This window comes from Dunckerocampus dactyliophorus, chromosome 5, assembly GCF_027744805.1.
Source record: "Dunckerocampus dactyliophorus isolate RoL2022-P2 chromosome 5, RoL_Ddac_1.1, whole genome shotgun sequence".
NCBI lineage: Eukaryota > Metazoa > Chordata > Actinopteri > Syngnathiformes > Syngnathidae > Dunckerocampus > Dunckerocampus dactyliophorus.
The window spans coordinates 29,184,545-29,256,633 of record NC_072823.1 but is presented as its reverse complement, the minus strand read 5'-3'; the positions used below and the strand labels follow the sequence as shown (position 1 = coordinate 29,256,633).

At 41.8% G+C, this 72,089-nt stretch overlaps 3 protein-coding genes across 6 annotated transcripts; 2 read left to right on the top strand and 1 right to left on the bottom strand.

Moving 5' to 3' along the window:
* The first annotated feature begins 16,994 nt into the window (after window positions 1–16,994).
* On the top strand, window positions 16,995–23,147 carry LOC129181436 (complement C1q tumor necrosis factor-related protein 4-like). 2 transcript variants are annotated; one of them, XM_054776643.1, is made up of 9 exons: window positions 16,995–17,433; window positions 19,115–19,155; window positions 19,519–19,717; window positions 19,794–19,932; window positions 20,023–20,307; window positions 20,382–20,492; window positions 20,569–20,892; window positions 20,964–21,074; window positions 21,162–23,147. In XM_054776643.1, the coding sequence occupies exons 3-9, from the start codon at window positions 19,544–19,546 to the stop codon at window positions 21,449–21,451; spliced, it is 1,434 nt and encodes a 477-aa protein (XP_054632618.1). In that variant the 5' UTR covers window positions 16,995–17,433; window positions 19,115–19,155; window positions 19,519–19,543; the 3' UTR covers window positions 21,452–23,147. The 2 variants fall into 2 exon arrangements, with proteins under 2 accessions (XP_054632618.1, XP_054632617.1); XM_054776642.1 differs by having other exon boundaries at window positions 19,511–19,717.
* Window positions 23,148–28,723: 5,576 nt separating this feature from the next.
* On the top strand, window positions 28,724–44,552 carry irak4 (interleukin-1 receptor-associated kinase 4). 3 transcript variants are annotated; one of them, XM_054776234.1, is made up of 12 exons: window positions 28,724–28,990; window positions 30,810–30,955; window positions 31,180–31,353; window positions 34,618–34,778; window positions 34,849–34,913; window positions 34,997–35,111; window positions 35,191–35,300; window positions 37,194–37,380; window positions 38,466–38,528; window positions 38,597–38,761; window positions 38,899–39,006; window positions 39,090–44,552. In XM_054776234.1, the coding sequence occupies exons 1-11, from the start codon at window positions 28,827–28,829 to the stop codon at window positions 38,959–38,961; spliced, it is 1,413 nt and encodes a 470-aa protein (XP_054632209.1). In that variant the 5' UTR covers window positions 28,724–28,826; the 3' UTR covers window positions 38,962–39,006; window positions 39,090–44,552. The 3 variants fall into 3 exon arrangements, with proteins under 3 accessions (XP_054632209.1, XP_054632210.1, XP_054632208.1); XM_054776235.1 differs by having other exon boundaries at window positions 28,724–28,969; window positions 38,899–44,552; XM_054776233.1 differs by having other exon boundaries at window positions 38,899–44,552.
* LOC129181270 (twinfilin-1-like) lies at window positions 42,188–61,793 on the bottom strand. Its single transcript, XM_054776237.1, has 9 exons — window positions 61,658–61,793; window positions 56,857–56,937; window positions 56,606–56,784; window positions 54,069–54,164; window positions 53,885–53,989; window positions 45,517–45,642; window positions 45,124–45,274; window positions 44,933–45,054; window positions 42,188–43,198 (listed from the first exon to the last, which is right to left on the bottom strand). The coding sequence occupies exons 1-9, from the start codon at window positions 61,680–61,682 to the stop codon at window positions 43,031–43,033; spliced, it is 1,053 nt and encodes a 350-aa protein (XP_054632212.1). The 5' UTR covers window positions 61,683–61,793; the 3' UTR covers window positions 42,188–43,030.
* Window positions 61,794–72,089: the final 10,296 nt, after the last annotated feature.

Sequence of the window (72,089 nt, the reverse complement as noted above, 5' to 3'; positions counted from 1 at the left end):
ATGTACGGACATAGCAGACACCTGTGAGTCTTCTTCTTCAGGCCAAACAACAATTTAAGCCCATTTTTAGGAACAGTAATTCATAATTGTGAAAAATATTGAGCCAGCTGCATACAGTGCTTTGTGAAAAAGAGTTTAACCACCGTACACTAAAACTAAAATAAGGTAAAACGCCTCACATGTAATGGAAAAGGAAAAGAAAGTTGATTGCAGAGCGGTGATGTCACACAGTGCCATTTTATGTCAATGAAGCTTTGTGGTGTTTCGGTGATTGTATTACTCATATTGTACTGGGAAGTCAGACACTTTCCAAAGTCCTGGTTCTATGGTTATCATCACACTTTGACTTGTTGCCTCCATTGGTAGCCTTCATAAAAAACACCAAAAACACAAACAAATGCACAATGCCGCTTCGAAAACTGGGGTGTACAAAAATCAAGGCGACATTTTAGGGACAATTTTTGATGAAAAATGATTCATACAAAAAACATTGTGTATGAAACTTGAGGAAAAATTTTAGGGACAATTTTAGATGAAAGCGGAATCATCTGACAACCGGTGTGTACAAAAACGGATAAATATTTGAGAGAAAATGATACTAAAAAACAAATCATATAAAAAATGAAGCAAAATTGTCGGGAACATTTTTGACAAAAACCGAATCATCCAAAAACTGCGGTGTACAAAAACTGAGAAAATATTTTAGGGACATTTTTTTGAACAAAAACAAAGGCAACATTTTAGGGAGAATTTTTGACAAAAAACTGAATCATATGAAAACTGGGGCAAAATTTAAGGGGACATTTTTGCCAAAAACACAAAAACTGTGTTGTACAAAAACCCAAGCTTTAGTGAAAATTTTTGATGAAAACTGACACAAACTGGGACAAGAAAGTAGTGGAAAAAAAACGGAAAGCCAAAGAAACGAACAATGTTTTTTTGCATCATGCGCTAAGAGGACGAGGACAAGTAGCAATGATTTGGAGTATGAGTGTATGAGAAAGTGGAAAGGAAACCGTAGCTCTCCTTGACCACCTGGTCATTTATCAGCACGACCAGAGCCAATGTTGTAATAGTGGTAGAAGCAAACTGCTGAGTCAGCATTAACAGCGCTGATGAGGTGATTGTAAACCAAAGTACAACAAATGTAACACGCATGACTTTCACACCAACCATCAGAGTGGTGCAAGCGACATTTTAATGCCCCCCCAGGGCTGGTGTTTGCGTCTTTGAATCATAAAGTTTGTATTCAGGTAGTAAAGTCATGAGTTTAGTGAGGCAATTTGCGACCAAAAGCGTCTTTAAAGCCTTTTGAGTTGCCATTGGAGCTTTCAGCCACGCCTTACCCTTCTTTTAATTACCTCCAAACACTCAACCCCCCCTCCTGCTTCCTCCAACAAGGTTACGGTGAGGACAGAAGAATGCACGGAGTCAAAGAGACACCCTAAACGCTGTTTGCCCGGAGAACAGCCGGCAAACTGAAAGCTAATCAAGAAAAGCAAGAAACCCCCACAAAGTTCAACAAAGCATCTCAGCGCTGCCAAACACACAAAGATTACACTTTGTGCGTGTGCGCGTGTGTGTGTGTGTATGGGGGGAGCATCACATTTAGAGGTAATCCACTTAATGGAGAGTGGTTGTAGTCTTGTACAAAAGAGTTCTGTGTGCCATAAATCGCATTAAAAAGACATTGTGGGATTATCTTATGACATTTCTCCACAAACAGTTCTATAAATACACTCAAGGACACTTCATTAGGGAAGGAATCACCTTGTAAATAAATACTTTCACATATTATAGCTAAAGGCCACGCTCATTTATCATCAAGTGAACATATACTGTATTATGTATTATTATTTTATTATTCTCAACTGAACTTGGGCTGCACGGTGGCCCAGTGGTTAGCATGTTGGCCGCACAGTCAGGAGATCAGAACCTGCGTTCGAGACTCCGTTGGGCCTCTCTGCGTGGAGTTTGCATGTTCTCCCCGTGCGTGTGTGGGTTTTCTGCGGGTATTCCGGTTTCCTCCCACATTCCAAAAACATGCATGTTAGGTTAATTGGAGACTCTAAATTGTCCATAGGTATGAATGTGAGTGGGAATGCTTGTTTGTCTATATGTGCCCTGTCCTGTGCCCAGTCCAGGGTGTACCCCGCCTCTCACCCAAAGTCAGCTGGCTCCAGCATACCCCCACCACCATAACGAGGATAAGCGGCATCGAAAACGGATGGATGGATGAATTTAACTTTTTTGTTTATCCATCCATCCTCTTCTGCTTACACGGGTCTGAGTGTCTCATGAGGGAAGCCCAGACTTCCCAGCCTTGGACAACATACAGTATGCAAAAGTTTGGGCACCCCTGACAATTTCCATCATTTTCACTGACAAATCACTGGGTGTTAGTAGAATGAATGTACCTTTTAATTTTAATATATCAAATAACTGACGGACAGAGCAATATTTCAGGAGTGGAATGAGGTTTATTGGATCAACAGAACATGTGCGCTATGCATCACCACAGCAATTTATTGGCTTGTCCAAATGTTCTTTTGCATACCTCAGGCGACCCTGTTTGTGTTGATGTTGTAGTTCTTTGGAAGTGGTCTGTGGGTTGTTTGACAGTTCTCACCATGTGTCGCCTTTGCCTTTCTGAAATGTTTCCTGGCCTACTACTTCTGGCTTTAACAATAACTTTGTTTGCGGTCTCCAATTTCCTCATGATGTTCCCCACTGTAGAAACTAATAGCTAAAATCTCTGAGATGTCTTTTTGTAGCCTTTGCATAAACCTTGATGTAGAACCATCTTATTTCAGGTCATTTGACAGCTGTTCTGAGTTGCTCGTCTTCACAGGAGATTCAAAGAGATTTGCAACTGGCCATCTTAAATACCTTTGATTAGATGATTGGCTGCATCGATCTATGAAATTCAAGACTTAAAGAGCTCACAAAACCCGTTTTGTGTTCCAGTGAGCCAGTGTGAGGTAGAGGTATCCAAATCAACAAAATAACAGGGGTGCCCACATTTCTGCACCCTTCTAATTTTGTTTTGATGCATATTGACAATCCAACAAACCTCATTTCTCTTCAGAAATACTTCTGTATGTTATGTTTTATATCAAAATGAAATAACAGATCCACATATTCATTGATTTATGAATAAAAATGTTGGGAATCGTCAGGGGTGCCCAACGGTGATTTTTTAAAAATGTGTTGTTTACGTTCTGTCGTATTGTCCCTTGACAAGATGTACTGGAATGAAAATGTGTTGTCTGCCATGAAAGGCAAGGGGAAGGAGGATGCTTGCAAATCACGTTAAGTGTTTTGACGTGCAGGTTTAAGTCATCATTGGATTTAGATAAGCGGGGAATTCCATCCGATTCCATTCTGGCAACAGTCCTGTCGTATATCACCTGGAGGCTGGAGCGCTCAGATTATATCACAGGCGCCATCACACGTGGAGCAATGGAAAGATGCGTGTTGGTGCAGCCGTGCAGCCTCCCTGCAGGGGCGCCATTGGAGCTCCTTTGCAGCATCTGTGCTCCTAAGAAGCAGTGCTTCAGCTGTAACAGATCGTTTGTACTTTGAATGGAATGAATTTGCCGGGTGCGTGGTCCACAAAGCCAAATAACTGCTGGGGCCTCTGAATTTGCACTGGGTCAAAAAGCGACTGTAGCTGACGTAATTTTTATATCTGTGGTTGGCATCTAGCAGCTTTATTTACTTCTGTATGCGCTTTCAAGTGTTCATCAGCCCTATTAATGCTGACTCAGCAGGTTGCTCCTTACCACCATTACAACATTGGTAGTATACCTGTTTCCAAATGACCATGTGGTCAAAGAGAGCTATGTTTTCCTTTCCACTTTCTCATGCACTCCATATCATTATTTAATATTATTTAATAGTCGTTATGTATAACAACTTTTCACATTTAGCAAATGACAGTCTCTCTTCGATTTATGGAAGCACACTTAACAACCCTCTTGGTAATATTAAAAATGCTTCACTTATTTTTACTCTTGGCAGATGTAAAAATGTTATTATGCAACTACGAGTATATTTAATTACATTTGACTCGAACTATTTACAGTGGTGTGAAAAAGTGTTTGCCCCCTTCCTGATTTCTTATTTTTTTGCATGTTTGTGACACTTAAATGTTTCAGATCATCAAACAAATTTAAATATTAGTCAATGACAACACAACTGAACACAAAATGCACTTTTTAAATGAAACCTTTTATTATTAACGGAGAAAAAATGTCCAAACCTACGTGGCCCTGTGTGGAAAACTGATTGCCCCCCGCGTTAAAACATAAATTAACTGAGATTAATTGGTTATTAAAAAGGTTATAAAGACATTTCTAAAGCTTTAGGACTCCAGCCAACCACAGCGAAAGCAATTATCCACAAATGGCAAAAACATGGAACAGTGGTGAATCTTCCCAGGAGTGGCCGGCCAACCAAAATGACCCCAAGAGCGCAGTGACGACTCATCCAAGAGGTCACAAAAGACCCCAACCTGAATTTTTTGGAAGGTGTGTGTCCCATTACATCTGGCGTAAAAGTAACGCCGCATTTCAGAAAAAGAAGATCATAACAACAGTAAAATATGGTGGTGGTAGTGTGATGGTCTGGTGCCGTTTTGCTACTTCAGGACCTGAAAGACTTGATAAATGGAAAGCTGTGATAAATGGAAAAATCAGTTCTGCTTTCTACAAAGAAACCCTGAAGGAGAATGTCCGGCCATCTGTTGGTGATCTCAAGCTGAAACCAACTTGGGTTCTGCAGCAGGACAATGATCCAAAACACACCAGCAAGTCCACCTCTGGATGAAAGAAAAATTAAATGAAGACTTTGGAGTGGCCTAGTCAAAGTCCTGACCTGAATCCTATTGAGATGCTGTGGTATGACCTTAAAAAGGCGCTTCATGCTGGAAAAGCCTCCAATGTGGCTGAATGACAACAATTCTGCAAAGATGAGTGGGCCAAAATTCCTCCACAGCGTGTAAGAGACTCATTGCAAGTTATCACAAACGCTTGATTGCAGTTGTTGTTGCTAAGGGTGGCCAACCACTTATTAGGTTTAGGGGGAAATCACTTTTCCACACAGGACCATGTAGCTTTGGATTTTTTTTTCTCCCTTAATAATAAAAAGTTTCATTTAAAAAGTGCATTTTGTGTTTGGTTGTGTTGTCATTGACTAATATTTAAATTAGTTCAATGATCTGAAACATTTAAGTGTGACAAACAGAAATCAGGAAGGGGAAACACCTTTTTCACACCACTGTACATGATTTCCCATGAACTGCTTTAAAATTTGAACTAAAGGGAGGCTGACCCGGTCCGAAAATAGATTTTTTTTTGTAGGTGTATTTTCATTCCCTTTTAAACTCTAGACCGGGGGGGGTCCAAACCGTTTCCAGTGAGGGCCACTTAGTGAAAAATGAAAAGATACAACTTAGCAACTTTTGTAAAGCTATGCTAAGTCAGGGGTGGCCATTACGTCGATCACGAGCTACCGGTAGATCACCAAGGTAGTTTGGGTCGATCGCGTAAACGTCACTTTGTAGTTGTCATATGACATCAGTCAGCTGACATTAAGCTCCCCTCCTGATTCGCGCTTGCTCCCCCGCAGCGTTTCAAGCTACACGAAGATGCAACTTTCATCTTTATTATTGTGATGATGGATGAACTAACTCTGCGGTCAGATGTCTATATCTATATCTATGTCTATATCTATATCTATATCTATATCTATATCTATATCTATATCTATATCTATAACAAAAGTTATCTGTTCACTTGTAGCGGCTAGCTACGTAGAAAAAATGTGTATTGTTTGCTGGCTTTGCTTGGCGTCATGAACTCTACTACAGAAATCAGTGTTTTCTACACGTTGGCTTCTTAAACTATTATTTCACGATGAAATGCAAAATGTGCCCATTGGTGAAACCTTTTCAATATGTTGCCTTGACTTGGGCTGCATTGTCTTTTGCATCATCATTTTAAATTCTTGTATATGGCTAATGTTTGCTAGCAAATGCTAACTGGACGTAATACATGAAGTGTGTGCCCTAATGAACGTTACATAGCTAATGTGACTGACTTATCACCAGTACTATTTAACTATTTAGGAGTTATGTGTATTATCTTTATTTCCATATTGAGGTGAATTATGATAGCAACTACTTTGATGACCTGTAAACTTAGAAAATGTGAATGTGAAATACTAATCATTCATATTTACAATAGAATTTCATAGTTTCCTGGTTACATTTTGTATATGTTATATGTTTTATAGAAAGAGGTAGATCATTTGGACTTGTACTTGCATGCTGACAAAGTGCGTGTACTCCTGATGTACATGTATAACCTACATAAATACATACTCATATTTTATTAAAATAAATATAGTAAATGTATATACATTCTATATTTATAGTAGTAGGTAGATCTTTGGGACTTGGTCATTTTAAAAGTAGCTCACAGGCTAAATAAGTGTGAGCACCCCTGTGCTAAGTAGTAGGATTCCAAAACCAATCATACAACCGATACCGATCACATGGATGAACTATAAATTTTTCAATTTATGATGAGTATTATTGGCCAAGGGTGCCATATAAGGGGAAAGGTTGGGACAATTCCAAGGTCCCCTGACTGCCATGGGGCCCAAAAAATAGGTAATTCATTTTTTTTTCCCCATGGGGCCCAGAATTCCTGGTGCACCCCTACTATTGGCTATATGACATGAAAAAAGGAAGCAAAAATCACCTTCATTTATTTACAGTATCTCTTGTGAAACTAACAGAGGTGCCTTCTTTAAGGAGACTTTTGGGTGGGAGAGTACATTGGTGGAGTTCGAGCAGGACTTCCACGTAGCACATAGGTGGGCTCCAGGTGAGAGAGCAGTCGGCGAACCCGGTGGCTTCCACCGCTGAGAAAGGCTGCTCGTCTAGTCAGTTATTTTTCGGGTTATTTGCGTTATACTTCTGACTGCCACGCTCATACAGGCGAGTGTCCAGTGTTGGCTGCGTTACCTGCCGTGTGACCGATGCTCCACCGTGAGCCTCACCATACTCCGTCAAGTATGTTCTTCAAATGCTGTGTAAAATTAAAGCTTTTTAATGTGCTACCCCCGCAAGACATGTTTTATGCCATGTTTTTCATGTTGTATCACTCTCACAAATGGCACGCAAGTTGCACAGGGCAGAAATGTTTGTTTTGGTTTTGGCACGCCTGAGCAGTGTGAAGGAAAGTGGGCGTGGGACGCAGCTCCAAGACGTTAGAGCAAGACACTACACTGCACACGGGCATGGCGATAGGCTGCATGCTGCAATAGTACTAGCCAGAGGTGATGCCTGTCGTGCTTTTCCACGGAAATTGGCCGATATCGATTAGTGGCCGATCGATCGTAGCATCCTTGCTAAGACGTACATATTTCAAGAAAAAACTGCATGTCAGATTTGTCATATAAGTGGAAATGCCTATTTTTAGTATCAACATGCCCCCCCCCCCCCCCCCCCCCCCTCCCCCCGGCCAAAAAAAAATTGTCCAAATACTTCAACTTTTCGTTTTAAATAATCTTTGTGAATTTTCTTCTCGTAATATTTTGACTTTATTCCCATAATATTATAACTTTTCCCCTGACCTATTTTTAGTTTATGTTCTTTTGTTTGTCTCTCATATTACGACTTCAAAAAGGAAAGTCTTTCTTCTTTGATATTTCAACTGTTTTACTAAAATGACATGACTTTTGGTCATAATGTTACAAGTTTATTCTCGTAAAATTGTGAATTGACTGTGAAAATAAAAATGTTACAAGAACTTGATTCTTGTCCAATTATAGTTGGTTTTTTTCATGCTCCTACTATTTCAACGTTCTTCAAGTAAATTTTATTCTCATAATTATAACTTTATTCTCATTATATTTTGACTTTATTTATTTATTTCTCGTAAAAGAACTTTTTTCCGGAGCCTAATTTTCCAAAAATGACAACTTTGTTGTTTTGTTTGCTTTTCATAAATACAACTTTTTAAAATTAAAATTTCTTTAATATTTCAACTTTATGCTACTAAAATGGCATTATTTGACTCACAATATTATGATGTTATTCTCATAAAAAATTATGACTTTTTCTCATGAGATTTTTCTCTTTAACATTTTCACTTTACTCTTGTAAAATTACTGCTGATTTCTCCATTTTTTATGTTTTACTTTTATGAAATTAAAGTTAAATTATTAGGATGTGCCACAAGGGCCAATAAATAAACAGCCAGGGGCTGCACATGGCCCCTGGTCTGCACTTTGGACACCCTTGCTGTAGCCGCATACTGACACTGGATAGTAAAATAATACGAGTGAACACGCAAAATATGCTGCCCTCTGCATACAAATACCACAGAAAGTTGCAATCAAGCAACGTTGCATTTAGTGACAATCATAACAGAATCTGCCATCTAAGCCAATAAATAGCAGAAACAGCTTGTTTTTTTCTTTTTTTTAAGTAGTTCTGTTCTTTTATGTGCATGGAAGCACATCTTCCTGACCTTTGACCAGGTACTACCCCTGTAAGAAGGCCTTGACCATAATGACACCCTTAAAGACTCAACTAAAATCACAGCTGGACTACCATCACGTGTTATTGCTCCCATCCTCCACGCACACAAACACGCACAAGCTGTTTCCTTCCATCACACTTAAAATATATGAGCCATAAAAGCCTGTCGAGTATCTCTCTCTCCGTCACTTAACTCTGGCATCTGTCCGAAACGCCCCAATTTGTCAACTTCAGCCCCCCCAAGGACCTGTGCGGTGGTTGTATGTTTACGGAGAAGGAGGGTTTAGCTTTGCAACCAGAGAGAGCATTCTCCAGGATTAGTTTTGGACATCCATCACTTTTCCCAAGCTGGAGTCCATGCAAGGCTCCGGTATCCTGCCTGAGATCCACACGCTGATAACATGCACTCCTACCTTTCCCCTCTTCCTTATTTGGCTTGAGCTCGGATTCCGAATGGTGATTATACAGGCATACCACTGGATGGTGACGTTTTTTCTATATTTTCAGGATGTAATTTATCGTTGGAATAAAGCTCTAATAATCCAGTAACAATGAGAGTAATACTATTGCTTCCACATGACTGGCATAACGTTGCATGAAAAGCATGGAGCTCACATTTGATGGCCCAAGCGTCGCGCAATAAAATCTGGTCTAAAATTACATTCCCGAAATGGGCCCTGCCACCAGTTTCACAGGTCATCACAAAATCTGGTGGCAACATCAATCATGAAAGGACACACAAAATAGTCTCAAGAACCCATGTTGGAAAACAAACGGGAAGTCGGACATTTTGGGCAAAAACCAGGGACCGTACTTAGACAAACTCGTCCTAGGGTTTGTTTTTATTCATGAAATGAATTGCTTTGTCATATAAAAACAAAAAAAGCCAAGAGTTGGGCACAGGAAATGATCTCTGAAAAGGCCAGTACCCAAACTCAAGCACCCATCATTTTATGGCTAATATATACTTATTTCACAACCAATTTACAGATTTCACTGCCTTTTTTAATTAGTTAATGACATGTCTAATTATTGAATGGTATTTGTATTTATTGATTTTAGTATTATTTCAGGCACTTGCACTTGTTTAATCAGGGCTCCGGACTGCAACGAAGTGGTCGCACTTTGCGACTAAAAAATGAGACATGGCGAGTCAACTTGGCGAGTCGTGCGTGTGCGACCAGATAAAAGTACAGTCGTTGGCAAGTGAGGCACTTTGTCCCTTGTTACTGTAAGAATGATGGAACATGTGGAGTCAATTGACGACAGCTTGTGACAGTCTACGCCTATCCACACCAGCGTGTACGATCGCTCATACTTTTCTTCCATCTTTGATTGCACACTTCTCTCTCGCTCTCTGTTTCTGCTCCACGGACTCCAAATGTGACTCTTTTACTTCTAACTACTGTGACATTTTGTCTTTAAAACATATGATGCCCAACGGAGATTCCAACCCAGATCTTCCCGATCCAACATGCTAACCACTATATTAACCACAATGTTGCTATTTTAGTCTTGATTCACGCGCTTAAAGGGCCCCCGACAGGATTCATCAACTTTGCTGAAATGTGTCACATATTGTTTGTAATTATGTTCTACATTGTTCCATTCTTGAGAGCGAACGATCAATTCGCAAAAATGACACGGCGCCACCAATGACAAACTAGCTCTCCGTTACAGTCCGCTTGCATTGGGACCAAGTGGCGCAGTAGTCCCGGGCTGGAGCAGTAGCGTGCAGCGTGATAGCGGCCATTTTAGATGATCGTTCAAGGCACACAGAACACTGCGTTCTAAGGCTATATAAACTTTGGCTATATATTCCACCTTTCCAGCAGTAGAACATAGGTAAGTTTCAGGAAAATATCAGTTGCCGACTAGAAAAGGTGTGTGCACGCGTGTGCATGTGTTAAAAAAGCCCCACAATACGTTTTTTTTCCTCCTTGTGGTACCCAACGTAACAGCTGCTTGTATGCAAGGGCTTCCTCTTCCTGTTCTCAGCCCTTTTATCAAATGCACTTCTGCCACCTAGTGGCCGTTTTGGTGGCATTAAAATTCCTCTCAAGTCCAATCCATTTGTGAGGAGTCGCATCAGCACTCGTATAAGATGTCTAAATGCCTTGTTGGGATCAGGCGTTCGGGTTTATAAGCACGTGTAACTACGTTTTTGGTGTTGAATGAGTTAAGTACATTTTTTTGGAAATCCTGTACACAAAAAGAAATGGTGGTACCTTGGTGGAGGTAATAAAGAGCAGGATTTGGTATTGTGGAGTGGACAATCCTGCATAAAACAGGCACTTCATCATAAAACTAGTATGAAGCACGAGTGTATTTCAACGATTTTGCAGCTCTTTCTTGTGTGTCCTAATGATAATCTCTGACGTTTCCACGTCTCCAGAACCAGTCTGGACTTGCTCGTCCCGCATCCTCAGCCTCATCCGCCGCGTTTGATCTACTCTGCAATTACAGCGTGTAGCAATCAGCTCCCCGTCCCGAAGACCGTGATAGAAGTTGAAAGTGTGCACACTCATTGTTGACACACACAAACACTGCTCGCTATGTCCAGCAGCATCTTTTTTAATCAAAGATGCACTTTTTTTTTCCATGTGCAGAACTCCATCGATGTTTTCACCCAATTCATTACATATTCATTACATTTATTTAATTTTTTTGTATTACTTAATAACATTGAATTATTTAATGGCATTTTTTATTTTTTTATTTATTACTTGAAGATTTGTTATTTATTTCATTGATTTTTCTCTACTATTTGATGGCTTTTAAAAAATGGATTTCATAGATTGTTTTGTATTTGGCTTTTTTAAAATTTATTTTAATCATGTTTTGTATTATTTAGTGGCATTTTTTGAATTCATTTCTTTATTTTATTGATTTATTGGCATTATTTAATGGCTTTTTTGTTGATTTAATAGATTTTTTGGTATTAATAAACAGCATTTTTAATCTATTCAATTCTTTTTTTGTATTATTTAATGCCATTTTTTATTTATTTGAGAAATTGTTCTGGTTTTATTTAATGGCATTTTTAAATGTATTTAATAGATTTTTAAATAATATTTAACGATGTTTTAAATGTATTTTATACATTTTTAAATATTATTTAACAATGTTTTAAATGGATTTAATTAGTTTATTGTATTATTGAATAACATTTTATGTATATAATTAATTTATTGTATTATTTAATCCATCCATCCATTTTCTATATCGCTTCTCATTAGGGTGGCGGGGGTATGCTGGAGCCTATCCCAGCTGACTTCGGGCGACAGGCGAGGTACACCCTGGACTGGTCTGTATTATTTAATGACATTTTTAAAATGTATTTAATAGATTTTTTTAAAAAGCCATTAAATAATACTAAAACAACTCACTTAATTCATATTTTACATTATCTAATAGCATTTCTATTTATCTACTAGATTTGTTGAATTACATAATGTTTTTTATGCCATTGTTTATTTATTTAATATATATTGTGTATTATTTAATGGTATTTTTATTTTTAAAATGTATTATTTAATGTATTTTAATTTATGTAAAAGATTCTTTGTATTATATAATTGGATTTTGTTTATTTCATAGACTTTTGGTATTATTTAATGGCATTTTAATTATTTTTTTTTATTAGGTATATAATGCCATTTTTATTTACTTTGTAGATTTTGGGGTATTTGTTTGCACAAATGCACAAGATGCATTTTTTTATGTGCAAATGTTTTCCGTCCCAAACTTGCTCACATTTGACACACACATGCTTGTCAGTCCTGAGTAGTGAAAAACAAATTTGGTGGCGATTCGGTGATGATTCAGTTCCAGCCGGGTTTTGTAAAATTGTATGAATAATTTCAAGTCAGTCCCACGTATGGGATTGAAAACAGCGCCACCGTGTGGTGTATTTGTCAGGAAAATAATAGCACAGGCAACACAGCACAAATGTTCCCAGCATAAAGGTCATGCCCAGCCGACATGTCTTGTCATGTCCCCCCCCAACCCCCCGCCCCATGAAAGAAGTCCTACTGTATACTTGTATAAGGTGAAGCATTGTTTTATAAACCACCTGCGTGGAATATACGTCTTCCTTTCAAGTGCCTGCGAAGCTCACTGCCAGCCCTCCAATCCGCCGCCGGGGTGTTTATCCAACAAAAGGACTCGGAAGGTATTTCCAACATGATTACAAGATGACAATACAAGAAGAGCGAAGGGGGAAACCCCGAAAAAGAGAGCTCAGGATGTCTCAAAACAAATTAGGAAGTTGTAAAACCATCCAAATGTGCTATTGTACGTGACGAGATTAGTGTCAGGAGGCCACCTGGGCTTGAGGGAACATCTCCAAGTCAAGCAGTCAGGGCCTGAGAACGTGGCAAAGAAAACCAAGCTCATGATCATTTGCCGCACAACGCAGCAGCAACAGAACCAATGTTGTAGTAGCACTAAGTTGATCATTGCATAGCAAACAACAGCACGACAAGCAACACGCATGACTTTCAATTTAATTTTTGTATTAACCCGTGTGGGGTTAGTAAAAAAATAGATCAGGAGCTTGCCTACAGCCACAACTGTTGATGCCAATGCTTCTTTAGAGACATCTGCGGTGATGTGATTTTGAAACTTGAATCTTACATCGAGCACCTGAGACTCAGTGAAACTCGAGTCTTTGTCGAGTAACCGTGAGTCTGTGAAGCTTAAATCTTCATTGAGTACACGCGAGTCAGTGTAAGTTGAGTCTTCGTCAAGTAACTGTGACTGAGTGAAACTCGAGTTTTTGTTGACTCAGGGAAACTTGAATGTTTGTTGAGTACCAATGAGTCAGTGAATCTCATGTCTTTATTGAGTACCCCTGAGTCAATGAAATGCAAGCACCTACGAGTCAGTGAAGCTCAAGTCTTCATGGAGCACACGTGAGTCAGTGTAACTCGAATCTTTGTCGAGCACCTGTCTTTGTCGGGTACCCGTAAGTCAGCGAAACTCGAGTCTTCATCAAGTAACCATTAGTCAGTGAAACTTAAGTCTTCATCCAGCACCTGCGAGTCAGTGTATCTTGGGTTTCTGTCAAGTACCTGAGAGTCAGTGAAACTCGAAACTTTGTTGAGTACTCATGAGTCAGTGAACCTCATGTCTTCATTGAGTACCCTTGAGTCAGTGAAACGCAAGCACCGGTGACTCAATGAGTGTACTCGAGTCTTCGCAGAGCACCTGTGAGTCAGTGTAATGCAAACCTCGAGCATGTTAAGTCAGTGTCTCAGAGTCAGAGTCTCTGTCGAGTAACCGTGAGTCAGTAAAGCTTGAATCTGTCAGTGTAACTCGACTCTGTCGAGCACACATTAGTCATTATAACACAAGTTTATCGAGCACCCATGAGTCAATGAAACTTGAGTCTGTCAAGTCACCGTGAGTCAGTGAAGCTCAAATCTTTGGTGATCAACTCAAGTCTTCGTCCAGCACCTGTGAGTCAATGTAACTTTGTCGAGCACCTGTGAGTCAGTGAAGCTATTCATCAGCATCTGAGTCAGTGAAACTCTATGTTGAGTAACCGTGAGTCGGTAAAACTCCACCCTTTGTAGAGGACTCGTGAGTCAGAAGTCAGAAGGGTTGATTTGAGGCAAGGAGCATATGTGTTGCTCTTTCCACAGGGTTAATACATTCATACAAAAGCAGCTACAATAAGAGTTGCACCATTGCACAATGAATGACATGTTTAGCTGGCGGTGGAGGGATGATTTACGGAGAGAAATATCCGTGTGTCCAAGAGTACAAATGAGCGATTTTTGAACAACTCATTCATGAATCGCACATCTCTACTCACACACAATTTGGGACTGTGGCCAGAAGACTCTGCCCACTGGAGTGCAATGCAATGCAACAGCAGCCAAAAAAGCCAACAGACATTCCCTGAATGGAATGTGCTACGAGCCAAAGGGGAGAAATGAGCCGAGAAGTCTTCCACATTTCCCCCAATTTCTGGTTCTGTTGCCTCATATAAAAACAAACCACAACTATTTGTGCCCCCCCAACACACACTCACATTATTCTACGGTTTTCTTTGAAGGCACTTCAAGGGAATCCCAAACGTTGTGAAATCACAGTGGGATTTCATGTTTACATGCAATATATTAAGCACGTGTTGATTGCATGGGGACACAATGAGTAGTGAAGGGGAGCTACTGACCTCTATGGGTGGCAAGGGGACCTACATGGGCCTTTATAGTACAGTATGAGGTTAAGTGACAATATATTCTGAAACAGAACGGAGCTGGCATTACAGTTCTAGACCAGAGAGCTCCCAGCCTTCTTAAAAGCCTGAATAAAGGGAGTGTTTGTCGAAAGATGACTGGACTGTTTGGTCCATCCATAATTGTTCTCCATGACTTCCTCTGATCACTTCTTCCTCCTGCCGAGCTGATTTAAGCAACTATGGCACTTACTCCTCCCTCTGCCCCTGATCCCAAGCTGCAGGATACTTTTTTCTTTTCTCCTTCCTTGCCCTCCACCTGCCACCACCTCCTTGCTCAGGAGAACCAGGATCGTGCCTTTGGAAGCGTATACACTAACAGATGCATCGGCTTAATTATTGGCAAGGTATGCGATTGCATAAAAATGAAGTCCCACAAAGTAATAGAACCCCTTAAAGAGGTCAAATGACCAGGTACAAAAAACAACAGTGCAAAACACCCATTTTACCAATACAACACAACCTTAAAGCCACAGTACCGCACATTCAGGCAACATTATTAAAAACAGTCATCATGAAGGACACAATACCTACCGCCCTTCATCCACCCTTAGCTAGATGAGCCTGTCCTGTGTTTACACTCACCGCTTTGGGCTTCGCTACGCATCGTCAGTCGGCTACAGACGGGGAAGCTGTACGTTTGATCGTTTAGTTGCTCTTCAGTTTATAGGCTAACCTAGCATAATGTTGCTGTTAAAATGTGTTGTTAGCGCTGTATCTTGCATAGCTATGCTAGTGTTGCTCCACTCCTTAATGTTACATATGAGATGCATGGCATTGCATGGCACATCATCACATTGTACAAGTGCAGAGTATCAGTGTATATGTTAAAAGTGGCTGAAGTGCACATTAGCCTCTGGGGGACAAACACAACTCATGAAAGCCACACACACATATAACGTCATGTTCTCAGCAGAGCTTACGAAAAAGCACTTTGATATCGTTTAACTTCCAGCATCAAGGCAAGATGTTGGCCAATACACTGTTGTGGGAGACTTGTTTAAAATGGCTGAAAATAGACACATAACAATTACCAATAGCAATCCTACGGCCAGCACTACACGGCTCCGTACAAGTAATAAGAAATAACTACCGATTATTATTGTTATTAATAAGCCATATTTGCATATTCAGGTTACACTCACAGGCAACTGCTGAGGGTCCCTGCCCAAAATGTCTCACAAAAACAGATTTTTTTTCTTTGATTTAATACTGTTTTAGTTTGAATTCATGTGCTTAAAACAGAAAATCCGCTTCCTCCTCCCTTCTCATGTTACTGCACATGTGCACATTGATTGCGGAAGAGGGTAGCAAAACAAACTTGCTGACTCACTTTGGAGAAAAATGAAGTGGAGCAGAGCAGAGGGGAAGCGGAGAGGAAAACAAACAGTTTTTAATAAAACTAGCGAAGATGTCAATGTTTTTCACAGTCACAACAAACAGACACACGAGCACAGCAAGTGGCAGCAGCACCAAATGAAGCACAGTCGTTCGTCATTTATGGCGGTTAAATGGTTCCCAGACGGGACCATAGTAAGTGAATTTCAGCGAAAGTACGATTCAATATTAATACATTTCATATTTTCGTAGTTATGGCATACGATCTAAATACGTTGAGTCATCTAGGGAACGTAGTGACCAGTCTAGTGCCTGCCCCACTGAACAATTACTGACACCAAGTGGCCAATGTAGAATACTACATTCAAGTAGAACGCCTCTTCTGCTGTGCTTTTTTTATTTTTATTTTTTACCAATAATAGGCCATATTCAACCACAAAACAGTGATCATTTACTAATGAATTCATTTTTTAAAAACGGCATTAGCGAGGGATGACTTGTACTGTATGTTGAGATGATTCATTGTTAGGTAATAATAACCCCCCAGGAGGATTTGAAGGACCTTATCTAGTTCAGAAAATAGGACAATTTTCCCATATTAACACTTGTTCATCGATGATACAACTTAAGCTTACAGATAACTTTAAAAGATTTCAGAAGCAGGAATAAAGTGGCCTGTTTTCTGTTGCACACACTGAAGACCTTGTGTTGAAGTGAGAACAAATGTTTTGTCAGTACAAGGACTTAATACGCCCCCGTTTGTTCATATGGTGCACACAGCTCAACCAACAACTTCATGCTGTCTCCTTTGTGCTTAGTTCTCCCTGACAATCCAGGCGCACTCGGAATTGTCAGTGACAAGCGCTAATTGTTTTTATTTGTATTCACGTACCGCCTTTGACAATTGGTGTACTTATTTCAGATGGTGCATTGGTGCCCGTGGCAGGACGTCAAAAGCAAAACAAAAATGTATTTTTTTCTACCTTTGTTTGGGTCTACGTAATACTGCTTTAATTGGACGGCACCTTTGGGTCTTTCGAGCCACCAACGTAACACTCACTATCAACATCAGATAATCGTATTACAGTTGACGCTAAAAGTTTTAAACTTGTCTTTGTGTCCCTCGTATATGACGAGTGGCAATAAAGACGCCTGTGAAACGTATCTTCGATGTCTTTCAAAAACGTTGATGCCACGTTTACATGACGTTTTTGCTAACAAGCCATATAGGCTCCATTCCAAGCGGACGTCCAAGTACTTGCAGTTGGCTCAGGCTGGACTTCGGACCCCACTGGTAAGTCGTAGCTCTTATTTAAAATACAAAATTTACTGTCGGGTGGGAATGCCTCGATGACAACTAAGATTGTGAAAAGGTCATTTTACAAAGTATTTTTTCAAATGGATGCAATGCGTATTGTTTGGCCATGAAGGGTCCGTAGTGTGCTTTTATTTTGAAGACCGCACATTACCGGATTATGGAATCACAGGAGTGCCAAAATTAAAAGGTAATACGTGTGGAAATACAAAGAGAATTAATAAGAAAAAATACACATGTAGTCATATTTTTCCATTTTGTCAGTTTTTGGTTTTTTTCCAATTTGCCGTTGGTTTTCCTGTTTTGAATTTGTCTTTTCCACTTGCGTTTTGCCATTGCATTTAGTAATGACAAAGACAAAAGAATGATTTCTGTACTGTCTATTTTTTTCCATTTTGGCGTCGCTTTTCCTGTTTTCTTTCTTTTCCATTTGCGTTTTCATTTAGTCATGACAAATGCAAAAAGAAATTTAAGAAGTTAAGGCATTTACCTCAAGATTGCACCACAGTGCTTCATCCATAACTGCTTTCATCAACGCAGATGTAGCCTTTAAGACTTTCCGTGACATCTTCCACCATCCGAGCAATTGCTCATAATTCTCTTTGAACACCTATTCTCAACTCGTCCACGTCCACCATATTTAAATTTCCCATGTTTACTTTTGATAAACGTGTATTTGCGTCTACTTTGTGTCCGTGACATTATTTCCGGGCTCCCGAGTTGCCATAACTACATAGCCACTGCAAGCAGAAATCGTAATCACGTGTGCAATACGTTTGGTCAGCAAAGGCTGTGGGCGGGTCATTCTTTTGTATTTGCACGCTTTTGCATTTGTCATTACTAAATGAGAAAACACGAGTGGTAAAGACAAAACAGGAAAAGCGAAGCCAAAATGAAAAAAAAAAACAAAGACAATAGAGAAATCATTCTTTTGTCTTTGTCATGACTAAATGCAATGGCAAAACGCAAGTGGAAAAGACACTTACAAAACAGGAAAAACTACGGCAAATTGGAAAAAAAGACAATACAGAAAAAACAATGACAAAATGGTAAAACAAATGACTACATTTGTATATTGATTCTTTGTATTTCCACACGTATTCCCTTTTAATTTTGGCACTCCTGTGGTTCCATACTGGATAAGTGCTGTGCAAATTTAGTAAAGGAAATATTGCATTATCGTAAGTGGTTTACTTGGTCTAAAAAAATGGACAAAAATAGTTTATTAGCCCCAATTTGTGGGACAGTAAACATTTCAAAATGCACCGGCATTGTTTTAATAAGTTTGTCCAGTCACACTGCTTTTCTGAACATTAATGTTAAAATCTCGTCTAGCACATTCTCACGGGACCAATCTCGTGTTTCGTCTCGTGAGTTTGGTGTCTTGTGACACCTATTCAAAAATGCCGAGAAGGTTGGCTGCTAAACTATTTCATTAACACGGACACTATGAACACGTGATTTAAAACTATTTCATTATGAACACATGTGATATTAAAACTATTACATTAACATGACACTATGAACACGTTTTATTACCAATCTGCAAAGAACGACTGTTTTATTACTAATGACACTGGAGAATGACATCTGTCAAAGCTGATGATGATGATGCAAGTTGATACATCTTGATTAATGACATGTTGCTGTATTGTTGCAGAAGACGCCGCTCAAGTGACTCTTAGGCATACAAGCCAACTGGTAAGTAATAATGGATTCCCAAGTATACTCTAATGGCTCAGTACTGGGTAGGCAAGTGGTCATTATTCCGCCATGTTATACAATGGCGTCCTCTGCTGTACAAAGTGTGGCAGTTCACGTGTTCATTTCAATACCTGCTTACAACTAAAGCTGCGGTTGTGTGTACAAATAAAATGACAAAAATAGCTCAGAGTCCTATTGCATGACATTCTCCAATTGTTCTAGCTATTTTGGACGTTTTTTAAAAATATCACGTGATTCATGTTTTCTGAGTGATGTGCAGCGGTTTCACATACAGTAGCAACAAGTTAATTGGTTTCAGACCTGTCCTTGATACTTGTTCTAACATCTCAAGTTGAGTAGGCTCCATCATACAAGAACTTAGAACATGCGGAGAAAGGTAGACAAACCCGGCAAGAAGCCTCAAAAGGCCTTCATCCACCCGATGGCCACCATCCTGTTGACCTTCATCTTTGGAGTCATCCTGGTCCACATGGCACCGTATAACCAGACAGAACAGGGCAGGCAGGCCGCTGCAGAAGCACCAACTGAGGAAGTTCAGGTGAAAGCACACAGATACTTTGTCGTCACATATGGACAGGGAGTACTACAGTAACCCACAACATGAACTCTTGCAGACTCTGGAAAAACGTGTGGACAAGCTGGCGGTGTTGTCAGTATCAGGGGCCGGTGTCGCTGAAGGGAAAGGCAACAATGACAAGTTGGTCTTGGACAATGTGTACATCAACGTGGATGAAGCCTATGACACCAAAACAGGTACCATGTCACATAACTGCTAACAGCATAGATTCTGATAGCTTGTTAGCTCTGAGGGGCGCTAACAAAGGTGTGATTGTCTCCCCGCAGGCATTTTCACAGTGCCTTCAGACGGCGTCTACTTCTTCACCTTCACCTGCCACATGGATGATGGGAACATTAATAGTGGTCTGTATAAGGAGCCGGCTGAGTGGATGATGCAGGTGTCTGACTTCACCAACGCTAAGGACCACAGTGACACCTCCAGCAGGATGATCGACCTGAAGAAGGGAGACAAGCTGTATCTCAAGCATTATGTAAACCATAAGCTTATTCATAACAGACAGACTGTTTTCAGCGTCCTTCGCGTTGATCCCAAGCTGGATGAATCAGCAGGTAAGTCGGAGGAGTAAAGGTCATTTGAGTGGGTTTTGACCTATGACCTGACACCCTGACATGTCATCCTGCAGAAAAACGTGTGGTGGCGTTCTCAGTATCGGGGGGCAACAAAAAGAATGGTAGGAAGTTGGTGTTGGACAACGTGTACGTCAACGTGGGTGACGGCTATAACAGCAGCACAGGTACCATGTAACGGCTAGCATAGCATTTAATCACTGGGGAGGGGGAGCTAAAAAAAGTGTGATTGTCCCCCTGCAGGCTTTTTCACAGCCCCCTACGAGGGCGTCTACTTCTTCACCTTTTCCTGCCACACGGTTGATGGGATGATTGTTGTTGGTGTGTATCGGAAGAAGGTGTATGGGAACAGCAAGTGGATGATGCAGGTGACTGACACCACCATACGCAAGCGCCACAGTGACACCATCAGCAGGATGATACACCTGGAGAAGGGCGACAGCGTGTATGCCTTGCCTTACTTTGGCCATGGGCTTCAACTTCACTACGGACTGACGGTTTTCAGCGGCTTCCTCGTCGATGCGGTGCAGAATCTGAAAGCACGTGTGGACAAGCCGGATGAAGCTAGTAAGTCAAAGGGTAAAGGTCATACGAGTGGGCTTGACCTATGGCCTGACACCTGACATGTCATCCTGCAGAAAAATGTAAGGTGGCGTTCTCAGCATCAGGCGGCAACAAAACGGAAGCTGACAAGTTGGTTTTGAACAACGTGTACGTCAACGTGGGCAACGCCTATAATGACACCGCAGGTACCGTGTGCTATTGGGTGATACTACATGCATTTCTTAATCACTGGGGGGGGGGCGCTAACAAAGTGTGATCGTGTCTCCTTGCAGGCATTTTCACAGCCCCCTGCAAGGGCGTCTACTTCTTCACCTTGAGCTGCCACACGCGTCCTGATGGGATCATTGATGTTGATGTGTTAAGGAAGAAGATGGATGGCAACACAGAGTGGATGATGAGGGTGTCTGACTCCACCAAATATAAGGAACACGGTGGCACCACCAGCAGGATGATCACCCTGGAGGCGGGGGACGGGGTGTATGTCATGCCTAACGCTAACCATACTCTTGTACGTTATTACGGACAAACGGTTTTCAGCGGCTTCTTTGTCGAACCCATGTAAGCTAGAGGTGGCCGCATCCATCCATGATATTATTGATCGGTATTGGATGGATGCTAGCATGATGAGATGGATGGTTTTCTAAGTTTATCAATACGTACAGTGGCGGGCTTAAGGCACCGCATTAAACTACCGCTATCGTCACAATTCGTCACAATTCTATAATATATGTAAGAGGCTTTTTGCAATATGCTGCCAAACTCCACACATCTACATGACAACATAACCTGACCAACATAAAATTAAAAGCTGCCATCCGATTGGACAAAAAAGCCAACATATGCGAGACACATTTACATGACAACATAACCTGACCAACATAAAATTAAAAGCTGCCATCCGATTGGACAAAAAAGCCAACATATGCGAGACACATTTACATGACAACATAACCTGACCAACATAAAATTAAAAGCTGCCATCCGATTGGACAAAAAAGCCAACATACGCAAGTCGCATTTACATGACAACATAGACAAAAAACCCAACTATTGAAACTACTGCAGCGAAGTTGCAAATGTAGGTCAGGTTTTCTGATTGCATTTAGGCCAGCAGAGAAGGCTTTGCTGGCCATTATGACTGCATACCACTGATTCAATAACGGGGATGTCTGATCACATATTGATATTTGAACAGCACCCCTTAGGATTGAACAGTTGGTATTGGCATTACATCTTGCCCGCACCCGCCTTTGAGCAGGTAAGCTAGATGTTTTCCAGGGAAGATAGCCATTTGGTTAAGTTTAGCTGCTATTGTTAGCTATCATTGAATGTATAGCCTATTACAACCACATAAATTGTCATTTATGCTAATTGAGTTATTGAGTTTGAAAGTGCTACTGCTAACATGTTAGGAATTGTTTGCAACTCTGGGGGCGCTAACTTCGGAACATGTTGCACACATTACAGCCTGCCCTCTTCCTGCGCGAACTAGCTTGCCAGTAAATGATTTCGCGGGCGCTAACTTGAAGCATGTTGATGCGGGTGATGTTCTATTGCACAGGTGTCAAACACAAGGCCCGGGGGCCAGATGTGGCCCGCCACATCGTTTTATGCGGCCCGTGAAACCCTTGGAATAATGCATGCCAATAATGCACGTCACCTCTGCCCTTCTAAATGTATTGATCTGTCTTTTTGACAGAAAGATTGTACTGCATGCGGTTCTTGTAAACGTCAGTATAATCATGCAGCAAGATAACGTATTTTTCAAAAACATACTTGAATGTCTGCATGTCACCATGATATTCTCACTTCTCATTTCGAAGCAAGTTATCCATCAATTTTGTTAGTAAAAATATAATAATCTAATGCATGGGCAACTAATATGAGGTTATAGTTACAATGGGGGCAGCCGTAACTGATGTGGCCCTCAATTGACACCCCTGCAGTCTCATTAAATGTTTGTATTTGATACGGTTTTTCATTTTACAAGTGTGCATTGTGAATTAAGGGTGTCACGATAAATCCACGATGTTTGCGTCATTGACAGTTTGTATGCGTGACTTATGCGTCATGCTTTGAAGTGTTGAAGGAGTGATGCTGGGAACAGCGAGTGCAGGAAGGGTTCTAGTGTGGTTCATGTGCGCCAGCCGCACGCGAGACACCCTATTCATGTATGGGATTATATGGTTTTCACATGCTCACCAAATGTCACTGGATGCTTGAATTTCCTTTGGGATCAATAAAGTTGCGTGGCACAAGTGGTCTCCCAATGTTTACCTCAGCAAGATGAAAGTTTTTCATAAAATGTTAGGGGGCTGCAAGGTCCTTTGTGGGACCTGTGGACATTTTTGGGTTGGCAACCGACGACTAACTCAAGCCATTGCCGCTGTTGCTCTGCAGGCTCCAGTCGTAATGGCACACGACGGGTGTTGAAAAGGCATCAACGTCCACATCGCCAACCCTGGTGCAAGTCAATTCGCAGGCTGTGGAAACGAGGCTATTGGGGTGATGCATGACTTTGGCGCCCTCTGGTGTCATCAGTCTGACAAGTCACCCTATCGGTACCAGTCGCCGACCAACTCGACTATCTGATCCCGTTGCCCAGAGCAACTGTCTTCACTTCCATCCTTATGCTAAGCTGATGGGTTAGACCATGTGTCTAAATGGGGATGTGGAATGCTATAGTGAACAATAGGTTCTGTTTTGTGCACAACACACTCCAGGTCATCAAATGTCGCTGTCACAAGCCGCTCATCCTGTTCCATAGTGTCCTTTTCAACAGGAAGCATGTGATTGCTGCTCTTTGAGAAGCATCCCATCCGCTGCACACCAGCCTGAAGTACTGTACATGCTGGTAAAAACTGTCGGCCTGTCTGCGCTATTCTTTTGAATTACGGGAGTAATTCCGCACGCTTGTCGTGCGCTGGTACCTCCGCCCGGGGTTTTGGGACTGGACTCTTGGCTGGAACATGTGGGTTCCGTGCCTGGATGGCGGCAAGGTGTAGGTGTGTTGACTGGTCAAAATGCGTACCTGTTGGTCACACTGCAGGAGGGGAGGGCACTGATGTAATACATTTTTTCTAATACTCTGGCAATCAACTGGCAAAAGCCCAAAGATCGACTAGTGGCTCGCGATCAATGGGTTGGTAGACGCAGCGAGAGGTGCCGGGGCTTCAAAGCGTGTGTTGAGTAATGAGTGGGTGCTTCCGCGAAGCGTGAGACGAGGCTTGATACATTGAGGGAAGGAAATGATGTCCTGGCTGTACCACGTGACAGAGTCGGGAAGTGGTCCAGAATTTGGCGCAATATTTGACAGCAATATAAACCCCTCAGGCTTAGACCTTAAAATGTGGGGTTTTGTGGCGTTTGGATAGTGTTGATACATACTGTTTCAAAAACAATCACAATTTTGTATATGTGCATGGCTCAGATCAAGGCTACCAAGTGTTACATTCCATTCCATTCCATTTTCCTCCGCTTATCCGGGTCCGGGTCGCGGGGGCAGCAGTCTCAGCAGGGAAGCCCAGACTTCCCGGTCCCCGACCACCTCCTCCAGCTCCACCGGGAGGACACCAAGGCGTTCCCAGGCCAGCTGTGAGACATAATCCCTCCAGCGTGTACTAGGTCTTCCCCGGGGCCTTCTCCCGGCTGGGCATGCCCAAAACACCACCAGGGAGGCGTCCGGGAGGCATCCGGACTAGATGCCCGAGCCACCTCAGCTGGCTCCTCTCGATGTGAAGGAGCAGCGGCTCTACTCTGAGCTCCTCCCGGATAACCGAGCTCCTCACCCTGTCTCTTAGGGTGAGTCCCGCTACCCTACGAAGAAAACTCATTTCAGCCGCTTGTATCCGCGATCTCGTTCTTTCGGTCATGACCCAAAGCTCATGACCATAGGTGAGGGTGGGAACATAGATCGAACGGTAAATTGAGAGCTTTGCCTTCCGGCTCAGCTCTCTCTTCACCACGACGGTCCGGTACAGCGACCGCATTACTGCAGACGTTGCGCCGATCCGCCTATTGACCTCACGCTCCAACCTTACCTCACTCGTGAACAAGACCCCGAGATACTTGAACTCCTCCACCTGGGGCAGGACCTCATTCCCAACCCGGAGGGAGCAATCCACCCTTTTCCGACTGAGAACCATGGCCTCGGATTTGGAGGTGCTGAGTCTCATCCCAGAAGCTTCACACTCAGATGCAAACCGTCCCAGTAAACGCTGCAGGTCACAGCCCGATGAGGCCATCAGGACCACATCGTCTGCAAATAGCAGAGATGAGATCCTAGTGCCCCCGAACTGGACTCCCTCGACACCTTGGCTGCGCCTAGAAATTCTGTCCATGAAAATTATAAACAGAATCGGTGACAAAGGGCAGCCTTGGCGGAGGCCAACGTTCACCGGAAACAGGCTTGACTTACTACTGGCAATGCGAACCAGGCTCCTGCTCCGGTTGTACAAGGACTGAATGGCACGTAGTAGCGCGCCACCAATCCCATACTCCCGGAGCACCCCCCACAGGACACCGCGAGGGACACAGTTGAATGCCTTTTCCAGGTCCACAGAGCACATGTAGACCGGTTGGGCAAACTCCCAAGTACCCTCCAGGACCCTTGCAAGGGTGTAGAGCTGGTCCAGTGTTCCGCGACCAGGACGAAAACCACATTGCACCTCCTGTAGCCGAGGTTCGATTAACGGTCGTACCCTTCTTTCCAGCACCCTGGAATAGACTTTCCCAGGGAGGCTGAGGAGTGTGATCCCCCTATAGTTTGAACACACCCTCCGGTCACCCTTCTTGAAAAGGGGGACCACCACCCCAGTCTGCCAATCCAGAGGTAATGTTCCCGACTTCCATGTTGAAGAGACGTGTCAGCCAAGACAGTCCCGCAACATCCAGAGCCTTGAGGAATTCAGGGCGAAACTCGTCCACCCCCGGAGCTTTACCACTGGGGAGCATTTTGACTACCCCAGATACCTCAGCCACGGTGACGGAACTGTCCGCGTTCGTATCCTCAGTCTCTGCTTCCTCTATGGAAGGTATGTCAGTAGGATTGAGAAGAATGAGATGAACGAGAGGGTCATCTCCCTACGCCTTCGGATTGGGGAAAGGGTTCTGACTGTCATTTGTGCGTACGCGCCAAACGGCAGTTCAGAGTACCCAGCCTTCCTGGAGTCCATCAGAGGGGTGCTGGAGAGCACCCCAACTGGTGACTCTGTCGTTTTACTGGGAGACTTCAACGCCAATGTGGGCAATGACAGTGTGACCTGGAGGGGCGTGATTGGGAGGAACGGCCTCCCCGATCTGAACCCGTGCGGTGTGATGTTGTTGGACTTCTGTGCGAACCACAGTTTGTCCATCACAAACACCATGTTCCAGCATAAGGATGTCCATAAGTGCACATGGCACCAGGACACCCTAAGCCACAGGTCTATGATCGACTTTGTAGTCGTATCATCAGACCTGCGTCCGCATGTTTTGGACACACGGGTAAAGAGGGGGGCTGAGCTGTCAACTGATCACCACTTGGTGATGAGTTGGATTAGATGGCGGGGGAGGATGCCGGACAGACCCGGGAGACCCAAACGTGTAGTGAGGGTGTGCTGGGAACGTTTGGCAGAGTCTCCTGTTCGTCGAGTCTTCAGCTCTCACCTCCGGCAGAGCTTCTCCTGCATCCCGGGGGAGGACGAGGATATCGAGTCCGAATGGGCTCTATTCCGTGCCTCCATTGCTGAGGCAGCCGATCGGAGCTGCAGCCGCAAGGTGGTCGGTGCCAGCCGTGGCGGTAAGCCCCGAACCCAATGGTGGACACCAGAGGTCATGGCTGCTGTCAAGCTGAAGAAGGACTCCTATCGAGCATGGATGGCTTGTGGGACTCCTGAAGCAGCTGACGGGTACCGGCAGGCCAAGCGGCGCGCCAGGATTCAGTGAAATGCACTGAGTGAGTGGTTCTTGAATAATCATGGTAAAGACCTAAAATTATAAGGCCATCTTTGACCTCCCCCGAGGGACATGCCGATCGCTTCAGGGTTAAATACGGAGCAATTTATCAATGAACATGCTAGAATTTATTTGGTTCGGATAAATGTCAACGACATATAATACGACGGATAAAAGTAAGTAAAATACGACCAGTAATGATGAATCATTTTGCCCACTTTGCATGTTTTTTTCACCGCTTCGTGCACAGGAGACGAACGGCGACTTACGAGAGGTAAAAACGGCTGTCAAAACGAGTTACACTGCTCGAGAAACACAAAATTTGTAACTCACCCGACGAAAAAAATCATTTCAAAGGGCATAAAGATCTTCTCCAATATATGTAAAAATGAAAAAAATCTGACCTTAGACTTGACAATGGTTGTTAAACCACTGATTGCTCGTCGAATTGAATGATGCTGCTTCTCTGAGGTCGTGACTGAACGTACATTACGCTAACACAAAATGGCGGACACGGTGAAACATTCCCCTGCTGAACGCGTATTTGGCGAATAACCGGCGGAAGGACACAAGTTTTGTTTGGCCCAAGAAGGCACTTTTTATGTTCAAATTCAATATTTACTAGCAATACGCAATTTACGCCGTGAGCTCGAAGTGTATGTACATAACGGGCCGGACACGAAATTTGGGTGTTTTAGACTTTTGTTCAAATAATCTTACTTTACTCCTTTATACACAAAAAAATCACTTTAGTTGCAGAGTTGAGTAATTATTCCATGAATATTTACCATTGTAATCATCATGGGGTTTGTTTTCCATGGAATTATGTTCTTCAAAATTTTCATCGGCAGGCGGACACGAAGGTTATGTACGTTTCACTAATGATTACACGACAGTTTTTTTTTTTACACTGAGAATATTTGAATAAAACACATTAGAAACCAATTTCAGACATCATTCTTTAATTCAAAGTAGAAAGCATGACAAAATTATCAGAAAATATTAATTTCACAACAAAAGTAGACATGCTTTACATGTAACATTTCAATGTCCAAATTTTGACACTTTTTTTACAACAAAGCCGTGCTAGCGCAAAATAAAAACATGAACAGGCTTAATTTATGGTTTGGTAAGCTTCCTCACTCTAAATGGCAGAGTGATAGGGATAGTACAGTACACATTGTTACAACAACAATTTCAAATACTACTCAAGTGAAGTTAAAGACAGCAAAGGGTACCCTTGATCTGAGCCATGCACATACATAAAATCATACTTTGTCAATTATTTGGTCATACATTTTTGTAGTACCTAGTCATTTCCAAGAGCCAATGAAGATACAGCTGCCTGTAATTGGATCCAAGGCCAGCGGGTGGTTTCGTGTGCACATGAAGCTTCAAGAAATGAACCCTTTCTCGAACCAATTGACTTAAATGGTTCAAAGCCTCATGAGGCTTCATCTCACCATGACTAATTTACAACATAAATAAAACCACTGCACCAGCAGTGTTACAGTAAATGTGTTCCCTAGGGAACCATAGTCTCAGCACTCCAAGGGTACAGTATATCTCACCAAGTTAACTTCAGGAGAAATGGAACGATACTTATGATGGCGGCGGGGATTCCCACCGAGGGCAAGTGCCTCGTCGGAGTCAACGAGGGCGACTCCAACTGACATTGGAACGCAGCCTGGTGTTTCTCAACATACATTCGTAGTCTTGTTGCGTTTTCCGGTCGGCGCCTCAATTTTAAAACCAACAAGAGAACCAAACTCTACCAAAACACAAAATTGTGGTGATCATTTTCTCAGTCACTGTGAGGGCAATAAAAAGAGCAGTATTACCTTTTTACGTTACTATGTCTGCATTATTTTTTTAGTTCCGCATTGGAGTAGAAGCAGGAAGGGGAGGAGGGAGTGTTGCGTTTGAGGAAGTTGCTCAATATGGGAAAAACACAGTTTAGAAAGGCGTAAATCCTCATTCAGCTATTTGGTGTTGGTCACAGAATGTCACACAACTCGGTGACACCCTCTACCTATATTCGTAAATTAGGCTACAGTTTGCTTCATAGGTTAGCCGACTTTTTAGACCCGCACGACAGGTGGAAAGACGTCATCACATCAATCCGGAAGTCAGATGGCGACTTTAGGTACACTCAGCAGCATGTGAAGTATGTCATCAGTTCTTATTATGATCTGTTTTCCTGTGTTTATATACTGTACGTACAGCTAAAATGCCAACAACAAACAAAAGACGCACAAAATGACCAAATACTGTAAGAAGTACGGTAAAATTTGTAATAAAGATAGCATCCAAACTATATGTTTAAATGTAAACATATAGACGTTCCTTCAAGAAACGGCAACTACAGTAGCAGAACAAAACGTTTTTCAGATGTTAGATGTTCATGTGATACAGATGTTAGAACTTACATTTATCCTAACAAGATGTATAACTATTTTTGTGAAGTGAAAAATTTAACGAGTAATATTAAGTAATATTTTCTTGAGGAAAAAAAAGCCCTACCACACCTTTATTCTCAAAGTTTTATGACATTAATGTTCATATTGTATTATAGGGGTGCACGATAATTATTGGACAGATATCATGGAATTATGACATCATACTGATCACATTCAAAATAGCTCAGATAACAGGTAATTTATAACAAAGGCCTAATGAGGCCAAATTATCCGTACTGTGCAGGTGAGCAAATCAAACGCTCCTTTTTTCTCCTGTCTGTGACATTAACGGCCTATCGTAATGTCGCCTGAGCTCACTTGTAAACAAACAATCACTCTAAAGGGATAGTTTGGATTTTTTGACATGAAGGTGTATGACATCCCCATCAGCATTGTAGTCCAATAATAGCGACTTACACCCCACTTGATCTCCTAAGTCCAGTTCTGGTCAGATTTCTTGGCTTCTCAAAACAATATGCGTTCAAAAGATTACAACATTTGCAATCACAAAAATGCCTTCTCAAAAAACCAAAGCTCACAAAATGCTTGGCATTATATCTGTCTCTCGCCGTATCCCTGTGCGTTCATGTGCATGTGACGAAGATGCTCGCATCTACTTCCGCGACGGAGCTTCCCTGAGACGGCTTCTGACAGTTTGTGCAGAAATTCTTTACTTATGCAAACCGATTGTTTCAGCAGCTGTCCGAGTGGCTGGTCTCAGCCCATCTTGGAGGTGAACAGGCTGGATGTGGAGGTCCTGGGCTGGTGTGGTTACACGTGGTCTGCGGTTGCGAGGGTGGTTGGATGTACTGCCAAATTTTGTGAAAGGCCTTTGGAGACGGCTTATGGTAGAGAAATGAACATTCAGTACACGAGAAACAGCTCTGGTTGACATTCCTGCTGTCAGCATGCCAATTGCACGCTCCCTCAAATCTTGCGACATCTGTGGAATTGTGCTGTGTGATAAAACAGCACATTTCAGAGTGGCCTTTTATTGTGAGCAGTCTCAGGCACACCTGTGCACTGATCATGGTGTCTAATCAGCATCTTGATGCGGCACACCCGTGAGGTGGGATGGATTATTTTAGCAAAGGAGAAGTGCTCACTATCACAGATTTAGACAGATTTGTGAACCACATTTGAGAGAAATGGTGATATTGTGTGTGTGGAAACAGTTTTAGATCTTTGAGTTCATCTCATCAAAAATGGGAGCAAAAACAAAAGTGTTGAGTTTAGATTTTTGTTGAGTGTATATACCTGTATTTAAAAAATACAAAAAAATTACTTTGATTATATCCAAATTCTAATCAACACAACATATTTTACTTTTTTTTTTCTATTTGACCTTTTTCTTGAAAAATGACATCTTTATATTCCCACACGTTTATGACATTATCTTTGTAACATAATTGTGGTCCTTGTACTGTAAACCTGTGCCACTGTGTCTTGTAGCACGCATCCTATCGGTTGACTCTGAGCGTGTGTGTGTGTGTGTGTGTGTGTGTGTGTGTGTGTGTGTGTTTGCAGGCGGTTTGAGAGCCTGGTCAGGCAGGGGAAGAGTCCCACAGTGGAGCTGCTGCATGACTGGGGCGTGACCAACTCTACGGTGGGAGAACTTGTGGACATCCTCAAGAGCCACAAGTTACTGGCGGCCGCTAGCGTGCTCTTACCTGGTATGACTCATTACTAAATGAAAACAGCACATTTCTTAATTGGGGGATGCCATGTTGGATACGTTGTGGTCTTCTACAAATCAGACATGTGTCCTGCTTTCAGGAAAATGGAGGTTGTGAACTTGGTTATGGTGCTGATTAACTAGCATGGAAGCAGGCTGGCATGGATTATTACTGTATAGCACCTCGCTAACAGATGATTCAAAATGTCTGTCCACTCACAGCGGAAGAGGACGTTTCCATGGCGACGCCCCGGCCCTGTCCTGCAGCACAAGCGCACAGCAGCCTGCCAACGTCTCCAACCTGGAAGCTGGATGAGACGGAGAAGACAAAGTTAGCTCCTGCTGAGCTTCAACCGTGCATCCAAGTGGAGCAGAAAGAACCACACAACACACAAGGTTGTTCTTTAGGAACTTCACTTAACTCGATGCTATTTTTGTACCGTTTTTCGAGCGTCGTGTGGTGTACTGACTGTCTCTCACATCCAAAGGTGGAAAGAGTATGAAAATGACTCAAGTAAAAAGTACAATTCCTTTGGCGGCATTTTACTCAAATACAAGTACAGGTTGAAAAATATACTCAGGTCAAATGAGAAAGTAACCAATTTCAAATACACCATAAATGCTAGCAAGTGTGGTAACTGGAAGGTGAAAACCTATTTTCCACAACAAGTATGGGTGCAGCCAGGGGTGGACTTACCATTAGACAAACATAGGCTGGAACGTCTGGTAAACACTGATTTCTAATTTCTTCTTCTATTAAAGTAAATATTACTGTTTCATCTTGATTCACATGCTTAAAATTACATCAAAATGCATCATCATGATAGTTTCAACTGCTCTCCCCCTTCTCATGCAATGAACCATTCCATGATACTGCACATGTGCAGATTGATTCCGGAAAACGGGAGCAAAACAAATGTGTGGGTGCGGCTTGGAAAAATAATAATAATACAAATCATAGGACATCCCTAATAAAAATAGTTTTTATTTGGGATGTCCTATAATATCTGCCCACAGATATTATCGGCCCGATATTGGCATAAAAATGTAATATCGGTCAAGATCAGTCTCAGGTTTTTTCCCTGTAATGAAAACCAATATAGCCCTTTAAGCGGCAAAGTCGCAAAATTGCGACAAGCAACATGGCTGAATTTGCTGCTCATACTTTCCACCAGGAGATGGCAAACATCTGTAACTTCAATTTTTCAACATTTGTGGCAGTGTTTCTGTGCTAGGAGTTTAGGAGTTTATAGTCGTTGAAGCCCTGTGTGCGTGCAGCAGCGAGTCCGCTTGCCATATCAGTCCACACGCAGCACATACTTGAGCCGATGCTTTGTTAACTGTGTTGGGGTTGGCGGGACATGGTGGGTTGTCAAAACACATCCAATGGTGAGGGGGGTGGCTGGAATGTAAAAAAAAACACGTAAATAGCGGCAGGCAGAGTAACTCCTCGGTAGAAAAGTTCCTAGAGCCACGTTTTGCCATGCCTAATCGCAAGTATTTGTCAGATGTTTGCTTACGCGATAAGTACAATGTTGTTTACAGCCACGTCGAGAAGCTAAGTGCTGATGCTGTGTCCATCAGCTTCACAACACATATGTGTTAATTCCACGACTGGACATTGACAATGTCAAATATCGGCAAAAAAGCCAATATCGGACATGCTTAGTCTTTATCAAAACTAGCGTTTTCACAGTCATAATGAACGTAGACACACAACAGCCAGACGCTCTTGACAGCACCACAGCCGAGGAGAATGGAATAGTTTTCGAGATGAAGGCGAGAGTGACGCTTGTCATCACGAAGATGTGAGTATTAAAGTGGTCAACTATATTAAATGTTGCTTCATGTTGTCATCAATTACAGGTGGAGCGTAGAGATGATTCACTTGTTAGGTAATTAGCATTCTCGACACAGAGGACTTTAAGGACTTTATCTAGCTCAGGAAATAGGACAATTTTGTCATATTAACACTTGTTAGTAGATGATAAACATAAATATTTAGAAGAATTTTGTTGAATATAAACACAGCTATGTAACTAGCGACTTGGGCTGACAAATAACTGTAACAGATTTCAAAAGCAGGAAAAAAGCGGCCTAAATTACATACTCTCTATTTGTAAAAAAAAATTTAAATTAAAATAATAATAAAAAATTAAACAGTAAAACATACTGTACGTACATTACAGCCATCTAATTGATCTCATTTATTATGTATTGTGTAAAACTATGACAGGAACAACATCAAATTAAAAGCACAAAATGAATACAGAGCCACCATCCACCAGTACGAGGCTGGAGTTTGTTTTTCAGAAAGCGCATCATACAAATATACACATTCACACTCAGTAAGCTCATCAAATATTACCTTTATGCGTTCCCGCATAGTATCAGCATTTGGGAGCAAATATGACGTTAAAGAAAAAGGGTAAAAATTAGGGCTGTCGACTGATTTAAAATTGTAATCAGATTAATCACAGCTTTCAAATGAATTAATCAACATGTCACACTACGTCTGAAATATGGCCATTTTTTCTGTGTTTTATTGAAAGAAAGAAATGACAGGGCAGGACTATTTATGTTTAGTATGTATTAACAGCGCCAAATCAAGTTAAGAGATGGTACACGTCTGAAAATGTCAGATCAGCTAACACTAGTCTCTTTAATAGCACAACATTTCAATGTGTTATTTCGCGCAATGAGGAGTTGCGTTCAAAGAGGCCACGTCATATAAGTGCAGTTCACGTTTTGAGTGAATTTTCTGGGATTTCCGAGCATACTTAAATGCAGCAAATTGTTCTTCCGCATTAAGAGTTACGAAATGAGTGGTAAAAATGTCCACTGTTTTTCCTTTGCATTTCTGTTCATTTAGACCGCACATACACGCATAATAAAGACGTTGTGATGTTCGCAGTGTCCGTGAATGCATCTCATGGTCTGTCTACTTAGAGTGAGGAAGTTTTGTTGCCGTGGCTTGCCGTGACGCTTCTGCGTTAATTACGCAAAAAATAAAGTAACGTGATTAATGAAGTAAATTTGTTACCGCCGTTAACGCGCTATATTTGACGGGCCTACTAAAAATACGGTATAGAAGTCTATTTGTGTAGTGGGACAAAGTTAGAAGATGCGTTCACGGACCGTCAAACAAAGTGGGACAAATCACTGCTTGCATTAAACATGCAAAAACTGGGGGATTTTTAACTGTCTATTCTTTTTTTGAATAAAATATTTTAATCAATTAACAGCCCTAATATAAAACCATACAACCTTGTTGGAGGTTTTAAGTGTTTTAATAGCGGGCTTCTCGGCGGCATTGGTGTGCCCCATTCCGTGCAGTAATGAGCTGTCTCTTTTTATCTGTTTTTATATCTTTAGAACGCACAGAAAAGAGAAATACGTGTGTTCGTGTCTCACATAAGGATTGTGGATGATGGGCAAAATTCCAAAAAAACCCAAAAGGCTTTCACAACAGCAGCTGAGCAGCAGCATTTTAAAAAGCATGCAGAGCTAGATAAATCTGCTGGATTCTGAGCATGAAAAGTTACAACAGTTCCGGTTTTGATTTCTGCGTGAAAGTTTTCAGCAATGACAGTTTGAACTACCCTATCAGCAGGTGGAAGTAGCGAGGCCTTATTGACGTGAAAAAAAAAAACATTTCAGGTTTCGTCAGTTTCTCCTACGACGAGCTGATGAACATAACCAGAAACTTTGACGAGCGTCCCGTGTCCACCGGTGGCTGCAGACTAGGGGAGGGAGGCTTCGGGACCGTCTTCAAAGGTGTCCTGTGCGACAAAGCTGTGGCGGTGAAGAAGCTCAACCCGGTGAGTAAAGCCGCAGTTTCTATAAAGTCAAAGCCGGAGCTGGTGGAAGTGACCCACATGGCGTGTTCAGATAGACGACGTGTCGCCCGGCGAGCTGCAAATTCAGTTCAACCAGGAGGTGCAAACGCTTAAAGCGTAAGTCTTTGTATGTAAAAGTGTTTGTATGTAAAAGACGTAAGAAGAGAAGGCATGAAGCTAGAATATTTGTATTTCACCAGCTTGAAACATGACAACCTGGTGGACATGGTGGGCTACTCCTGTGATGGGCCGTACCCGTGTGTGGTCTACGCCTTTATGGCTAACGGGTCTCTGCTGGACAGGCTCGCTTGCTGGGTGAGCGGCGTCTACTCACACACATTCCATGCTATTAGCCAAACTCACCTTTTCCGTCTGTTTTGGTTGGTTCTTCCAGGAAGGAAGTCCTCCGCTGTCCTGGAAGGAGAGATGCTTGATCGCTGACGGCACCGCGAGAGGTTTGGATTATTTACACAGCAACCATCACGTCCACAGAGATGTCAAAAGGTACATCCAGTGTCCCCGTATGGACCCAAATATGAGACTGGTGTAGACGTTTATATGTGGAAACAAGCAGGTGGCGCCAAACAGTTTCTCCCCAGGCCAGTCAAGAGCTTTTCTGACTGTCACACACACGCACGCACACACACACACACACGCACACACACACACTGTAACATCTCTATCAAATAAACATGGCACAGCCACCTCAGGTTTCAGGTGCGTCTATGACAGGGGTGTCATAGTAAAAATTAAAGAATGCAACTTTACCATTTTGATATTTTCTAAATGTAGATGCTAAGAAATAAGTTAGTATTCAGTGTTCCCTCGCCATAACGAGGTTCACTTTACGCTGCCTCGCTATTACACTGATTTTTTGGTGCAATTTTTTACAGTGTCGCTTTTTTTTTTTTACAGCGTATGAACTCATTGTGTCCTGCGTCCTGATTCGCTAAGGGAGAACATGCGTTGTCTTCTGTGTCCTGATTGGGACTGTTGAGCATCAATCAGTCTCCTCCATGCTATGTGTCCTGTACAGTACAGAATGTGTTCAGCTTGCCTAATTTACACAATTGTTCGATCGCTAGCAGTGTGGCTCTTTTGTGCAAAGTTTTCTCCCCGACAAAACTCACAATGTCGACGAAACGCTCTGCACCGACAAAGGCACCTGCAGTTGCACCCAACAGGCAAAGGAAGATGCTAACCATAGCACAAAGAGTTGCAATTCTGGACATGCTAAAGGAAGGTAGAACTTACGCAGCTGTAGGGCGCCGTTATGAAATAAATGAATCTTCTGTTCGTACCATAAAGAAGGAGGAAAACAACATAAGGACGACAGCAGCAATACATTTTAACAAGGATGCAAAAACGGCTGCAACTGTCCACAATAAGAGCACGGAGAGGCCGCCTCTGCGGATACGCTGGGGCGGAGGCATAAGTGAACAAATTTAAAGCCATCACCACGCTTTCAAGGCCCTCTACAGTATATGCGCAACATATATGCTATCTTCTCATGTCTGAGAAGAGAAAAAGAGTGCGGCAGCCTTAAAACATATATAATAAATGAAAAAACATATCCTGTCAACAAAAAAACATTTGATGAACAAAAAAAACATCTATCCATCCATTTTCTATGCCGCTTGTCCGAATTAGGCTCGCAGGGGTATGCTGGAGCCTATCCCAGCTGACTTCAGGCGAGAGGTGGGGTACACCCTGGACTGGTCGCCAGCCAAATGCAGGGCACATACATACACAAACAATCATTACAAAAAACATTTTTAAAAAATCTACTTCTACTACACGGATTTCACTTAACACTGGTATTTTTTGGAACCTAAACCCCCCGCGTTAAACGAGGGAATACTGTATATATACAGTATACTGCTTACAAAAAGTTCAAGGGATATGCACAACTGAACAGCAAGAGAACAGCAAGTTGTACGTATTGAAGCACTGAACATGGTGGGCATGTGCATGCTTCAACTGTAAAGTTCACCTGTAAAGGTTATACACTCGTACATTTTAGCTTCATCCTGCAATATGTCCAACCTCTTGTGAGTTTTATATTGCAAGAAAAAACTGCATCTCAGCTTTATGATACTGCAAGATATATTGCAGTTTACCAGTTGTTGAAAATATAATAAAAGAAAAGGCCATACTTTTAAAATGTAGAAGGTTATTCAGTTAGCAGCTGTCCTTCTCAGCACAATATGGATAAAGTGAACGTGCATGTGCCATGGATATGTGTTGATGTGTGATCAAGCTAGCTATTTCCAGTCTTTTTACATGAGCATGGACTCGACCTCCTCTCACTCTTGGAAACATCTTCCCCTTCCAAAACGTACGAGTCAGCTGTTTAAGCATCACTAACCTCAGTGGTCGTCTTTCGTCTTGTTGCAGTGCAAATATCCTGCTTGATGAAAACCTGGTGGCCAAAATATCAGACTTCGGACTGACGAGAGCCTCGGCTAAGCGGACGGCAACGACGGTGATGACAGAGAGGATTGTGGGCACCTGCGCGTACATGGCCCCCGAGGCACTGAGGGGGGAAATCACACCAAAATCTGACGTCTTCAGCTTCGGAGTGGTAGGCTGCTGTACTGATACGCAGGTCTAAACAAAAGAAAACAGAGAATAATAATGTCAGCAATGGATCAACTCAGTCCACATGTCAGTTTCTGTTATAGTTTGGCGTCCCTCAGGGTTCTGTCCTGGAGCCCATCTTAGTGTCATTGTGCAAGCTGCTGTCCTTGTACTAGAACTTTTTCCAGTGGGGGCCATACACTGAATAATTAAAGGATGCAGCTTTGGCACTTTTCATATTTTCTTAGTTATTAGTATATAGTATTTATTAGTATACACGTTAATAAATACTTCAACTTTCTTCTTAAATAATATTTGACAATTTTCTTTTTATGACTTTATTCTCATAGTATTTTGATGTTATTCCTATAGTATGACTTTTTGCCTAATCTCATTTTCCAAAAATGACACTTTTATTTTGTTTATCTTCTGTTGTTTAAACTTGCGTCAAGTTTTGTTATACTTGTCCCCTCTTTGGGGGTTCTTTTTGTACCTATTTTTGTGTGTTTGTCTCTGCATCATAAACTGTTTTATTTTGTCTTTTTATTTTGTTTCACCTAATATTACAAACTTAAAAAAAATGAACACATTTTTCTTTAATATTTCAAACCTATGCTAGAAAATGCCATTATTTTTCCACATAAAATTACGAGTTACCTCATAAGATTGTAACTTTTTTGTCATACACCGGCAAAATAGAGTTTGGAAGCCCACGATGCAGAGACAAACACACAAAAATAGGTACAAAAATAACCTCCGAAGAGGTGAAAAGTATAACAAAACTAGACGCAAGTCTAAACAACAGAAAATACGGGCTAAGCCACCAGCAAAAGCTAACCGAAAGAGATGGTGAGCAAAAGGCTGCCGAGACTAGATGAAAAACGAGGAATGAAAAATCACTGCGGAAAAGCCAGGAGGAAAACCACTAATCTTAGCGTGGTACAAAACAAGAGCTTGTTAAATTATATTTTTTGAATGTGCCGTGGGCCACAAATGGCCCCCAGGCCGCACTTTGTACACCCATACACTACATGAATAAGCAGAAGCAAATGCTTTCAGGATTAAGAAGAAGAAATGTGTCATTTTCAGGTGCTGTTAGAAATCCTGTCTGGACTCCCTCCTGCAGATGAAAACCGCGAGCCGCCGTTTTTGGTAAAATAATCTTTGCGTCGGTTGCACAACGAACCTGTTGATGAAAAGTCCCCGCCGCGCTACGGCAGATGGACATGAGGCATGACATCGATGACGAAGACGAGGACTTGACCCTGGAGGCCTTCATGGACAAGAGGATGAGCGACTGGGACCTGAGCCTGGCGGAGAGCATCTACTGTTTGGCCAGCAGCTGTCTCCACGAGAGGAAGAACAGGCGGCCGCTCGTCTCGCAGGTACTCAAGCTAGGCTGCCTTTTTCCGGCAGCTCCTAAAAGAGGTATTTTATGGAAGGGGTAAGAGGAAAGCTGCGGTATTTTCAGCGTTGTTATGAAATGATGGCATACACATATATGTAGTGTTTTTGTCCACAGGTGGTGTCTGAGCTGAAAGGAGTGGTCAAGACTGTCTCACTGGAGTCGTACGCCTCGGACTGAAATACATGCTGAATATGATCGATACTTTATTCATCTCCAAGAGAAGTATGTACCGTACAGCAGGGGGTTCTCCACTTTTCAATGAAAAATCTGATGGCACCTGATGGCTTTGACTTTCTCTTTTCCAGTGTTGTTGAAAAAAAATAGCCGCACTGAATCGCAATCTCCCACCGTCACTCAGCGAGCAGCCAAGGCTAAACCACATTCACAGTTCCCTCTTATTTATTGTTTTTGTATTGAAAGAACATTCTTGAGACTCTTGGTCTGCGATATAATGAATATAATATAATATGAAGAATGAAATATGTTTTATTTTTAGCCATTACTAATTGACTTTTTTTAACCGTATAATTAACCTGAGCCAGGGCTGAGGCACAGCAGTGAAGTGATCCCCCGACCCCACCATACTGTGGTTTGGTTACATAGTGGACATTTGATGACGTCTGAGCAGCGTGGGGGCGCACATCTGCAACCCGATGATCGCAAACCCATTAATATGGCAAGAAATTCCACTAAGTAACCCTAACAAGGCACACCTATGAAGTGAAAACCATTTCAGCTGACTACCTCATGAAGATCATTGAGAGAACAAGAAGGGTTTGCATCGCTATCCCAAAGACATATTGAGTTATTTCACATTTTGTTAAGTACATAAGTCCACGTGTTCATTCATAGTTTTGAGAATCTATAAAGTAAATAGTCATGGAAATAAAGAAAACGCATTGAATGAGAAGGGGTGTCCCAACTTTAGGCCTGGAGTTTTTGGGAGTTCGGGTAAAAAAAATATGTTTTAATAAAAAAAAAAATGTTATTCATTTTAAGAAATATCTGTGATATTGATAAATACAGTCATCCCTGTACTCCCTGCTTGAACAACTCTACTTTGCAGTGGAAGAGATAATATGCAACCGATGGTATGGAGAGTTAAGAATGAAAGTGGAAGAAAGGGTCTCCTGTGAAATGTCAACTTTTCTGCAGAAAAAAATGGCCTATTACCAGAGGGAAAAAAGCATTTACATTTTTTTTTAAAACCAAAAATCCACAAATGTTAAGTGAATGCTAAATCGCAAATGTGCAAGGATGCGCTGCATTAATAATTTATGCGGGAAAAAACACACCTACTGTATTTTTGTGAAAAAGAAATTACTTTTACCAAAAATTTATGACGGGGGGTGCATGGATGCTGAATCGCAAATGTGTGGGGAGCCACTGTATTAATTATTTACAAAGAAAAAAACTTCCTTTTTTCAGAAAAATTAAATTACAAATTTTTGCCTTAAAAAAATCAGCAAATTTGTGGAGGCATGAATGCTGAATGACAAATGTGCGGGGTGCCGCTGTATTGACAATTTATGGGGATAGAAAACGCCTGCATCCCGGAGGAGGACGAGGATATCGAGTCCGAATGGGCTCTATTTCGTGCCTCCATTGCTGAGGCAGCCGATCGGAGCTGCGGCCGCAAGGTGGTCGGTGCCAGTCGTGCCGGCAAGCCCCGAACCCGATGGTGGATACCAGAGGTCAGGGTGCCGTCAAGCTGAAGAAGGAGTCCTATCGAGCATGGATGGCTTGTGGGACTCCTGAAGCAGCTGATAGGTATCGGCAGGCCAAGCGGCACGCGGCTTCAGCGGTGGTCGAGGCAAAAACTCAGGAGTGGGAGGACTTCGGTGAGGCCATGGAACACGACTTTCGGTCGCCCTCGAAGAGGTTTTGGCAAACCGGCCGGCGCCTCAGAAAGGGGAAGCAGCGCCTGGTCCACACTGGGCCTGCTGACCTCGACTGAGGATATAGTAGGGCGGTGGAAAGAATACTTTGAGGCCCTTCTCAATCCCACTGACATACCTTCCATGGAGGAAGCAGAGGCTGAGGACACGAACGGTGACAGTTCCAACACCGTGGCTGAGGTATCTGGGGTAGTCAAAACACTCCCCAGTGGCAAAGTTCCGGGGGTGGACAAGTTTCACCCTGAATTCCTCAAGGCTCTGGATGTTGAGGGACTGTCTTGGCTGACACGTCTCTTCAACATTGCATGGAAGTTGGGAACAGTACCTCTGGATTGGCAGACTGGGGTGGTGGTCCCCCTTTTCAAGAAGAGTGACCGGAGGGTGTGTTCCAACTATAGGGGGATCACACTCCTCAACTTCCCTGGGAAAGTATTCCAGGGTGCTGGAAAGAAGTTAATCGAATCGACCGTTAATCGAATCTCGGCTACAGGAGGTGCAATGTGGTTTTCGTCCTGGTCGCGGAACACTGGACCAGCTCTACACCCTTGCAAGGGTACTGGAGGGTACTTGGGAGTTTGCCCAACCGGTCTGCATGTGCTTTGTGGACCTGGAAAAGGCATTTGACCGTGTCCCTCAATAATTTACCGTTCGATCTATGTTCCCACCCTCACCTATGGTCATGAGCTTTGGGTCGTGACTGAAAGAACGAGATCGCAGATACAAGCGGCTGAAATGAGTTTTCTTCGTGGGGTAGTGGGACTCACCCTACCACATAGGGTGAGGAGCTCGGTCATCCGGGAGGAGCTCAGAGTAGAGCCGTCGCTCCTTCACATCAAGAGGAGCCAGCTGAGGTGGCTCGGGCATCTAGTCTGGATGCCTCCCGGACGCCTCCCTGGTGAGGTGTTTCGGGCTTGCCCAAGAAGGCCCCGAGGACACGCTGGAAGGATTATGTCTCACAGCTGGCCTGGGAACGCCTTGGTGTCCTCCCGGTGGAGCTGGAGGAGGTGGTTGGGGACCGGTCTGGGCTTCCCTCCTAAGACTGATGCCCCCGCAACCCGGACAAGCGAAGGGAAATGGAAAAAAATGGAAAACAGATAAAAAATGTGATGAAAAAGCTGCAAATTTGCAGGGGTGCAAATGCTGAGCTGCAATATGTGCAAGGATCCATTGTGTTAATTTATGGGGGAAAAACCTGGCTATTTTCAGAAAAAAAAAAAAAAGATAAAATACATTTTTTGGAGGAAAAATTTGTGAATTTGCTGGGGTGTGAATGCTGAATTGCAAATGTGTGAGGGTCTAAATGCAAATGCATTCAGAAAGCACACATACGTGGCTGTGGTCAGCAGGCAAGCGCTCAAAAGGAGTGGTCAGTTTCACAAGGGGACTAGATACAGTAGAACATGCTTGTTGGCATACAAGAAGTGCATCTCCATTCAGCAATTTTCAAAAATCAATACATTAAATTCATACATTTCAATTCTCAAAATGACAAAAATGAAGTGATGTGCAATTTAAATATTTTATTCTCCTTAAAAAGAAAGACCTGTAAGAAAACAAGTAAGACCAAACATGATTTTTTTTTTGCTTCTCTATTTCTAGTGACACTGTTTGACAACACGATGAGGTGAGCTTGGTAGTTTGCCTAATAACTGGAATCAGTAGACAAGTGGCGGCAGCAACATTTCTCATAAATTCCCTTTCCTGCGCTCACACTTTCCTCCTCTCGGCTGGGATTCTAAATAGCTTCCTCTGCTCTAAAGAGTTTACGTGGATGAAATATTTCTGGAAGCCCCTTGTTCAAATCAATCGTGATCCTCAGCGGCATCACCACCACAACGCACGCGCGCACACACACACACACACACAGCTACCATATGTACATTTACAGCACTTGCATAGAAAAATAAGTTTCTCAGCAGATGATTTTTGTGTTTTCTCTTTCTCGCGCTCCTTACGTATATAGTAAAAAAAAATGCAATATAAAATGCACTTATGAGTGGGATCATTATCTCTGCTTTGGAGCACCAGGCTTGTGTGCGCGCACACACACGCTCACACAGACACACACACACACATTAAGTGACTTAAGGAATGCAAATATGGAATTTGGGCTACTTAAAAACAGGGGGTGTTATTGTGATTGGAGCACGAATCACTGAATTACAGTTGGGAATGCACTAATGAGAGAAGTGGCGTTGCTCAGGTGACCTGGGCGTGCATAGCTGACTCTGTGGGTGAAAGAAACCTGCCTGGGAATGTGAGGTCGGCATCCTATTCTTTTTAAAACAAGCAACATCTCAGGAATGTTCCACTATGGAACGTGCACAAGGTGTGGAGGTGGTCCGTTCTTAATTGTCCTCCTGTTCGTCGGCGGGGGTTCGGGTGATGCGGCGGCCGCCCCGCTTCCCTTGCGGGCCTTTGGGCTTGGCGAAGGCCTGCTTGTGCGCATGCTGCTTGGGGTGCACCTCGTCGTACATGAAGTCGCTGGTCAGGTCGTCGCCGCTGTCGATTTCCAACTGATAAAAGAAGATACACAAGAAGGTGAACAGCAGACATCACGTTTCATGCTGATGATAGTACTGATGCCACAAAATATATCATTGGGTTAGCAATTTAGACCAAAATAAAACCCAACACGACCCATCAGCTTACAACACATTTTATTGTCAGATGATTATAAGTTATGCTCTCTGAAGGTCGTGCTTTTTTACCCCCTCAAAAAACTACTGCTTCATTCTTGTCCTTCATTCTTGCCAAATTTTGACTTTTTTTTTTTTGCAAAACTCTCTGAATATTATAATGATTCCTCTAAAATTTGTCTTGTAAAAATGACTTCTCTTCAATTTTCAACAGTCTCATAAAATTACCACTTTTTTCTCTCTTGAAATTACAACTTTACTCTCACAAAATGTTTCATTCTTGTAAAAATTAGAATTTATTACAGTTACATATCTTTTTTCACCCTTGTGAAATCATGATTTTTCTTTCTCATCTAAATTGTTGTAAATTTTTTCTTGGAAAAAAAGTACTTTTTTTGATAAAATTATGACTTTTTCCTGGTCATTTCTTTGTGTCTGGTTGCAGATAGCACAATTGGAAATAATAAAACTGCCATACTGTCATGTCTCCTTCCGTGCATTGCCGATGTATGGGTTATGCATGACTTCACACTTTACTGTACATTGCAGCTTTTCAGCACATGACAAATTATTTAGATTTGCAAGACAGAAAAACATGCTTTTAACCGCCTAGTTTTTAAAGGAAAGTATTTTATTGAACCGTGTTAAGCTTGCAAATTCTACCTTAGTCATGTTTAAGAACAACTATTTTGATGGAATAATTGTACATAGAGCTATTTGAGGCTTTGATTGTATTTTTATCAACTTGCAATCGGAGGCGATAGTTACATTATTTTTAAAGCTTTCCAGAGGAATTGTTAGTGTGTCTGATGTTAGACATAGCATTGAAAGCTGTGTTCTCCCCCTTGTGTAACAATAAAGCATACATTTGATAAATACTGTATTGCTCATGTGTCTTTTATACATGACTAGCTATTATACGTATTATCATCTTGGCACCAATATTAGGTTGAACCCTAAGACTCTTATTTTGAAGGCGAGCCGGCTTTCAGTATTTTTCCACACTATAACAGCTCATCTTTAAACCAAAAAGATTTTTATTTGTGTTGTTCATAAATTGCTTCCTGGTTGTAATTCAGAAAGCGTTTAGCTTCATTTGTTGTAGAATACAATTTCAACATTTTTAAGTTAAGCGCGTCTGGGCTCTTACTTTGAAGGCTGGTTAAGTAGTTCCGGTATCCAGCGTAGGGCCTGAGGTTCATTTTGCTGTAAAGCTGGAAACTATGTTAAAATATGGCTTAGTTTAATTAATAATATATTTAACAAAAAATATTTTTAATTTATTTACATTCTTGTTGAATCGTTTCGCTATCAATTTTTTCGCTAAACCCGAAGTCAGTAAAACGAGGAACTGTGGGATATATTGGCGCTGACCAGAGACGTCAACCACACGGCTAACTTTGACGGTGCAGCTAACTAATGACGTGGCTAACCGTGTTTTGAACGATGCATATTTAACGGTCTGTTAGCTAACGGCGGGTTAAGAATTTGACTGGTGGTTATGGGTTACCCACTGGTTGAAATAACCAGGTTTTGAACAACCAGGCCCTGCTTGGTGAAATGAGGTTTTGTGGTTCATGTGCGGACATACTTTAATGGATATTCTTTCACCTTTTTCTCAATCTCCATGTTCAGCTGGTTTTCCACCATGTCAACCAGAGGGTTTTTGCAGCTGGAGTAGAGCATCCTCTCTCGGATGCTGCACTTGTACCCAGGCATGGAATAAATGAACACTGCAAAGAGGACGAAGAAACAATTAGAGCAGGTAAAGACAGACAAAGCCCTGGTGACACTGGACTCACCTGTGGACTCCAGGTAGTCGCCCTCGTGAGAGTGTTTGTAGAGAAAGAAGTGGTAGCGTGCAGAGTCTTTGGGGATCCTGGACGGCAGGTCCTTCAACTCTGTTAGCTCGGTGCTGCACAAACAGATGAGCTCCTGCTCCGCGTCCACTTGCTGTTGACCAGGGAAAGTTCAAATGTATGTTGATAGATGCAACTAAAGCACAATTACGTCTTTGTCCTGAGCATTAACACCATGGTGTGACACTTTGAAAGCCTCACAAAGGCCTTTCCGGCCACATGAACAAGGCATTGTGTCCGCTGCTGGCAAAGGACACAAGATGGATTGTCATCATCTTCCTCCTCTCTGTCCAAACAAGCCACCTGCTCTCGCTCTCCAACTCTCCGAGCACTCACCAGCTGTACGTAGTTGATTTGCCGCTCCCTGAAACGCTCAAGTGCCGCCACGGCATCTTTGTGGATGGGGAAGGCCACACCCTGGAGCGTCTGGTGCTTGGAGTCCACACTAATGTCCGTCTGCACCTGAACGCACCACACAGACATGCACAGAAAGATGCGGTTCATTAATTGAAATGTTTTTTTTGCCCCAAAATGCCAGAAATGATTTTATATCAGAATTGTAGTAACTACTATTTAATTATAACTTTTGCCATGCATTACCATTACCATCGTTCTTGCTATTGGCTGGGAGAAACTGCATGGTTCTACCTTTTCATGAAGCACCTGCTGTCCAGTTAATAATTAATAATAATACAGTGTTCCCTTGTTTATCGTGGGGGATAGGTTCCCAAAATTGCCTGAAATAAGTGAAATCAGCAAAGTAGCCAACTGTGTTTTCGTACAATTATTATACATGTTTTAAGGCCGTAAAACCCCTCACCCTACACTTTGTACACTTTTGTCAGACAGGCATTAACATTTCTCTCTTGTTCAACTTACAAGATTTGGCACAAGAAATTGAGTGACTTTAAACTCCTCTGACTGCAGCTTGTCCTGGCGCCGTTAGCCTGTAGCGTTTTTGTATCCTTGTTAAATACATATTCCTCGTCGTTGTCCTCCATGAACCGAAGGTTCATTTACAGTATTCCCGGCGCCCTACAGCCGCGTATCAGCCGCCTTCATTCAGCATGTATGATCACTAGTTGCACAGGAAACAGGCAGTCCTGCACCAAGGAGATTGATTGACAATGGTCTACAGCCAATCAGAATGCAGAACACAATGGGCGGGTTCTCAACTTCGCCAATCAAGTGGATGGTCTTAAACTCTCACATGAGTATACAACACCCTCTACTGGTAGCAGTAGTAAATACAACAACAGACACATGCAACAGAGCACCGATAGATCACTCCAATACACCACAAGGATGCAGAACACAATGCACGTTGCTGTTCAAAACAAAAACGTGCAAAATTACACTTTAAGAAAAATCCACAAAAGAGTGAATCTGCTAAAGGTGAACCGTGATGTAGCGAGGGAACAATGTACATAAATAATACTATATAAATAATATATTAACAATAATCTTTTTACAAATTAATTAAAATAGTTAAAATATCAAAGTACCAGATCAAGTACAAGAAGAAAAAAACAACAATGTTAGTTGAGTTACCAAATATGGTTCCCCATAAAGAGCTAGAGTGGATTTTTTTTTTTTTTATTGTGAGTGCACAGAAAAAATGTAACTATTAAATTAAATGTAAACAAAATGTATCTATAATCTATTCCACTGAATTATATTTCAAGTAAGGCATACACAGATGCCAACGTGTACTCATTTTGTGTGCTTGGCACGGGGGTGTCACAAAATCTCCCAAGATTAAAACAGGACAACAAACGTGAAAAAATGTCTTGTGGGCACTAGGCCTGGGATGAATCACACAATAAATAATAAATGAAAATGAAGTGGATAATTTTGAGTCAATATATTGCCATGTGCATGTTTTCCTCATCTCCCTCTCCCGAGGGCTCAGGGAGGATTACCACTACTAAAATTTCTCCCAAGGTTTCCTAAAATAGTACTTTTACTACATAGACAAGAATCTGTGAGTTACTTTTAAAATGACCTAGTCCCAAAGATCTACCTACTACTATAAATATAAAAATATATATATTTTCTATATTTATAAATATTTGCGTATGTTATACATGTAGAGTATATCAGGGGTGCACACACTTTTTTAGCATGCAAATTTTAAGTCGACATGATCCGTCTCTTACTTTAACATAACATACAGTGGTGTGAAAAGTATTTGCCCCTTCCTGATTTCTTGTTTTTTTTGCATGTTTATCACACTTAAATGTTTCAGATCATCAATCAAATTTAAATATTAGTCAATGACAACACAACCAAACACAAAATGCACTTTTTAAATGAAACTTTTTATTATTAAGGGAGAAAAAAAATCCAAAGCTACATGGTCCTGTGTGAAAAAGTGATTTCCCCCTAAACCTAATAACTGCTTGGGTCACCCTTAGCAGCAACAACTGCAATCAAGCGTTTGTGATAGCTTGCAATGAGTCTCTTACACGCTGTGGAGGAATTTTGGCCCACTCATCTTTTGTTGTCATTCAGCCACATTGGAGGCTTTTCCAGCATGAAGCGCCTTTTTAAGGTCATGCCACAGCATCTCAATAGGATACAGGTCAGGACTTTGACTAGGCCACTCCAAAGTCTTCATTTAGTTTTTCTTTCATTCTGAGGTGGACTTGCTGGTGTGTTTTGTATCATTGTCCTGCTGCAGAACCCAAGTTGCTTTTAGTTTGAGGTCACCAACAGATGGCCGGACATTCTCCTTCAGGATGTTTTGGTTCCATTTATCACAGCAAGTCTTCCAGGTCCTGAAGCAGCAAAACAGCCCCAGACCATCACACTACCACCACCACATTTTACTGTTGCTATGATGTTCTTTTTCTGAAAGCGGCGTTACTTTTACACCAGCTGTAATGGGACACACACCTTCCAAAAAGTTCAACTTTTGTCTAGTCAGACTCGTCAGAGTATTTTCCCAAAGGTCTTGGGGATCATCAAGATTTTTTCTGGCAAAACTGAGAGGAGTCTTAATGTTCTTTTTGTTCAGCAGTGGTTTTCGTATTGGAACTCTGCCATGCAGGCCGTTTTTGCCCAGTGTCTTTCTTATGGTGGAGTCATGAACACTGACCTTAACTGGCAAGTAAGGCCTGCAGTTCTTTGGATGTTGTTGTGGGGTCTTTTGTGACCTCTAGGATGAGTCGTTGCTGCGCTCTTGGGGTCATTTTGGTTGGCCGGCCACTCCTGGGAAGGTTCCCCACTGTTCCATGCTTTCGCCATTTGTGGATAATTGCTCTCACTGTGGTTCTCTGATAGACTGATAGAGCTCAATGAATCTCAGTTAAGTTATGTTATGTTTTGTTTTTTTCACTTTTTCCAGACACGGCCATGTAGGTTTGCAAAAATGCAAAAAAATAAGAAATCAGGACGGGGGCAAACACTTTTTTGCTTTTAAACAATGAAACATTAAAAAAAAACAACAACCACAATGAAACATAATACGAACCGATGAAAATTAGTATTTAAAAAGACAATGCAGGCAAAGTCAAGGCAACATATTTTGAAGATTTCAGCAAAAGGCACATTTTCCAATTAATCTTGAAATAATAAAGAAACAGAAGTATAAACAACACGCATGTCTACTGTGGATTGCAGGATGCGAAGGAAAGCCATCAAACAATTCACTTTTTTCCTCCATAACAAGTGAGAGGATAACTTTTGTTATAGATATCTGCATCTTACCGCTGAGTTATTTAGCCATAATCAGATTAATAAAGATTAAAGTTGCAAGACAAAATGATGCAACAATGACAATGTCTTTTGAGTGTACAGTTCTTGGTCACGTGTCCAACATGTGCACACAGTTCTCTTTCGCTGCACAAGTCTTTATGACTGCTTTCCGAGGAGGAATGGGTGTGACCCGCATAAACCCAGGAGACTCCGCTCTCCTGTCGTTCTAATGAGTCAGCACGTTTTGCACCGGGGTGATACTGCCGGGTAAGGACATGCACACTGCCACTGACCTTGTGTTGTTTTGGAAGGATGCAGCACTCGCATTCATTTCAGACACACACACACGCGCATACACACACACACACACACACACACACACACACACACACACACACACACTGTGTGCCCTGCATGCAATGCAGATGTGCTGAGAAGCAACAGTGTGAGGAGCTCAGCTTAGGTCACACCCATTCTTTTGAACTTTGTACTTTACACACACGTAGGACATGCAGGCCATTTAGACAGCTGGGCCCGACTTCCCTCTGCATTACTTCCAGACTGCAACTACACATCACCTGAATACAAACCTTATATCAGAGCTATCCAAAGTGTGGCAGCACATTCTAAAAATTCTATTTAACAAGAAAACTTAAAAAAAAAAAAAAAAAAAGCAGCAAAAATTGAAAAAAAAAAAAAAAAACTGCAGTAATTTCACAAGAATAAAGTCAGAATATTAAGAGAAAAAAGCTGTAATCTACCGAGAAAGAGTTGTAATTTTACAAGAATAACATATGGACAAAATAATGTCATATTAGTCGCATAAAGTTGAAATATTAAATGTCATACCAAATTCCCAAACACACAAAGTGGAAAAATAAGCACACATTTTTTACATAAAATACATATTTAAAAAAAAAAAAGCGTCATCAAAGTGACAGCTGGGTTATAAGGGACAGGGAGCTGTGCTAGGCATAAAATATTCCTCTACGACTTCTACGTTCAAGAGACGAGGAAAACCAGCCAATTTACCTGTCTCAGCTTGAGAGACCCAGTCCGACAGCCCACCGGAACCTTTCACATCAACTCCTACGGCTAAACCAAATTGAGGCCCTGTTGAAAGGCCAATCAGATCTATAGTAATAAAGCAGTGAAATTTTGTGTTTGGATTGTAAAATGTTGGTTAAATTAAATAACGTCTTGTTGTAATTGGCAATTGTGTTGTCTGCAACTGTTTACATTTTAGACATAACTGTCCCTGCAGAAAGTACCTCTAACTCACATAAGAAAGCATTATTTTTAAAATGCATATTTTACTACTTCATAAATGTATGCATGAATGGATGAATGAATACATCTGTATGAGGAAGGCAGCTTTGCTAGTGCAAAGATTTTCAAATACTATTAACTGACCAGTTGGGCCTATAACATGTTAATTGACAATATTATTGATTGGAAACAAAAACAAACATTATTCATTCTTTTTCTATGCCACTTATCCTCACTAGGGTCGCAGGGGGATGCTGGAGCCTATCCCAGCTGACTTTGGGTGAGAGGCAGAGTACAACTGGAGCTGGTCGCCAGCCCAACGCAGACAAATAATATCATTATATTACATGGAGCTTGAACATACACAACTCTGTCACAAGGCAACAGAAGACTGCAGTAACAGTAGCAGCACTATGACGTCACGGCTCTACATCAAGTTGATGAAAAACACCAACTTTGAAATTAAATTGCTCAAGCTAGATACTCTACATGTCCCCAGTATGTGTTTAAAAAAATCCTGCTTGAGTGACCGTTAACAAAAAAAAATAGACAACAATTATTTTTAAAAGTTGTAATACAGTTGTCCCTCGTTTATCGCAGTAGAATTCCTTATTTATAAATGGCATATTTTCATAGAGCATAGAAAACCTGTAAAAGACCTTCTAAATACAGGTTTCAGCATTATTAGAGCCCTGAAATAACACTCCTAGTCACTGTTACACTTGTATTACCAAAAGTAGCTGACATAATAATAGGAAATAAGACGCCTTAGACATAAATAAGACATTACAGTACATAGACACACAGGTTAGCATTGACACCATTGATACCTAGTAGTTATTGTCTCATCAGTGCAATGTTCCTGACACCTACTGGCCTGCAATGCCACAGTAAACATTCACACAGGAGCTGCTGTTAGCCACAACTCACGTCAGTCACTGGTAGTCTCCACATTGCTAACCATGCCAACACTCAGCAACTCTACAGGAGCTAGCTGACATCACACGTGTCACTCAAAAGCCCCGCCTCTTAAAGATGCATACGTCACACATATTACATTATATAACATCTTCTGAATGTCTTATATTTGTGTTACTGTTTATTTAGCCATTTTAAGTGAAAATGCTTAATTTGGGCCAAGAATACATATGTGCACATGTTGTGACTAGTAATACTTGTAGGTTGTATTCAACCACAAAACAGTGATCATTTATTAATTAATTTTGGAAAAAACGCGAGAGTGAGGGAGTGATGTTCGAACCGCAATATAGCGAGGGACGATTGTATTATGACGAGAAACAAAACAAGTAAAGTTGTAATTTTTGGAAAATTAAGTTGGAAAAAAAGTTAGAATACAAAGGGATAGTCAAAATATGGGAATAAAGCAGGGGTGGGCAAACTTTTTGACCCGCGGGCCGCATTGACTTAACAAAATTGGCCGGGGGACCAGACTATATATTTGATACATTATGATGCACACTATTTTAAGCTTATAATAAACAGTCCACCTGGAATTATAGTGTCATACAATCTGCTATATGAATGTGCTTGTGTCCCTTTTTTCAGGAGCACTTTAACATCAGACCATATCATATAACAATTGAATTTTACAGGGTTTTTTTTTACTGAATAAGACACCCAGAATGTACATGAATAAAGGATGTGACATACAATATGAATTCTGAATGCTAAAACATTGACTATTAAATAGTATGTATATGTCCCTCCTTTTTTACTTCCCAGACAGTGCAGTGGGTAGGTTAGGCTGTGTGTCACATATTTTGTGACTTGTGTTTGTTTGGCACCATGGGTGATGTAGTTGTTTCGGCATGTGAAAGCTACTTAAACCATCAAAAGGTTGTCTCAGATTCACTGACTCTGACTACTTGGAAATCATGTTGCCAGCTTGAATGTTTAAGGTTTAAATATTTTGGAAGCAACTTGGCGGGCCGGATTCAAACGCTTGGCGGGCCGCATAATTTGGCCACCACTGGAATGAAGTCATAATTATGAGAAAAGAATTTACAAGAAGGAAGCTGAAATAGTTGGGAGAAAACATCAGAAATTAAAAAAAAAAACTGTGGTAACTTTACGAGAATAAAGTCAAAATATTAAAACAAAACGGTTGTGTTGTAATGAGAGAAAACGCCGCAATTTTACAAGAATAAATTCAAAATATTATGAGGAAAAATAATGTCAGTTTAGTAGCATAGAGATGAAATATTCAAGAAAAAAATGTATTTTTAAAAGTTGGAATATTATGAGTAATAAACAAAGCAAAATAAAGAGATAAAACCTTTTTGAAATATTACATTGGGAAAAAAGTTATAATATTATGCAAATAATGTCATAACATGAGAAGAAAATGTACAAAGATTAAGAAAGTTGAAATACAGTCAAACCTGTCTTAGCGGCCACCTGTATAGAACGGCCACCTGGCTATAGCGGCCACTGAAGAAGAAGAAAAAGGCCCTCGCAGAAAATTTACGTGTTATAGATCCTGTGTATAGCGGTCACTTGTCTAACGTGGCCAGCGGCCACCCATTTTGTCTCCCTTGGTCAATATCTGACCGCATATAGCGGCCAAAATGCCGACTCAAGCAGAAGCTTCATGCACGAAAAAGTTTTGTTTTTTAAGCAATGCAGCCGTCGTGTGTAGACTTTAATTACTGAGTCCTAGATCGACATAAAAAAGCCGTCTTCTTACTTTGCAATGCCGCCCTAAAAAGATTCAATGACGGCCAAAACGGTAATCTTCCCACTTTGCAATGCTGTGAATAGATTCTAAAATAGCCAAAACACCTGAATAAAACATCTAAAATATCACTTAATTGCCAACAATATGAAAGGAGCGATGGTATTGTTAGTTAGTTAGTTATCTTCGCACCTCCTCCGCACTCAATTGTTCACGCACACACCCATTCATGACTGCTTCACACGTGTCTGTACATATATCCTCGGGCTCGTTCACTAAAATTTTTATTTCTTGCTTTTAAAATCGTGTTTAAAAAAAAAAAAAATCAAAGATGAAAATTTGTGACGTTCTGCAGGACAGGAGCGAGCGTCCCCTGTCCTGCGCTCTTATTTGGTGGGCTGTGCCTTCTCCGGGGAGGAAGAGGCAGCCGCTTCATGCCTGGTGGCCGCGCAGCTGCGGTCAATTAACATTTGTGGCGGATAAAAGGCCAGCGCCCTCAAATGTGTGGCGCTAGTTCATTGTTGTTATTGATATTACTAGTTTCCTCACCGGAGCTGTTAGCTAGATTTACTTACCTGTTTATGTGTCAACAGAGCGTTTTCCCCTATGTCTCTTGGTTTTGCTCCAGTCTTTTTGTGAATACATGTTAATGTGTGTGTGCACAAATTCAAAATGGCCGCCAACCTGTCTATTGCGGCCACTTTTGCCGTTTCCCTTCAGTGGCCGCTATAGACAGGTTTGACTGTATTTGGAAAACAAAAAAAAAGAAACAGCAAAAATGAGAAAATAGAGCAAAGATGGAAGTTGATACTAATAAGGCCTTTTCACCCATTTCACACAGCTTTTTCTTCATTTTTTCCCTGAAATATATATAACTTCTGAGCATATCTACTTGTGTCTCTTTACAAATCCAAGTGGCAAAGTCCGCAAGAAAAACGTTTGGACACACCTGTATTAGATCAATTAAATTCAGCCTTCCTAATTACAATTTAAGAAATTTGTTTGAAATAATAATGACCATCCCGAGAGATGAGTGTGTACCTCGTGTAGTTTGATCTGTCTCAGCTCCTCCTCAGCAGCAGTGAGGGGCAGCGGTGCCGCCTGCGAGGTCAGATATTTCCTGTATCCGCTGAGGTTCAGGTCATCCTGGAGGACAAATGATTGATTAGAGGAGTTACCAAGGGTACACTTCATTCACGGAAACTGATCAGTGTGTGATGCAAACCTTTGTGGTGCCAAAAATCTCATCCTTGATGTGGCCGCCCCCAAACTCTTTCTTCAGTGTGGCTCTGGTAGCAGCAAACAGCATTTTGTTTCTCACCTGGTAAAACATAAATACAATACTGCAGATATTCAAATATTATGCATCTCACTGTTTACTTGCATCCGTGGCAATTAATTTGTGGCTACACAGTGCAACAGCAATTTGTCCCATAGAAAGCAATGGAAACAGAAACAGTCATTTTTTAATGTAACATTTTAACATTCTTGAAGTGTAAAAAGAAGTGAACCACTTCTGGAGCCTGACTGTGAGTTTTCTTAATTCACATCCCTTCCAGTGTGCACAGAAGCTACAGCACCTCCTAGTTGTGTTGCCAAAAAGCCAAAGAAAAAGCTAAACCCTCACAATTTACCCTGTAAAGTTGTGCACAATAGTGGACCGGACCATTTCACGGTCAAGTTTGTTTTATTTATTGAGAACTTTTATTTATTTACTTTATTGTTTTGTACATTATTGATACATTTTACATTATTCATTTATTTTATACTATATTTATTACATTATTTTATATGTATTATTTATTTATTATTATTTTTATTTATTGATTTTTATTTTATTGATTTATTGATTTTCATTGTTCAAATCAGGAATTGATCAGATCAGGAAATCCAGTGACCAATTTGCATGTGGGTTAAGCCATTTCACAAGATACTCCTCAACCAACCAAATCTGTGCATTCCAGGTGCTAAACATTGTGACTCTAAATATAGATACAGGCAAAATAGGAGAAAAGTGAAGCAGAGAAGAGAGATATGGGGAAAGAAGAGAGAAACAAGTGAGAGATGTGGATACAGACGACAGCGAGCCGAGTTAGCTTCACGAGGAAAGAAGAGAAAAACAAGCGATAGATAGCAAATAAAGAGGACAGAGAGACGAGTGAGAGCCACGAGGAAAAGACAAACGAGATGCAGATAAAGAGGACAGCGAGATGACTGAGCGTTACGAGGAAAGAGGAGAGATACGAGTGAGAGAAACGGATAAAGAGGACAGCCAGACGAATGAATGTTATGAATAAGAAGGAAAGTAGAGGAACATAAAAAGAAACCACTGACAGACACAGATAAAGAGGACAGCGAGACGACTGAGCACTACGAATATAGAAGAAAGAAACAAGTGAGAGAGGCAGTTAAAGATAACAGCGAGCCAAGTGAGCGTTACAGGAAAGAAAAAACAAGCGAGAGATGCGAATGAAGAGGACAGCCAGACGAGTGAGTTAGAAGAAACGAGAAATGAGAGCAACACAGATAAAGGACAGTGGAACGACTGAGTGTTACTTGGAAAGAAGAGAGAAACCAGTGAGAGACGCGATAAAGAGGACAGCGAGAAAACTGAGCACTACAAGGAAAGAAGAAACGAGTGAGAGATATGGTTAAAGAGGACAGCGGGATGACTGAAGAGATGAAGAAAGAAGAGAAAAACAAGTGAGATGTGAGTGAGTGGATTAGGAGGACATCCAGACGAGTGAATGCTATGAAAAATAAGGAAGAAGCCAGTGATAGACACGGATGAAGAGAACAACTAGACGACTGAAACGTTACAAGCAAAGAGAGAAACGAGTTAGAGACACGAATAAAGAGAAGAGCCAACAACTGAGTGTTACAAAGAAAAAGACAGAAACGAGTGAGAGACGGACTAAGAGGACAGCGAGACAACTGAGCGTTACAAGGAAAATAGCGAGAAACCAGTGAGACACAGATAAAGAGGACAGCGAGACAACTGAGCATTATGAGGAAATGAAGAGAGAAACCAACGAGAAGCAAAGATAAGAAGACAGCGAGATGACTGAACGTTGCTACGAAAGAAGCGCGCTATGTTTGGCCAGGAGCCATGGTGGAGGAGTGGAGAGAGGACAAAAAGACGAGTGACCCAGAGACAAAAGAAAAACACACATAGCGCTCTTAGGATAGCAATGTGGACAGCAAAAATAAAGCTTTCAACTCAGAATTTATGTTCATTCTTCCCTCTAGAAGTATTTGAATTTTTGCTGAATACCCCTCTACACCTTTTTTATTATCAACATATATTTTTATTCTATCTGCTTCATCTCCAGGAAAACAGAGCCGACTCATTCAGGTATTCATTCAAGCTTTTATGTCTCTTATGCTTTCATGTTATGAAATGGTTCTGCAAGTTCCAGACAAGCCCGAGCCTGTAATTTTTTTCAATTGCTTGTTTGAGTGAGACAACAAGAATGTTAAACTTTGCCTAATCCTGCAGCAGTCAATCCCAGCATACTTTCAACTGGCACCAATTTGTCCTCATAACATTCCTGTGTCCACAGAAACAACATTTGTCTATTCATTTATCTATTGCACTGCAACCGGTCCTTCAGGTTTCACTCAAGCCCAATAACAATATCACTAAATAAGGTGAGAAATACTGAACCAAACACACTTTCCCAGGAGGTATGGAAAGAATTGAAGTACTGAGGGAGACAACCCCACCCAGAAAGAAAGAAGTCTTCATTGTAGTCTGCTTACAGTAGCGTGTTCAGGAGTCCAGGCCAGGAAGATCCACTCGAAGCCTTGGTTGTTGCTGGAGTCCAACCTGTAGAGGATGTAGCATGGCATGCAGTCCTCCAAGAGGGGTAGCAATAAGGAGTCATACTCGTGATCCCACTTCATTGACGACTTCTTGGTGGCGGCCAAAGTAAGCTGCTCTGGAAAAGCAACGACAGTTCCCGTCACACAGACACGTACTTACTGGTACGCCATATATATACTGTATTTACCATCCTCAATGACGATCTTCAAGACTCTGTACTGGTCTCCACTCTTCGCACTGGCGAAAATTTCCTTCACATCATTGCCCGCTGGGAAATACATAAACATGTCAGCCTCTTATTATTTTAACACATATCTATATCATACTGTATATATCATATCTATACTGCAAAAAAAGGTTTAAAATATTAAAAGAAATAAGTCCTTGTTGGTTTTCGATGCACCTTAAAATAGTGGCCCTCATTCTAATAAACACCATGTCTCCGTACATCGCCCACTTGAATAAATAAATGCCACACTTCAAATTAATACCACCCATGTAATGCGGTCATGACCACAACACACTCCGATTACAGAGCAGACTCAGCATCTGTAAAGGTGACCTTTACATTCACAGTTTAATTTTGAGCAAAAAGATGCAAAACATTACAGATGGTAAGAAAAATGTAAGAAAGATAAACAGATAAACAATACACAGTAATTCCTTGTTTACCGCAGTTAATGGGCTTCAGAAGTGAAGTAGGATTCCTTATCTACAAATCAAATATTTTTGTACCGTAGTTGCAGCATAGAAAACCTTTTTTAAAAAACCTTTCTAAATATGTGTTTTAACATTATTAGAGCCCTCTAGGCATGAAATAACACCAAATAGTAATCTTTACACTCCTATTACCCAATACAGTAGACATAATAAAAGAAAAAAAGAGAATATAAAATATAAATAAGACATAATATAGACTCACACATGTTAGCATTGGGAGAGTTCCGTTCATTTTTATCGTGTTCATGTTACTGTGCTTGTGTGTGTTCCTAAAAAATGTGTTCCGGTGTTAGGGGAGCTGAGTGTTGTGCGGACAGGGAGTGACATTGGGGGTGGAGTTTTAGCTTAGGGTGGGTTACGGCCGCTACGGTAGCCAGTGTTAGGGTGTTTTGGCTCTTGAGAGAGCTTTCAAACCTACAATAAACATCTATTGTTCCGGCAATGAAGTCTGGTGTGTCTTGCCCAACATTACAGTAACATTACTGACACCTAGTGACCAGTATAGAATACTACATATCATCACAATGCGTCTTGTGAACACCTTCTATTTGTAATTTACTTAATTTAGCCATTTTTATGTTTGAAAATGCTTCACGTAGGCAAAAAAATACAATGTGCTTAAATATGCATATTTTACACTAAATTAATAGGTCATATTCAACCACAAAACAGCAATGATTGATTCATATATTTTTGGAAAACCGTGATAGAGCGAAACTGGGAAATTCAAAGCGTGAAGTGGTGAGGGATCACTGTATTACAGCAAAAAAAAAATTCAGTCTGGAAGTGGGAAGTTTTTGTCTTCCTTGTCCTTTCCCACTCCGTTTGAAACACTTTCTTAAGTTTAGAATAAGTAAATTGGAGAGGCTAACTAGTTAGCTCGGTAGCTTTCTATGCTAGCACCGGCTGTCTGTCCCTGTAGTGATCCCGTAGCCTGAGCAATGTGATGAAAACAAAGAATAATAGAGGTGTGTAGAGAGTGTAAAAGTGACTATTGGGGTGTTTCATGTCTACAGGGCTCTAATAATGGTCAAGGAAAAGTGCACTTTTTTTTATTTTGCCCATCATCCATAATCCTTATTCAAGACATGGACACACGTCTCTCTTTTGTGTGCGTTCTAAAGATCTAAAAACAGCTAAAAAGAGGCAGGTATGGTGGCCTAGTGGTTAGCATGTTGGCCACACAGTCAGGGGATCGGGAACATCTGGGTTTGAATCTCGGCTTGGGCATCTTTGTGCGGAGTTTGCATGTTCTCCCCGTGCATGTGTGGGTTTTCTCTGGGTACTCCTGTTTCCTCCCGCATTCCAAAACCATGTTTGGTTAATTGGCGACTCTAAAATGGGGCTCAGCATGCCCCCGCGACCCTATTTAGAATAAGCGGCACAGAAAATGGATGGATAAAAAGAAGCAGGTAATTAATTCCCCACAAAGCCCGCTATTAAAAAATACCCCCACCAAGGTTTCATGGTTTTATATCCATGCTGTGACCATGTAGTAACAGGTACATCCATTGTAACATGTAATACTTGTAATAACATCAAATATGCTGTATTTTGATCCTTTTAAGCATTATTTAGAACTTCCTTCCTGGGTGCATTGATTACACATAGCAACATAGAAATGAATAGTGATGGGTAGATGAGGCCTCGCGTCGCGTTGTGGCACATTACCCAAACTGTATCGACACTGTGTCTGTACTATGTCGCAGTGTTGCTCAATACTGACACCTGCTGGATCTTAAATGGTGCGCATTGCTGCCGTGACACATCACACACACACACACACACACACACACACACACACACACTATAATAGCACATAACATTCACACAATAACAATAACATTCAGAAAACGATTTTTGTCCCAGTTCACCCTAAGGCGAGACTCAACTGACATTGATTTAATGACCTACTGTATACAATAATATTGAAATGATTGCATTTTTTGATATCTTTATCGAAGTTTAAAATCGATTTTATATCTTTAAAATATACAGTCAATAAATAGTGAACGTGACCGTGTGTCATAATGTGGAAAGTAAAATAAAAGTAAAACCAAAAGTAAATCAACACTGTAAATTGAATTAAAGTAGTAAATTCATTTAATCAACTACTGCTGAGGAAGTAGTAAAATGTTTATATACTGTATCTATTTGTATGGATAAAGTGGTTTTTCTTTGGTCGGACAATTCAGTAAAACAATGATGACATTTAACCTGCAGAAAATAAAACAAATATTTTCAACTAAGAGTCACTGACATGCAGATGAATTCTGTCAGCTCAAGAGGAGATGATCTGTTTCAGAGGAATGGGATGAAATAGGAAAATAAAACCAAATGGCTTATTTGCCGATATAAGATCCAAATGGTCTCACACGGCAAAAATCTTTCTTTTATTTCTCCACGTCACACTGGATTCAGTGGAAGAACTGTGCTTTCAAAGATTTGTTCTTATTGCCGAGACGTTGCACCCCGATGACAACAGCCTGACTCGCTTCCCTATAAACACACGTTGGCGCCTCACAGGCAGGCGTACAGCAACTGTATCGCTCACGTGACTTTTTCTTAAAGCAAGATGCGCACCAGCACAGGGTTTCGCTCTTTGAGCGCGACACATGAGCCGACGCGTCGATGTTCCCGGACCCATCACTAGAAATGAACGCTACACCGAGCGTTAACTTTTGTAAACTCAAAAACAAAATCACAGCAGCTCCAATACAGCGTTACCTTTCGGTAGCGGCCTGAGGCATTGTGAGCGAGTGTGTGGTGAAGATAGTCACTAGCCGGCTAGTAGCTAGCCGGTGCGGTGTGACGAGGTAATACTGTTAAGAACAATAATAATATAATAATAAAGTGGAGCGTTGGTGGTGGTTTTAGGAGCTTTTTTCAGAAGGCTTTATAGGTGGAATAGGTGTGTTTCTTTACGTGCATTCTTAGCTGCCTCTTTTTATCTGTTTTTATATCTTTACAATGCACGGTTTTCCTGTAAAACCCATATATAAAAAATCATAACTAGGATTTCTGTGCTGTAACTACAAAAATATTCTATTTATTAACATTGACTACTATATCTCGTTAAACTCATTTAACGCAACATTTGAGTGTATAAGTTGAAACGTTGTCCAGGGTAAAATGCAACAAAATGACGGAGCACAATGTTGCGCGGCATGCTATTAAACTAAGGACCCATATGTGAGCCTTATTTCACTATATCTACGAGAAAGTCGTGTTATAAACCCCATACAGACAAGCTCATTATAAATGCAGCGTAGTGATTGATCAAGTGGCTATTCTTTATCAAATTCAAGTATGTTGATTTAGATCTGAAATATGCTTTTTGTGACTCCCATACTGAGACTGTTGTTCATCTGTTTTGGAAATGTGGATATACCCGTAAACTATGGCAAGATGCTTGTAGGTTTATTTTAGATCATATCTGCTGTGATTTTGAGCTCCTTCTGCAAAATGTCCTTTTTGGCTTTGTAAAGAATGATGTTTCAGCTGACAAAGGATATTTTGAAATTAACCTCATTTTAATTCTTGCAAAATTCTACATCCACAAATGTAAATTTGCCAAAGTGAAACCCCTTTTTTATGTTTTCATGAAAGAACTGAAGCTGTACCTCAAATCGATATCCTCTGCTACTAATAAGAAAGCTATCAAGACTATAATTATGTGCTCCCACTTCAATATCCTTAATTGAATTTAATTTTCATTGCTCATGTCCCCTGGTGTATCTTACTTTAATTACTACCATTATTATCTTTTTTATTATTATTTATTTATCAATTTTCTGTTACATTTTTATTTCCTTAATCTCGATCTTGTGTGTTGTTGTTATCCAATTGTTATTTGTTAATGCCCATGTCTTGACCCTATGTTATTGTAAATTGTGGGCATTAATAAAGTTGAATGGAAAAAAAATGATCAAGTGGCTGGATGAACAGGCCAGTCAGTAGCATCTAATTTAAGGCGTCACCCGTTCATTGGCGGGATAACGTCCCATTCTGCGATTTCACCGAGGGATTCAATAGACTCCGAGACACGTTCAGAGTACAATACACCAAGCGCTCATGATTTAGGGCTCTCACAGAGCACCTACCGACAAACATTTCATCACACATCAAGCTAGCTATAGCTAAAGCTAACTAGGAGCGATTAGCAAACATGACGCTACATTCTCTTACTCCATTGCTTTCGGTGACTAGGGTGAATAAATGACATCGCATACGCGAAAGTCCACGTAGACGGATGTTATCAAATCTACCTTGAATGCCCGTCTGATGTGACATGATGAACGTCTCTCGTCAGAGGAAAGCTCCAGCAGCTGATCAGGCGAAACCAGGGCAGCAAAGAAGCAGGAAGTGAATGTCATCCATAAGCTACGCCTCCGTGGTGACGTCACCACCCACAATGAATCGAACAAAAATAGTAACAAAAAAGTAACAAAAAAGGTAATTAAAATAACACACCGCATTTTGTGTAACCGACAAACGCTTCTATTTTTAATATTGAAAAAGTGTCCAGTATCAAAAATACAAATACAGTATACGAGGCGAAGTGTAACCACTAGAATAACTCTCCACACAATTTATTGCGCAACACATTTTCCCTGTTACGTCAATGTCCTATAGTTGTCTTGTTACATATAACGTTCTTTTTGAAGACCAAAACATTTTGTTTAAAACAAAACACAACACAACCACATACACAAACATACACGTTTTAGTGGCGTGAACGCGGTAAAACAACCAAATATGCATATACTGTATATGACCAAATGACAGAAAGAACATCGCAATAAACGCATCATCAATGACGTCACAGCCAGGGGAGATACTCTCTGTGGATAACCCAATAATAACAGATACAGATAGATTCTTCATTGATAGACAGATAGATTCTTCATTGATTTCCATGAGAAAAAATAATGTGTAATAATCACTAATAAAAAAGACAAATTAGGCGGCAAAAACGGTGACAGGTGATACAAAGAGGACTGCGGGGCTCTTCGGTGGTTCACCAACACACCCTTCAAATATCCAGGTGATACATGTTTCGCTTTTTAGTTCCCCAGTCTCATATATTGCATGTCACACATGGGTTTATTAATGGGAGTGTCACGTTTCGCAGGACAGGAGCGAGTGCTTCCTGTCCTGCGCCCTTATTTTTGCGAGGTGTACTTCCGGTGTGGTGGAAGATGCAGCCGCTTCACGCCTGGTTGTCGCACAACTGCAGCCAATTTGGTTTAGTGGCGGTTAAAAGGCCAGCGCCGTCGTATGTGCGGCGCTGGTTCATTGTCTGTGTTTCTCATGCTCCTCTTCTCTTAGTCAGTGCTTTTACATAGAGTTCGCTTACCTTGTCATATGATTTTCCACAGAGTCTTTTCTCTGTCGCTTTTGTTACTCCTTTCATTAAAGAACCTTTATTTTTGCAAGCCATCGCCTCGTCTCTGCATACTGGGGGTCAAATACACGACAGTCGCTACCCAGCCGTGACAGGGAGCAATTCAGTAATGCATTTGATATGCATCTATTGTTCCGTTGAACCTATAGGAACTTATCTTAAACCATGCAGGGGGACCAAGCTTCTTCCAGCGAGGGCCACATAGTGAAAAATTCAAGCATGCAAGGGCCACTTTGATATTTTCTAAAACAGATATGCTAAGAAGTTATACCTGTATATATTTCAAGAAAAAACTGCAGCTCAGCTTTGTAATATAGGTGAAAAAGCATATTGTTACTATCAACTTCTGTCTTTGCTCTTTTTTTCCCCCATTTTTGCTGTTCTTTTTAAATTGTCCAAACAGTTCAACTTTCTTCTGAAACAATCTTGTTTTTTGTAATATTATGACGGCCTGCATGGTGGATGAATGGTTAGTTAGCATGTTGGCCACGCAGTCAGGAGATTGGGATGACCTGGGTTCAAATCTCCGTTTTGACATGTTTGTGTGGAGTTTGCATGTTCTCCTCGTGCATGCGTGAGTTTCCAAAAACATTAGGTTAATTGGCAACTCAGAATTGTCCATAGGTGTGAATGGTTGTCTATTTGTGCTTGGCAACTGGCTGATGACCAGTCCAGGATGTACCCCACCTGTCGCCCGAAGTCAGCTGGGATAGGCCCCCGCGACCCCAATGAGGAGAAGTGGTATAGAAAATGGATGGATGGACAACACAACGAAACAACAAAAAAGTACCAACATGGGAGTTCTTTGCTCAGCAACATATCTATATTTCTATTTTTGTTTCTCAATTCCAGTCTTCGTTATATACGTATTTTGTCGCCGATTTGATGTAAATATTGTCTATTTAGTCCATTTGTCCTTGAATTGGGCCTCTTGCAGCCGTAAGCCATGTGTCAGCTTTTCCTTTATGTAGAGCTCCTCTACTATTGCAGTCCATTGATCCTGCATAGGGGCGTCTTCCTTTCACCATTTCCTCGTTATGTACCCCGCCTCTTGCCTGAAGTCAGCTGGGATAGGCTCCAGCATACCAGTGACCCTAATGAGGATCAGAGGCATAGAAAATGGATGGATGGATATTATGACTTTATTCCCATATAGTCAGCTTTTTCCCCAACCTAATTTGTCAAAAACTCCAACTTCATTTAGTTTTGTCTGTTTCTCATATTACCACTTTTGAAAAATAATGTATTTGTTCTTTAATATTTCAAGTCTATGCTATAAAATGGCATTATTTTCCCTCATCATTCTCGTGAAATTGTGACTTTTTTCTGTTAATATTTTGACCTTATTCTTGTAACATTATAGCTGTTTTTTTCCAACTATTTCAACTACTTTTTTCTTCTCGTAATTATGATTTTAGAAACAATATCTCGGTTCTCTGTGTCCTGTTAAATTGACAAAGAATCTTGAATCTTGGATTTATTCCTCTAATATTTTGACTTTATTCTTGTAACATCAGAAAATATTGTAATTATATGTAAATATCGTTTTTGGAATATTGTGACTTTATTTCCATATTATCATTTCTTCCACAACCTCATTCAAAAAATACTTCATTCATTCTTTTGTTTGCTTCCCATATTATTAGGACTTTTTTAAAAGACATCTTTTTTCTTTAATATTTAAACTTTATACTACTAAAATGATCTAATTTCTCCTCTTATGTTGTTGTTGTAAAATTGCGACTTTTTCTTGCTCGATTACAACTTTTTTTTCCTCAGTATTTTGACTTTATTCTCCATTTTTGCTGTTTTCTTAAATTACATTTTAGAAAGTGCAGCGTGCCACTAAAAAATCCCGCGGGCTGCAATAGGCGCTCGGGTCTCACGTTGGGGACCCATCTCAAACCAAAATGTTCACAGCCGATGCACTTGTTTCTTCATGCAGGGGTGCACTTTCCTTTTCCAGAGCAGGATTGGTGCAACGTGTTGTTTTTGGACTGATATTTCCAGGATAGCTCCTCTTGGATGCTGCTGCCTATATTTTTGGCAAGAAACCGTGAAACAGCTGTGAGCCACTGGCCCTCCTGCCTCCCTCTCTCTCCATCATCTTCTGCTTCTTCACACCAGCGAAGCCTTCTGCCAGAAAAAACACAACCCCATCTTCAAAATAAGAGCTACATTTTGAACACAGGGGGGGTCCAAAGAGAGGGAAATGAAAAGGGTGTTAATATGTGACCAGTTTTTTTTTTTGTAGCCTAGCCAGTCTGTGTCGTGGAAATGAACCTGTTAGCTTAATCTCCACAATGAAATAAGCCAGCAGAGCGTTAGCACGTTCTCATCTCATGCCTTTTTAATCAACATTTAATCAGAGCAGGTAAATGGTTAGCATGTATTATTAAATCAGTTGTCCCTCCCTCATTTAACAGATTCGACAACAGATGAGTCAGCAGCAGCCCTGTCTCCCCATAACTTTATCCGTCCCTGTCCCAGTGAAGAAGGTGAGCAACACTGTTCAATGACATTACAGTTAGTATCATTGCAGGGAGTCTGAATTACAAAAAAAAAAAGAATATTTTTGTGATGACAGAAATTCAAACAAATTAGTTTCCCACATAATGATTGCATTTCAACGTTATTTTCTTGTTGGCAGATTTAAAAGTTAATGTACTGTACAATTAAGTATTTCATAAATGTTGAAAACATTTTGCAATTTTACAATTAAAATTACAGTCAGGCTGTTGTAGAAAAAAAATTAATTTACTGAGTGGGTAAGTAATTATTACAAGTACATTTTAGAATATCTGCATTGGTGTCTCTTGATTTAATTATTGTTGAGTGTCTTAAAATAAGTACAGTATACAGTAGATATAACTGTGTAATCAATTAATCTAATAACTTCATGAATGATTACAAGCACTTTATAGAAATAATGCTTCATTAGTTAGCGGAGTAAATGAACATCTGTTTAAGTGTGTCAAAGGTTAAACAGAAATACTGTTGGTCACAGCTTCTACACGCCAAGGTTACCAGGCTGATACGGTCCAGAATTAAGTCAAAACAGAAACATTGGCCGGAGCAAAGAATGTTTTGTTAATATCAACAACTACACTAAGTGTTATCGGGACAGTGAAGGATCTGCTGGCATCACAAGCTTTGTCAAGGAATTCAGGAGAAAGATATGTTTGGAGAGACTGATGCCAATGGTTTGAGCAAACAAGTATAAAAAGGACTGTGGGAGCTCTTTCATTTCCAGCCAGGAGATGATTACAGGTGAAATGAAACAGGGTCCAGGTACCTGTAGACTGCGGAAACTATCCTGTCTGACTTATTTTTAAATTATGATGTCTGATTTATCTTTCAATTATTATGTCTGATTTATCTTTCAGTTATTATGGCTGACTTATTCTTCTATACATTTGGAAAAAAGTCTAATTTGTTGTGAGAGTCTTTCTTCCTTCTCATAACTGGAGATTAAAAAGCACGCAAGGGTTGAATTGGCTTGATTAATTTTTCCAAAGTGGTCCTTTGGCCTTTAGGAGGTTGTGGAGAATTACATCTCTAACACTGTAAAAAACTGAGTTAAGCACATTTACAGTATGTTTTTTTGCATCAGATAGTGAATGGCATACTATATGTCAGTGCTTCTCAAATAATGGGGGGGGCACGGTGAACTGTCGGAGTCGAGGGGGTGGGGCGGTTGGCAGTTCTTGGGAGGCAGGGAGGACTTTCAATATTGGTGCAGACCTGCCAACATGTATGAATTTGTCGTACTTAGCATGCAATTTCAATATGCTTGTATGCTTCACTGCTCTCCATTTTGTTGCATTTCACTGGTTTCAGTTTTGAATTGAGTCTGTATAGTACAGATAAATAGATATGATCAGTTTCTCAATAGTATTTCAAAGTGGGGGGAGTGCGAAAACATTTCTGTGATAACAGAATATAATTGCGAACTCACTCGCAGTAAATATTACACTGGTAGTTTTAAACTAGAAGCAAGACATTTACAAACCTTCAGAGTTGGAGTTATGTAAAGCTGTTGTTGGGTCAGTTAAGGTTCTAGAGATGTGGTGACAACAGATGCCTGGGGGGACCCAATGTCAGGTTTTCCGTGTGACACGGCAAGAGGTTAGGATCCCTATGCAAGACACTGAGCACAAAAAGTAAAAGTAAAAAAAGGTATAATATAACAAAAAGAGTCCACAGGTGCAAAGTACAAACAAAGGAAAATCCACAATGGGTAATACTAAAGAAAAACACTGACAGCAAAAGGCTGTCAGGAAAAAACACTAAGGTACAAACAAAAGACACTGAAGGCAAACCTATCAGGAATCACAAAAATGCAAAGAGCAGGTATTTACAGTAGCAAGCAAGGGGTAGAGCTAGAAAGCAGGGTAAGGAGGCCAGGAGCCGGTGGTCAGGAAGTACAATCTGGCACTGGTCTGGAGTTTGGCTGCAGCTTAAGTAGGCAGGTTGTAATAAGCTGTAGGTGTAACCAATTAAGTCCTGGGCAGGTTCAGGGATGTGCTGCAACACATGAACGGCAGAGGGCAGCACACAGAACATGACAGTATGCCCCCCGCCCCCATAAGACGCCTCCTGGCGGCTTACCTGGCTTATCAGGATGGAGAGGTCGCATAATAGGGACGGATCCAGGATAAGGGAGCGGGAGATCCTGGAACGCTTCTCAGGACCATAACCTTCCCAGTCGACCAGGTACTGGAATCCCCGGCCCCTCCTTAGGGAGTCCAAGATGGCCTTCACTGTATATGCTAGGTGGCCATCGATCAAGCGCGGTGGAGGCGGAGACTCAACCGGCAGGCACAGGTGGCTGGATGACACTGGCTTGAGACAGGAAACGTGGAACACAGGGTGTACCTTGAGTGCAGGGAGTAGTTTGAGTCTGACAGAGGAGGGCTGATGATGGAGTCCACCAGGTAAGGACCCACAAATCTTGGTGCCAACTTTCTATTAGTTCCTGCCAAAGGTAGGTCCTTGGACGAGAGCCAAACCTCATCTCCGACCTAGTATACAGGAGCTGGGATCCTGTGACGGTTTGCTAGGCGTCGATTACGTGCTGCTGTGTGGTTCAGGGCGGCAACTGTTTCTCTCCATATTCTCCGTGGCCGACGCAGGTGAACTTGCACGGACGGCACAGCGATCTCCACCTACTGAGAAGGGAAAAGTGGAGGCTGATAACCATATGCGACCTTGAATGGTGACATACCTGTGGCCGAGCCGACGAGGGTGTGGTGTGCATACTCCACCCAGGGTAGGTGGATGGCCCAGGACGATGGGTGCCGGTGACAGACGCAGCATAGGGCAGCCTCGAGGTCCTGGTTGGCCCGCTCTGTCTGGCCGTTGGTCTGTGGGTGATGACCAGAAGAAAGGCTGGCCGATGGTCCAAGCATCTTGCAGAAGGCTTTCCATACTTTGGATGTGAACTGAGGTACTCTGACACGATGTTGTAGGGTATGCCGTGGATGCGGAAAACGTTTCTCACCAGTAGTTGGGCTGTGTCTAATGACGTAGGCAGTCCGGGTAACGCAATGAAATGTGGCATCTTGAAAAACGATCGACAATGTTTAATATGGTGGTGTTTCCGCGTGAAGCAGGTAATCCCAGGATGAAGTCCATCGAGATGTGACCAGGGCCGGGCGGGGATGGGAAGTGGTTGCAGCAGTCCGGTCGGGGGTCGATTTGAAGACTTGCTTCTGGCGCAGACAGAGCAGGCCGTGACAAACTCCTTAACGTCTGCCGCCATGGAAGGCCACCAGAACCTTTGCGCTAGTACCAGTAATGTCCGGACTCCTGGATGACAGGTCACCTTGGAAGCATGCCCCCACAGCAGTACCTCCGATCTTAGTCCTTCAGAAACGAATAGTCTTCCCGGAGGACAACCTTCTGGTTGTTCCCTCCCTTCTGTTGCCTCTGACACCTTCTTCTCCACCTCCCACTGGACAGCACCCAACACCCGGGCCACAGGTACTATAGTCTCTGGTGTCCTCCCCTCCTCCTTGGGGCTGAAGACTCTGGATAAGGCGTCAGGCTTGATGTTGCGGGAACCGGGTCTGTTTGTGATGGAGAAGTTGAAACGGGTAAGGAATAGTGACCAGCGGGCTTGACGGGCATTGAGTCTTTGAGCTGTACGAATATATGACAAGTTCTTGTGGTACCAACGACAAATGGAAGAACTGCGCCCTCTAGCCAATGACGCCACTCCCGCAGCGCCAGAACGATGGCCAGCAGCTCCCTGTTGCCCACATCGTAATTACTCTCCGCTTGCGTGAGGCGACGCGAGAAGAAGGCGCAGGGGTGCAGTCTCTGGTCGACTGAGGATCGCTGGGACAGGACAGCTCCCACTCCCGTATCTGAGGCGTCAACCTCTACAAAGAATTCAAAGTTAGGATCAGGGTGAATGACTACAGGTGCGGAAGTAAATAATGTTTTTAGAGTTTTGAAAGATGCCTCTGGGGTCCATACAAAAGAAGTTTTGGGGGATGTAAGCCTCGCCAGAGGTCCTGCCTTGCTGCTGAAATAACGGATGAATCGCCTGTAGAAGTTGGCGAACCCTAGGAACCTCTGTAAGTGCTTCCTTGATGTAGGAGTAGGCCATTCGACCACCGCTTGAATTTTGGCGGGATCGGCACGTAACTGACCCTTCTCCACGATGTACCCCAGAAATGGCACTGATGTGACGTGGAAATCACACTTCTCTGACTTAACGTAAGTCTATTTTCCAATAGGCGTTGAAGGACTAGCCTGACGTGAGTGGTGTGTTCTTGCAGGTTTCTGGAAAAAATTAGAATATCATCAAGATAAACAAAGCAAAACTGGTTTATCATGTCACTGAGAACATCGTTGATGAGATTCTGGAACACCGCTGGGCCATTGGTGAGACCGAATGGCATAACTAGGTATTCAAAGTGCCCCAGCGGAGTATTAAACACGGTCTTCCACTCGTCCCTATCCTTAACTAAATGATAAGCGTTGCGGAGATCGAGTTTGGAGAAGATACGTGCAGAATGTAAAGCGGAGAAGGCCAAGTCCATGAGGGGAAGAGAGTAGCTGTTGCGAACTGTAATGCTATTAAGGCCACGGTAGTCTATGCAGGGCCGAAAGGACTTGTCCTTAACTACGAAAAAGAATCCTGCCCCAAGAGGTGAGGAAGAAGGTCGGATAAGGCCGGCTGATAGTGAAGAGGAAATATAGTCTTTCAGGGCTTTCTGTTCTGGATCGGAAATGTTACAGTTTAGCGCTGGGTAGAGTAGCGTTGGGTAAGAGGTCGATGGAACAGTCATACGGACGGTGTGGTGGAAGTGTTTGGGCACGATCTTTGCTGAAAACTTGTCTAAGGTCATGATATTCAACGGGAATACCCGTGAGGTCAATAGTTTCTTCTGGAGTAACAGTGGCTGGAATATCGGAAATGGCTGAACGCAGACAGTTAGTATAGCAAAATGGACTCCAATTAACAATGTGCATCTTGGGCCAGTCAACGGAGGGGTTGTGAAGTTTTAACCAAGGTAGTCCTAACACTAACGGAGCTGAATCAGAATGATTGCAGGACAGGTGAAGCGAAAGGTTAAGTTTGGTGCGTGACTGCCGCCAGGAAACGCCTGTCCAGGGATAATACCTCTTTAGGAGAGCGTAATTTAATCATTTCAATATTATGCTTATTTACAAACAGTGTGTCCAAAAAGCAATCATCTGCGCCGGAATCAATGAGGGCGGTTATGGGAACATTTCTACCTCCACCGGTAATAGTTCCGTTGATTTGGAGTCGTCTCAAGGGCTCCTCCCTCTGTGTGCAAGTTGCTGCTTGGATGTACTCACAGTCACCTGATGCTGAACACCCTCTGGTGGCTGGAGGATCGATACTGGCCGATCCCGGGGTCGACCCGCAATGACGAACAGTTCGGATAGCGATGAAGCCGATGTCCTGGGTTGCCACAGTATAGGCACAGGTCCAGCTTGCGGTATCGATGTGGTATCGAGGTTCGCTCATAGTATCTCTCCTCCGCATAGTCTCTTACTCTCTCCCTCGCTCGGTTGCCCAGGCAAATAGCTAGGTTAATGAGGTCGTCGAGGGACGTAGTATTGTCCTTGGCCACCAATTCGTCCTTAATTCGAGCGCTGAGTGCTTTACGAAAAATACTGCGAAGCACTGTACCCGCTCTCTGCCGCAAGTACACGAAAGTCAACAAAAAAATCTGCTACAGAGCGTCCTCTCTGTCTTAAATCTAACAGCCGACTAGCTGCTTCCATTCCACGAATGGGGTGGTGAAAAACCTCTTATTTCTTGTAAGAATAAAAGGTAATGAGGTACGAATTGCGGGTATCGAGGTGCTTATGGCCAAAGCCCATGTAGCGGCTCTACCAGAGAGTAAACTCATAATAAATGCTACCTTAGATTGGTCCGATGAATAGGACGTAGGTTGCTGGTCAAACACAAGTGAGCATTGATGCAAGAATTGGTTACATGAGTCCGATTCACCAGCAAAGCGAGGAGGGTGCGGGATACTAGGCTCACGGAGATTATGAGAAACAGGTGTGAGCGCAGCTGCAGCATTAGGCGCGTTACTGCTGATTGGGGGTGTACCGACCTCTGGTGGTGGAAGCGGGGATGAACTCCTGAGTTGCTGGTTCAGGGCCTCCATGTTGGCAGACAGGGCGGAGATGGCTTCCATGATGCCATGAAGTGACTTTAATGGCTGCCAACTATTTGTCCATGCTGTGACAAGGCTGAACGAAAAAGCTCTATGTCTGCGGGATCCATGTTGGCCAGATTGATCTGTCAGGTTTTCCGTGTGACACGGCAAGAGGTTAGGATCCCAATGCAAGACACTGAGCACAAAAAGTGTAGAGTAAAAGGTTTAATGTAACAAAAAGAGTCCATAGGCGCAAAGTACAAACAAAGGAAAATCCACAACGGTTAATAATAAAGAAAAACACTGACAGCAAAAGGCTGTCAGGACAAAACACTAAAGACACTGAAGGCAAACCTATCAGGAATCACAAAAATACAGAGAGCAGGTATTTACCAAGCAAGGGGGTAGAGCCAGAAAGCAGGGTAAGGAAGCAAGGAGCGGGTGGTCAGGAAGTACAATCGGGCACTGGTCTGGAGTTTGGCTGCAGCTTAAGTAGGCAGGTTGTAATGAGCTGCAGGTGTGACCAATTAAGTCCTGGGCAGGTTCAGGGATGTGCTGCAACACATGAACGGCAGAGGGCAGCACACAGAACATGACACCCAAGGTGATTTTTTTTCATGGGGTCCAGAATTTCTGGCAGGG

Bases quoted from the DNA above. Each gene is read 5' to 3' on its own strand.
- LOC129181436 (XM_054776643.1), top strand. From the start codon at position 19,544: ATGCGGAGAAAGGTAGACAAACCCGGCAAGAAGCCTCAAAAGGCCTTC. The intron at 19,718-19,793 runs GTGAAAGCACAC...GAACTCTTGCAG, and splicing joins CACCAACTGAGGAAGTTCAG to ACTCTGGAAAAACGTGTGGA. The intron at 20,893-20,963 runs GTAAGTCAAAGG...GTCATCCTGCAG, and splicing joins GGACAAGCCGGATGAAGCTA to AAAAATGTAAGGTGGCGTTC.
- irak4 (XM_054776234.1), top strand. From the start codon at position 28,827: ATGTCACACAACTCGGTGACACCCTCTACCTATATTCGTAAATTAGGC. The intron at 31,354-34,617 runs GTTGTTCTTTAG...AAAACATTTCAG, and splicing joins AGAACCACACAACACACAAG to GTTTCGTCAGTTTCTCCTAC. The intron at 34,914-34,996 runs GTAAGTCTTTGT...GTATTTCACCAG, and splicing joins GAGGTGCAAACGCTTAAAGC to CTTGAAACATGACAACCTGG.
- LOC129181270 (XM_054776237.1), bottom strand. From the start codon at position 61,682: ATGTCACATCAGACGGGCATTCAAG. The intron at 45,055-45,123 runs GTGAGTCCAGTG...TCCTCTTTGCAG, and splicing joins CGACTACCTGGAGTCCACAG to TGTTCATTTATTCCATGCCT. The intron at 43,199-44,932 runs GTGAAAGAATAT...TTCTTTTATCAG, and splicing joins ACATGGAGATTGAGAAAAAG to TTGGAAATCGACAGCGGCGA.